Source organism: Hordeum vulgare, chromosome 6H (assembly GCF_904849725.1).
Source record: "Hordeum vulgare subsp. vulgare chromosome 6H, MorexV3_pseudomolecules_assembly, whole genome shotgun sequence".
Lineage (NCBI taxonomy): Eukaryota > Viridiplantae > Streptophyta > Magnoliopsida > Poales > Poaceae > Hordeum > Hordeum vulgare.
In genome coordinates, this window is record NC_058523.1 from 16859229 (window position 1) to 16930330 (window position 71102).

The window sequence follows — 71102 nt, forward strand, 5'->3', positions numbered from 1 at the left end:
AAAAGTGCTGCCGGCTAGGTAGCAACTAGCAGCCTATATGCATGTGTATGCATATTTAGAAATGTATAGAACTTCAGAATAGGAGACATCAGGATGCGAGAGCGTAGTCAGATATGAGAATTAAGTAATGCACGGTGTGTTGCTCCGCCGACCAGTATTTTGTGGTCTAGCCACTACCAACATGTATGTTCTAGCCAGCTCAGAGAATCGTCTACCCATGTTTATACTTGGGCGGTAGTTTCTGGTACTTCAACGTCGGGTGTGCACTTCGATTGGGCCGGTTCAACTTTGAGCGCTGAGCCGCATTTCGTGCTGGCATCATGTTTATAATCCTCTGTAACTTTAAAGAGTGGGACACATATTTCATAGTGCTAACAGGGGAAACAAAATAAGAAAGCTAGCTAGGACATGTTAGCCATCATCCGATGTACTGTCTTCCGTGACTTTGAAGAACCCAAATTGCAAGGTTTAGGCGACTGCTGTTCCGGGTGAGGTTGGAGCACTCCAACCTTTCCGAGTAGGATGGACAAATCTGTTGCTCACCATGCATATACTCGCCAACAATGCAAACATTAAAGTTAAGCTAATTCAGGCTAGCAAGTAGACACTACATTCTAGGCAGGGTATTCTCGAAACATAATGATTCCAGGAGGGTAGTGAGTTCTCACAACAATTGGTTACCGTCTATTTAAGCATTCTTCGGTATGGAATTCTCATACTTTAAATTGCTTTTTTGCGGAATCAAATGGGGATTTACTGAGTTGTGTCTCACGGTGGGCACAAAACCCGAAACCCGAAGCCCGAACCCGAAAAACCCAAACCCGAACCCGTATAAGCCGAACCCGAAAAACCCGATCACTATATTGGGTATCAATTTTGGAAACCTGAAGTTAATTTAGGTAATTCGAGTAATAGGTCACGGTACCCGAATTACCCGAATAGCCTGAATTATTTGACAGGCCAGTAAAAATGCTCCACGTATGAAGAAGTCCCAACCCAAAAACCGACATCACTATTCCCAGCAAAATCTAGGTCGGGTCACCAGCCGCCAGGTCACTCGGTCGTGGTGTCATTTCCTTCTCCCTTTCTCCTAATGCCCGTGCGCTACTAGGTTGTACGACGGCTACCACGACGCATGGGTGCCGCTCAGCCCCAATCCTCCACCTCCATGTTCTGGTGCAGCGTTGTGCCATGCCGGACGACCTCCCTCGAGCCTAGAGGGCGTGCACAAGTACAGCACCGCGCAAATCCATCCACCTAGCGGCCTCCTGTGATGTGAAGTTCTTCTCCTATTCGGGTAATTCGAGAAAACCCGAACCCGAACCTGAATTTTCGGGTACCCAAATTACCCGACCCGATTTTTCCACGTAAGCCGAACGCCCAGCCTTTTCGTTCCATGAAGCCAACGATTGCAGAAGCTACAGTTATTCGAATTAGCACTTCTATTTTAGTATTTCGAAATTTCTGATAGATGCAGACTTGACGCACCTGCGTGCATATATACGGGGCATATACCTGGTTGACAGGCTGGACCAACGGATCACAGAGACAAACCCTTGCATTTCATCGTGCCTCCTTTTAGCACCTGCCTAGATCTACCATGGCGCAACCATGGTCTACAGTCTCTTCCGTTCGTATACGCCTCGACAACCTACCTTTGCCTTTTCTTGTCTGCCTCATTCGAGAGCTCCACATGTGGGCGGTAATTGCACCTAATTTCTCTACATGTTTAGTATAGCGTCGTCAACAGCAAAGCCGAGCGCGTCCATCTGCTTCATGGGTGGAACACTGACATGGAGAACGTGATCCAGCCCCAACCTCCTATTGTTCCAATTCAAGTAGTTCAAGGAAGACTTCAGGGATGCAAGCATTATTGAACCTCCCAATTGCACATGTTGGTGAGAAACTGTGTGTCATGATACCATCGCACAGAGTTGGAAACCAAACCATGTGCCCCAAATCTGACCAAGGGAGAACTCCTCACACATGCGTGGTTGTGGGATGCCGTGTACATGTTCCAAAAATTAACCATGTGCGATGAGTTGCTGCATCGCACACATATCTTTGGTATAAATAATGTGCGATGTTGTTCACACAATTAGTAAGGCTGGTTGTAATGGATAGTATCATATATTAGTAGGGTATTTTATTTATTGTTATGCAAGACACATAGTAGCACATCATTTAATATGATACGGTATCATATGATATGATACTCAACCCTCTCCTTTATTTAATTCTATACCATCTCATTAAAATTGCCTAGTTGGCATGCATGATACTTCTTATGATACTCCAATTATGGGCAGCCTAAGGAGCGAAGATGTATGTAGTATCACACACAGGTTTGTTAAACTATCCTCGTCCACACTCGTCGTCGCCTTGTCTTCTCCCGCGTCTTCTCTCCGTGTCCCCATCGGTATGGTGGCCTTCTTGCATCCCATCGCACGCGTGTCATTTGTGTTGGCTTTTGAACGTGCGTATGCAGCCGTACAGGCGTGCCTATGCGATTCTTGCTTCGGTCGGCTATTTGACAGAACTTGCGCAACTAGCGACACGAATAAAACTGATCGATGGATTTGATGGCTAAAGGCCCGTGTCGAGTCTTTGCTTTGTATTGCTTTTCATTTTTTCTGGTGTTACAAGCACCACCCCTAGGGTGCCTTTTATACACGTCCACAAGGGACTATCAAAATAGACTAGGACTAGGTATCCTAATACTACTAGGATTCGGTTTGGCTTTTTCCTAATCCTATGTGTACAGGGCAACGTGATTAACTCACATTCACCCCCTAATCACGATGTCCTTACTTCCGACCTGGGTCCCAAACACGACTGCTGCTTCTCATAACTGTTATCATCGGCATGGCCTTTTGTTGGGGAACGTCGCATGGGAAACAAAAAATTTCCTACGCGCACGAAGACCTATCATGGTGATGTCCATCTACGAGAGGGAATGAGTGATCTACGTACCCTTGTAGACCGTACAGCAGAAGCGTTAGAGAATGCGGTTGATGTAGTGGAACGTCCTCACGTCCCTCGATCCGCCCCGCGAACAATCCCTCGATCAGTCCCACGATCTAGTACCGAACGGACGGCACCTCCGCGTTCAGCACACGTACAGCTCGACGATGATCTCGGCCTTCTTGATCCAGCAAGAGAGACGGAGAGGTAGAAGAGTTCTCCGGCAGCGTGACGGCGCTCCGGAGGTTGGTGATGATCTTGTCTCAGCAGGGCTCCGCCCGAGCTCCGCAGAAACGCGATCTAGAGGTAAAACCGTGGAGATATGTGGTCGGGCTGCCGTGGCAAAAGTTGTCTCAAATCAGCCCTAATTGCTCCATATATATAGGAGGAGGGAGGGGAGGCTTGCCTTGGGGCTCAAGGAGCCCAAGGGCTGCGCCACCAAGGGGGGAGGAGTCCTCCTCCAATCCTAGTCCAACTAGGATTGGAAAGTGGAGTCCTTCTCTCCTTTCCCACCTCCCTTTTTTTTCATTTCCTTTGATTTCTTATCCTTGGCGCATAGGGCCCTTTTGGGCTGTCCCACCAGCCCACTAAGGGCTGGTGCGCCACCCTCATGGCCTATGGGCTTCCCCGGGGTGGGTGCCCCCCCCCCCCCCCCCCCCGGTGAACTCCCGGAACCCATTCGTCATTCCCGGTACATTCCCGGTAACTCCGAAAACCTTCCGGTAATCAAATGAGGTCATCCTATATATCAATCTTCGTTTCCGGACCATTCCGGAAACCCTCGTGATGTCCGTGATCTCATCCGGGACTCCGAACAACATTCGGTAACCAACCATATAACTCAAATACGCATAAAACAACGTCGAACCTTAAGTGTGCAGACCCTGCGGGTTCGAGAACTATGTAGACATGACCCGAGAGACTCCTCGGTCAATATCCAATAGCGGGACCTGGATGCCCATATTGGATCCTACATATTCTACGAAGATCTTATCGTTTGAACCTCAGTGCCAAGGATTCATATAATCCCGTATGTCATTTCCTTTGTCCTTCGGTATGTTACTTGCCCGAGATTTGATCGTTAGTATCCGCATACCTATTTCAATCTCGTTTACCGGCAAGTCTCTTTACTCGTTCCGTAATACAAGATCCCGCAACTTACACTAAGTTACATTGCTTGCAAGGCTTGTGTGTGATGTTGTATTACCGAGTGGGCCCCGAGATACCTCTCCGTCACACGGAGTGACAAATCCCAGTCTTGATCCATACTAACTCAACTAACACCTTCGGAGATACCTGTAGAGCATCTTTATAGTCACCCAGTTACGTTGCGACGTTTGATACACACAAAGTATTCCTCCGGTGTCAGTGAGTTATATGATCTCATGGTCATAGGAATAAATACTTGACACGCAGAAAACAGTAGCAACAAAATGACACGATCAACATGCTACATCTATTTAGTTTGGGTCTTGTCCATCACGTGATTCTCCCAATGACGTGATCCAGTTATCAAGCAACAACACCTTGTTCATAATCAGAAGACACTGACTATCATTGATCAACTGGCTAGCCAACTAGAGGCATGCTAGGGACGGTGTTTTGTCTATGTATCCACACATGTAAATGAGTCTTCATTCAATACAATTATAGCATGGATAATAAACTATTATCTTGATACAGGAATTATAATAATAACTATATTTATTATTGCCTCTAGGGCATAATTCCAACAGTCTCCCACTTGCACTAGAGTCAATAATCTAGCCCTCACATCACCATGTGAATTACATTGTAATAAATCTAACACCCATACAGTTCTGGTGTTGATCATGCTTTGGCCGTGGAAGAGGTTTAGTCAGCGGGTCTGCTACATTCAGATCCGTGTGCACTTTGCATATATTCACGTCCTCTCCCTCGACGTAGTCGCGGATGAGGTTGAAGCATCGTTTGATGTGTCTGGTCTTCTTATGAAACCGTGGTTCCTTTGCTAAGGCAATGGCACCAGTGTTGTCACAGAACAAGGTTATTGGATTCAGTGCGCTTGGCACCACTCCAAGATCCGTCATGAACTGCTTCATCCAGACACCCTCCTTAGCTGCCTCCGAGGCAGCCATGTACTCCGCTTCACATGTAGAATCTGCTACGACGCTTTGCTTGGAACTGCACCAGCTTACTGCACCCCCATTAAGAATAAATACGTATCCGGTTTGCGACTTAGAGTCGTCTGGATCTGTGTCAAAGCTTGCATCGACGCAACCTTTTACGGCGAGCTCTTCCTCACCTCCATACACGAGAAACATCTCCTTAGTCCTTTTCAGGTACTTCAGGATATTCTTGACCGCTGTCCAGTGATCCACTCCTGGATTACTCTGGAACCTACCTGCCATACTTATGGCCAGGCTAACATCCGGTCTAGTGCACAACATCGCATACATGATAGAACCTATGGCTGAAGCATCGGGGACGGAGCGCATATGCTCTCTATCTTCATCAGTTGCTGGGCACTGAGTCTTACTCAATCTCGTACCTTGTAAAACTGGCAAGAACCCTTTCTTGGACTGTTCCATTTTGAACCTCTTCAAAACTTTATCAAGGTATGTGCTTTGTGAAAGTCCTATCAGGCGTTTTGATCTATCCCTATAGATCTTAATGCCTAGAATGTAAGCAGCTTCTCCCAAGTCCTTCATAGAGAAACTTTTATTCAAGTAATCTTTTACGCTCTCCAAAAACTCCACGTTGTTTCCAATCAGTAATATGTCATCCACATATAATATTAGAAACGCCACAGAGCTCCCACTCACTTTCTTGTAAATACAAGATTCTCCAATCACTTGTATAAACCCGAATGCTTTGATCACCTCATCAAAGCGTTTGTTCCAACTCCGAGATGCTTGCACCAGTCCATAAATGGATCGCTGGAGCTTGCACACCTTGTTAGCATTCTTAGGATCGACAAAACCTTCGGGTTGTATCATATACAACTCTTCCTTAAGGAAACCGTTAAGGAACGCCGTTTTGACATCCATCTGCCAGATTTCGTAATTGAAAATGCAGCTATTGCTAACATGATTCTGACGGACTTAAGCATCGCTACGGGTGAGAAAGTCTCATCGTAGTCAATTCCTTGAACCTGTGAAAAACCATTTGCCACAAGTCGAGCTTTATAAACGGTCACATTGCCGTCAGCGTCCGTCTTCCTCTTAAAGATCCATTTGTTCTGAATAGCCTTGCGACCCTGAGGAAGTACCTCCAAAGTCCACACTTTGTTCTCATACATGGATCCTATCTCGGACTTCATGGCTTCTAGCCATTTGTTGGAATCTGGGCCCACCATTGCTTCTTCATAATTTGCAGGTTCATCGTTGTCTAACAACATGATTGATAAGACGGGATTACCGTACCACTCTAGAGCAGCACGTGGTCTCGTCGACCTGCGTGGTTCGACAGAAACTTGAACTGGAGTTTCATGATCATCATCATTAACTTCCTCCTCAACCGGCGTCGCAACGACAGAGGTTTCCCCTTGCCCTGCGCCACCATCCAGAGGGATGAGAGGTTCGACAACCTCGTCAAGTTCTATCTTCCTCCCACTCAATTCTCTCGAGAGAAACTCCTTCTCGAGAAAAGCTCCGTTTTTAGCAACAAACACTTTGCCCTCGGATTTGAGATAGAAGGTGTACCCAACTGTCTCTTTTGGGTAACCTATGAAGACGCACTTCTCCGCTTTGGGTTCCAGCTTTTCAGGCTGAAGCTTTTTGACATAAGCATCACATCCCCAAACTTTAAGAAACGACAACTTTGGTCTTTTGCCATACCACAGTTCGTATGGTGTCGTCTCAACGGATTTTGATGGTGCCCTATTAAAAGTGAATGCAGCTGTGTCTAATGCATAACCCCAAAACGATAACGGCAAATCAGTAAGAGACATCATAGATCGCACCATCTCTAATAAAGTACGATTACGACGTTCAGACACACCATTACGCTGTGGTGTTCCAGGCGGTGTCAACTGTGAAACAATTCCACATTGTCTTAAGTGATCACCAAACTCGAAACTCAGATATTCACCCCCACGATCAGACCGTAGGAACTTGATCTTCTTGTTACGATGATTTTCCACTTCACTCTGAAATTGCTTGAACTTTTCAAATGTTTCAGACTTGTGCTTCATCAAGTAGACATAACCATATCTACTCAAATCGTCAGTGAAGGTGAGAAAATAACGATATCCGCCGCGTGCCTCTACGCTCATTGGACCACACACATCGGTATGTATGATTTCCAACAAGTCACTTGCACGCTTCATTGTTCCGGAGAACGGAGTCTTAGTCATCTTGCCCATGAGGCATGGTTCGCATGTGTCAAGTGAATCAAAGTCAAGTGACTCCAAAAGTCCATCAGCATGGAGTTTCTTCATGCGCTTTACACCAATATGACCTAAGCGGCAGTGCCACAAAAATATGGCGCTATCATTGTTTACTCTAACTCTTTTGGTCTCAATGTTATGTATATGCGTATCGCTATCAAGATTCAATATGAACAATCCTCTCACATTCGGTGCATGACCATAAAAGATGTTACTCATAGAAATAGAACAACCATTATTCTCTGACTTTAAAAGAGTAACCGTCTCGCAATAAACAAGATCCAGATATAATGTTCATGCTCAACGCAGGCACTAAATAACAATGATTTAAGTTCATCACTAATCCCGACGGTAGCTGAAGTGACACTGTGCCGACGGTGATTGCATCAACCTTGGAACCATTTCCTACGCGCATCGTCACTTCATCTTTCGCCAGCCTTCGTCTATTCTGCAGTTCCTGTTTCGAGTTGCAAATGTGAGCAACAGAACCGGTATCAAATACCCAGGCACTACTACGAGAGCCGGTTAAGTACACATCAATAACATGTATATCGAATATACCTGATTTTTCTTTGCCCGCCTTCTTATCTGCCAGATACTTGGGGCAATTGCGCTTCCACTGACCCATACCCTTGCAATAGAAGCACTCTGTTTCAGGCTTAGGTCCAGCCTTGGGTTTCTTCGGCGGATTGGCAATAGGCTTGCCGCTCTTCTTCGAATTTCCCTTCTTGCCTTTGTCGTTTCTCTTGAAACTAGTGGTCTTGCTCACCATCAACACTTGATGCTCTTTACGGAGTTCAGACTCTGCGACTTTCAGCATCGCAAACAACTCGCCGGGAGACTTGTTCATCCCTTGCATGTTGTAGTTCAACACAAAGCCTTTATAGCTTGGCGGCAGTGATTGAAGGATTCTGTCAGTGATAGCCTCTTGCGGGAGTTCAATCCCCAGCTCAGCTAGATGGTTTGAGTACCCAGACATTTTGAGCACATGTTCACTGACAGACGAGTTTTCCTCCATCTTGCAAGCATAGAATTTATCGGAGGTCTCATACCTCTCGATCCGGGCGTTCTTCTGAAAGAAAAACTTCAACTCCTAGAACATCTCAAATGCTCCATGACGCTCAAAGCGACGTTGAAGTCCCGGTTCTAAGCCATACAAGACTGCACATTGAACTATTGAGTAGTCCTCCTTACGTGCTAACCAAGCGTTCTTAACATCCTGATCAGCCGTAGCGGGTGGTTCATCTCCTAGCGCAGCATTAAGGACATAATCCTTCTTCCCAGCTTGTAAGATTAGCTTAAGATTACGAGCCCAGTCTACAAAGTTGCTTCCATCATCTTTCAACTTAGCTTTCTCTAGGAACGTATTAAAATTCAGGATGACTGTCGCGTGAGCCATGATCTACAACACAAATATATTCAAAGTGGACTTAGACTATGTTCAAGACAATTAGAGTTTAACTTAATCAAATTTTTTGCTAAACTCCCACTCAAAAAGTACATCTCTCTAGTCATTTGAGTGGTTCATGATCCACTTACACTAGCTCAAGTCCGATCATCACGTGAGTTGAGTATAGTTTCAGTGGTAAGCATCCCTATGCTAATCATATCATCTATATGATTCATGATCGACCTTTCGGTCTCATGTGTTCCGAGGCCATGTCTGCACATGCTAGGCTCGTCAAGCTTAACCCGAGTGTTCCGCGTGCGCAACTGTTTTGCACCCGTTGTATGTGAACGTTGAGTCTATCACACCCGATCATCACGTGGTGTCTCGAAACGACAAACTGTAGCAACGGTGCACAGTCGGGGAGAACACAATTTCGTCTTGAAATTTTAGTGAGAGATCACCTCATAATGCTACCGTCGTTCTAAGCAAAATAAGGTGCATAAAAGGATTAACATCACATGCAATTCATAAGTGACATGATATGGTCATCATCACGTGCTTCTTGATCTCCATCACCAAAGCATCAACACGATCTTCTTGTCACCGGCGCCACGCCATGATCTCCATCAACGTGTTGCCATCGGGGTTGTCGTGCTACTCATGCTATTACTACTAAAGCTACATCCTAGCAAAATAGTAAACGCATCTGCAAGCACAAACGTTAGTATAAAGACAACCCTATGTCTCCTGCCGGTTGCCGTACCATCGACGTGCAAGTCGATATTTCTATTACAACATGATCATCTCATACATCCAATATATCACATCACATCATTGGCCATATCACATCACAAGCATACCCTGCAAAAACAAGTTAGACGTCCTCTAATTTTGTTGTTGCATGTTTTACGTGGTGACCATGGGTATCTAGTAGGATCGCATCTTACTTACGCAAACACCACAACGGAGATATATGAGTTGCTATTTAACCTCATCCAAGGACCTCCTCGGTCAAATCCGATTCAACTAAAGTTGGAGAAACTGACACTTGCCAGTCATCTTTGAGCAACGGAGTTACTCGTAACGATGAAACCAGTCTCTCGTAAGCGTACGAGTAATGTCGGTCCAAGCCGCTTCAATCCAACAATACCGCGGAATCAAGAAAAGACTAAGGAGGGCAGCAAAACGCACATCACCGCCCACAAAACCTTTTGTGTTCTACTCGAGAAGACATCTACGCATGAACCTAGCTCATGATGCCACTGTTGGGGAACGTCGCATGGGAAACAAAAAATTTCCTACGCGCACGAAGACCTATCATGGTGATGTCCATCTACGAGAGGGGATGAGTGATCTACGTACCCTTGTAGACCGTACAGCAGAAGCGTTAGAGAACGCGGTTGATGTAGTGGAACGTCCTCACGTCCCTCGATCCGCCCCGCGAACAATCCCTCTGATCAGTCCCACGATCTAGTACCGAACGGACGGCACCTCCGCGTTCAGCACACGTACAGCTCGACGATGATCTCGGCCTTCTTGATCCAGCAAGAGAGACGGAGAGGTAGAAGAGTTCTCCGGCAGCGTGACGGCGCTCCGGAGGTTGGTGATGATCTTGTCTCAGCAGGGCTCCGCCCGAGCTCCGCAGAAACGCGATCTAGAGGTAAAACCGTGGAGATATGTGGTCGGGCTGCCGTGGCAAAAGTTGTCTCAAATCAGCCCTAATTGCTCCATATATATAGGAGGAGGGAGGGGAGGCTTGCCTTGGGGCTCAAGGAGCCCCAAGGGCTGCGCCACCAAGGGGGGAGGAGTCCTCCTCCAATCCTAGTCCAACTAGGATTGGAAAGTGGAGTCCTTCTCTCCTTTCCCACCTCCTTTTTTTTTCTTTTCCTTTGATTTCTTATCCTTGGCGCATAGGGCCCTTTTGGGCTGTCCCACCAGCCCACTAAGGGCTGGTGCGCCACCCTCATGGCCTATGGGCTTCCCCGCGGTGGGTGCCCCCCCCCCCCCGGTGAACACCCGGAACCCATTCGTCATTCCCGGTACATTCCCGGTAACTCCGAAAACCTTCCGGTAATCAAATGAGGTCATCCTATATATCAATCTTCGTTTCCGGACCATTCCGGAAACCCTCGTGATGTCCGTGATCTCATCCGGGACTCCGAACAACATTCGGTAACCAACCATATAACTCAAATACGCATAAAACAACGTCGAACCTTAAGTGTGCAGACCCTGCGGGTTCGAGAACTATGTAGACATGACCCGAGAGACTCCTCGGTCAATATCCAATAGCGGGACCTGGATGCCCATATTGGACCCTACATATTCTACGAAGATCTTATCGTTTGAACCTCAGTGCCAAGGATTCATATAATCCCGTATGTCATTTCCTTTGTCCTTCGGTATGTTACTTGCCCGAGATTCGATCGTTAGTATCCGCATACCTACTTCAATCTCGTTTACCGGCAAGTCTCTTTACTTGTTCCGTAATACAAGATCCTGCAACTTACACTAAGTTACATTGCTTGCAAGGCTTGTGTGTGATGTTGTATTACCGAGTGGGCCCCGAGATACCTCTCCGTCACACAGAGTGACAAATCCCAGTCTTGATCCATACTAACTCAACTAACACCTTCGGAGATACCTGTAGAGCATCTTTATAGTCACCCAGTTACGTTGTGACGTTTGATACACACAAAGCATTCCTCCGGTGTCAGTGAGTTATATGATCTCATGGTCATAGGAATAAATACTTGACACGCAGAAAACAGTAGCAACAAAATGACACGATCAACATGCTATGTCTATTTAGTTTGGGTCTTGTCCATCACGTGATTCTCCCAATGACGTGATCCAGTTATCAAGCAACAACACCTTGTTCATAATCAGAAGACACTGACTATCATTGATCAACTGGCTAGCCAACTAGAGGCATGCTAGGGACGGTGTTTTGTCTATGTATCCACACATGTAAATGAGTCTTCATTCAATACAATTATAGCATGGATAATAAACTATTATCTTGATACAGGAATTATAATAATAACTATATTTATTATTGCCTCTAGGGCATAATTCCAACAGTCTCCCACTTGCACTAGAGTCAATAATCTAGCCCTCACATCACCATGTGAATTACATTGTAATAAATCTAACACCCATACAGTTTTGGTGTTGATCATGCTTTGGCCGTGGAAGAGGTTTAGTCAGCAGGTCTGCTACATTCAGATCCGTGTGCACTTTGCATATATTCACGTCCTCTCCCTCGACGTAGTCGCGGATGAGGTTGAAGCGTCGTTTGATGTGTCTGGTCTTCTTGTGAAACCGTGGTTCCTTTGCTAAGGCAATGGCACCAGTGTTGTCACAGAACAAGGTTATTGGATTCAGTGCGCTTGGCACCACTCCAAGATCCGTCATGAACTGCTTCATCCAGATACCCTCCTTAGCTGCCTCTGAGGCAGCCATGTACTCCGCTTCACATGTAGAATCTGCTACGACGCTTTGCTTGGAACTGCACCAGCTTACTGCACCCCCATTAAGAATAAATACGTATCCGGTTTGTAACTTAGAGTCGTCCGGATCTGTGTCAAAGCTTGCATCGACGCAACCTTTTATGGCGAGCTCTTCGTCACCTCCATACACGAGAAACATCTCCTTAGTCCTTTTCAGGTACTTCAGGATATTCTTGACCGCTGTCCAGTGATCCACTCCTGGATTACTCTGGAACCTACCTGCCATACTTATGGCCAGGCTAACATCCGGTCTAGTGCACAGCATCGCATACATGATAGAACCTATGGCTGAAGCATCGGGGACGGAGCGCATATGCTCTCTATCTTCATCAGTTGCTGGGCACTGAGTCTTACTCAATCTCGTACCTTGTAAAACTGGCAAGAACCCTTTCTTGGACTGTTCCATTTTGAACCTCTTCAAAACTTTATCAAGGTATGTGCTTTGTGGAAGTCCTATCAGGCGTTTTGATCTATCCTTATAGATCTTAATGCCTAGAATGTAAGCAGCTTCTCCCAGGTCCTTCATAGAGAAACTTTTATTCAAGTAATCTTTTACGCTCTCCAAAAACTCCACATTGTTTCCAATCAGTAATATGTCATCCACATATAATATTAGAAACGCCACAGAGCTCCCACTCACTTTCTTGTAAATACAAGATTCTCCAATCACTTATATAAACCCGAATGCTTTGATCACCTCATCAAAGCGTTTGTTCCAACTCCGAGATGCTTGCACCAGTCCATAAATGGATCGCTGGAGCTTGCACACCTTGTTAGCATTCTTAGGATCGACAAAACCTTCGGGTTGTATCATATACAACTCTTCCTTAAGGAAACCGTTAAGGAACGCCGTTTTGACATCCATCTGCCAGATTTCGTAATCGAAAAATGCAGCTATTGCTAACATGATTCTGACGGACTTAAGCATCGCTACGGGTGAGAAAGTCTCATCGTAGTCAATTCCTTGAACCTGTGAAAAACCCTTTGCCACAAGTCGAGCTTTATAAACGGTCACATTGACGTCAGCGTCCGTCTTCCTCTTAAAGATCCATTTGTTCTGAATAGCCTTGCGACCCTCAAAAAGTACCTCCAAAGTCCACACTTTGTTCTCATACATGGATCCTATCTCGGACTTCATGGCTTCTAGCCATTTGTTGGAATCTGGGCCCACCATACATGGACCGTCTTTACTGTCGTCGACTCGTACGTAGCTTGATGACAACACTCCTTTTTGGTCGTGTGTTCAATCTTCACCTCTTCTTTGGTGCTTTGTAGACTGTCCTTCGGATCATCGAGGGCACATCTTTTGAACCTGAGTGTGACCATATTTTGGTCTAACTTTGAATTCCAAGCTCTTGGCGCTTGCATCAGCCCGTAACGTGCCCTCTTGAGGTTGTCAACTTCCGATTGTTCGTCTTTCTTCTCGTAGCTGAAGGGTTGTTCTACGTACACTTCTTCTGTGAGATCGCCGTTGAGGAAAGCGGATTTAACATTCATATGATGAACCTTCCAATCCTCATGTGATGCCAAAGCTAAGAGCACTCTCACTGTCTCGAGTCGAGGAACCGGTGCAAACACCTCATCATAGTCAACTCCTTGACGTTGTACGTAGCCCTTTGCAACGAGTCTTGCCTTGTACTTCACAATGGCACCCTCCGTGTCATTCTTTAACTTGTAAACCCACTTCAAACCTATCATCTTTTGGTTTGAAGGTCGGGTTACCAAAGTCCACATGTCATTGCTCTCAATCGCCTTCATCTCCTCATCCATGGCGTGCATCCAACTACGGCTTTTGCTCGCCTCTACGAAGTTCGCCGGCTCCTCAACTCCAAACAGACATAGTCCGGAGTACTCGAGCGTAACTGGTTTTGTGTACTTGTAGACTTTCTTGAGCGTCTTGTAGCGACGAGGCCCTGAGGAGTCCGTTGTAGCTCGCGAAGGAGGTGAAACAAATTGTGTCGATGTTGATGCACTTGAGGAAGATGGCTGAGTCCCGAGCTTGTCATCGACATCCGCATCGTCGGCGTAGTCGTCGTGATCATGACCATCATCTTGATTGTCGTCGTCACTATGCGCCTCGTTGTTGATGTTGTCGTCGAGATCTCCACCCGTATCGTGCGCTTCGTTGTCGCTATCTCCTTGTGACCTATGCACGTCGTCATCGGTGTCGGCACCATGATGATCACTACCATTGTGATCACCTTGGTTGGGCGTCTTACCAACCACCTGGACATCCTTCCCTGCATCATCATCAGTTGGAAATTCAACCGTGAATATGTTACTGTTTGGAGCATCGTCGGCTGCGGCGCTTCAATTCCACGCTTGGTTGTCTTCAAACACGACGTCACGTGAAATCCATACACGCTTGGTTTGTGGATCGTAGAAGCGGTATGCCTTGGTGCCAAAACTCCTCTCGTATCCGATGAACACTATCTTGGTGCTACGATCGGCAAGCTTTGAGAAATGTGGCTCCGTCGTCTTCACATGTGCCACGCACCCGAACGTCCGTAGATGAGACACATTCGTCTTACGTTCGTAAATTGCTTCATACGGAGTCTTGCCGATCACCGCCTTCGTTGGAGCCTGGTTGAGAAGATAGACCACCGTCGAGACAGCTTCTCCCCAAAAAATCCCCGGGGGGTTCTTGCTCTTGAGTAAACTCCTTGCCATGTCAACAACGGTTCGATTGCGCCTTTCAACGACCCCGTTCTGCTGTGGCGTGTAAGGTGCCGTGAGGAACCTTTTTATGCCAATCTTCTCGCAGTAGTCGTTGAACTCGTTCGACGTAAACTCTCCGCCGCGATCTGTCCGTAGAGCGCGAACCTTCAGCTTCTGTTCCATCTCCGTTGCAGCCTTCAACTTCTTGAACGCTTCAAACGCCTCATCTTTAGATCGTAGGAGAATGACCCACATATATCTCGAGTAGTCGTCTACCACAAGGAAGAAATACTTCTTTCCCGCGTGAGTTGCCGGGGTGATAGGGCCACATAGATCACCATGGAGCAGCTCGAGTGCATCACTTGCACGATAGGTAGACTGAGCAGGGAACGGCCTACGATGCTGTTTTCCAACCAAGCACCCGTCACATACTCGACCAACATGGTCGATGACTGGCATCCCGGATACCATCTCCATCTTTGACATCTTCTTCAAGGCGTAGAAGTTAACGTGTCCAAATCTAGCATGCCATAACCACGAATCATCATCACTCTTGGCAAGCCAATACTCCGGTTGAGATTGATCAAGGTTGAGGATATAGAGTCTATTTCGTGTGCGATTAAGACGAGCTAGCACGTTTCGGAGGTTGTCGAAGATCGTCATCGCTCCGTTCTCGATATTCACCTTGCATCCATTCTCGTCAAGCTTCTCAATAAAGATGATGTTGTTGCTAAGCCGTGGGATGTAGTACACTCCGGTGAGTATGCGATGTTCACCTGTGAGACCCTCGAAGAGTGTAGATCCTTGCCTGCAAATCTCCACAACTGAACCATCACCGAACTTGACTGAGCCTTCAACATCGTATTCCAGCTCGAGGAATTTCTCCTTGCACCCCGTCATGTGGTTACTGTGGCACCCGTGTCGAGATACCACGACACGTTCTGATCACTGGATAACTTCGGTATCACTTTCTTCTCATGAAGTAGCATCTTCCGGCTTGGTTTCACAACCACCGTTTCAGCGAGATCACAAACTTCGGCCATCAGAAGACCTGGACCTTCGTCTTCCTGCTTTGCCAAATTTGCTTTGATCTCCCACTTGTTAGGCTTCGGACAATCCTTTGCAAAGTGACCCATCTCGTTGCAGTTATAGCACTTAACCTCGGATAAATCTAAGTTTCGTGGCTTCCGCCCTTTAGATTGGTCCGCCTTACCACGACCTTGTGGCTTGCCTTTTCCTTTGCCTTTTCCGGTTTGTCCGTCGCGCTTCACGTTGCTTGAGCCTTCGCCACCATCACGCCTTCCTTTGCTACTTGGGGCCTCGTAATCTGCGCGCGAGTACATGAGTTGGTCACTACCTCCTCCTTTGCCTTTCCGACAGCCACGAGCATTCTCTTCCCATGTCTGCAGGCGTCCGATCGCCTTCGTTATGCTCATGTCGTCGATGTCGTAAAGCTGCTCGAGCGTGTCGATGATGTACGTGAATTTGTCAGTCACCGAACTGAAAAATTTCTCCACAATCTCGGTCTCATCGAGCTTTGCACCAAGCGCGCGGATCTCTCCCACCAAAGTAGTAAGACGCATGGCGTAGTCGTTCACCGATTCAGTTTCCTCCATCTGCAACTTGTGAAATTGGCGCTTCAGCACTTGTGTCCGAGCCTTGGTGACGCGATCTTCTCCGATCCTCATCTCCTTGAGTGCGTTCCATGCCTCTTGCCGTCTCGAACTCCGCCACTGTCATCAGCACGGTATCCGGCACGGACTGGGCTATGGCGGCCATGGCACCTTCGTCGGACTCGTCATCGACGTCGTCGTCCGTGATTGCCTGCCACACTCGGAGGGTTCGGAGAATAATCTTCATCTTCACCGCCCACACGCCATAGTTGGCGTCGGTGAGCATTGGGTACTGGATGGGGATGTTGCGATGCGCCTGGACGTTGGCGCCGCCCGTTCCCCCATCACTGGTCGCTGACTTGCCGCCCTTCTTCACCTTGTCGCGTTCTTGTTCGCCTTGGGACTGCCTTTGCCGGACTTGACCGACTCAGTGTCGCTGTCCGTCATCGTAGATCGTAGATCGTCGAGGCTCTAGATACCAATTGTTGGCTTTTGAACGTGCGTATGCAGCCATACAGGCGTGCCTACGCGATTCTTGCTTCGGCCGGCTACTTGACGGAACTTGCGTAACTAGCGACACGAATAAAACTGATCGATGGATTTGATGGCTAAAGGCCCGTGTCGAGTCTTTGCTTTGTATTGCTTTTCGTTTTTTCTGGTGTTACAAGCACCACCCCTAGGGTGCCTTTTATACACATCCACAAAGGACTATAAAAATAGACTAAGACTAGGTATCTTAATACTACTAGAATTTCGTTTGGCTTTTTTCTAATTCTATGTGTACAGGGCAACGTGATTAACTCACAATTTGAACCTAGCGCTGATTAATTGTCGGTGGCTCCTTCCCAGTGTAAATTTATGGTCAGTTTTTGTTAGCTCATCGTGATTGGTTTGTCTTCCTCAACGACAAAAGATATCCCTCGTCTTCTTTAGACCGGGAGTGTTTTTGTACATTACATAGGTACACAGTACTTGACATCTCTTCCCTTCCATATTAAACATCATTAGACCTAATTCAAGATCCCCGCTTCGGTACATCCTCCCCACCCCCCCCCCCCCCCCCACCCCCACCCAGTCACACACACAACACTAAACATATAAAGGATAGTGTGGACATTTGCAAAATCTTACCCACTTCCGTACATATTGGGAGGTCGGACTCGCACACCATACTGCAACGAAGACAATGTTGAATGATAGCAAAGACTATGGGAAGCAGCTCTGAGAAAAACATTTCTGCACCAAAACTTCATCAAGCTACTACTAAATTCCAAATGGTCATTAACAAATCCAAATGGTTGCTTATTGCAATCCTTGTTCCCATGGAGGCTAATCCTATATTGGTAGAAAAAGTAGGAACAGCCACCGTCCAAGCCCAGCTGAGCGGTGTTCTGAGTGAAGCTCGCTGGGAACCCAAGGAATAGGGCACGATCACCCGAGCTCTGACCATCTGTCTCCACCCAACGCATCTTGCTGTTGCCGACGTCCGTTTCTTCCTCCTGTGCATGCAACCTCACCGTCAACGGAGGTACCACTGACACGGAGGAGTTTATGGTGAACATATGTTTATCAAACCATCTGGGCTTCAGTAACACCGACGCTCTCCACGGCTCACCGCGGGACTCAAAAGATGTACTCCCTCCATTCCTAAATATAGGTCTTTTCAAAAGTTCCACAAGGACACTACATACGGATGTATATAGACATACTTTAGAGTGTACATTCACTTATTTTGTTTCGTATGTAGTTCATTAGTGAAATTTCTTAAAAGACTTATATTTAGGAACGGAGGGAGTAGTAGTTATTTAACATACATGCACCTTTATCCTCCAGTGTATGAGCCGGGCAACGTCAATGTTGCTTCCGCCGCATCTGGCCGCGGCAGCTCCGAGGTCTTGTGTCAGGAGGACGCACGAGAAGTACCAACTCGCCCAGACCAGGCTGTTGACGTCGTGACATACGGTGCAACCAGATGCTACCTGCTGATCCACTCTATTTTCCATGATCGTCCATGCCATGTCCTTGGGATGCAGGATGGCCACCGTGAAAATTGGCCGTCGAAGTCAAAGCTGTACAAAAAGTAAGTGATGTTGTCCTACACAAGGCCACAGGGCTTCCCCATCCGCCTGTCCATTCCAAAATTGTCCAGGAAGCGGGGCAAGGAGGTGACGACTCCGGTGACGATATTTTGAAGTATTGGCTCGGAACAGCACGCGAATTGCCATGATACCTCGCCAAGCGTACATAGTCACCGGTGTGATGCAGAGTCGACTTTGAGGATCAGGTTCGGCGACAGAAAGGACCAGGGGCAGGCGTGTTGTGACGACTACGGACTTCATGGATTGTGCAGAATGGAGGAGAGGTCAGTTATAATGATGCCACTCGATCGCAAGCTTGATTTGCATACTCATTATGACACGTACTCCCTCCATCCCAAAATTTGTGTCTTATATTTGTCTAGATATGAATGTATCTAGCCACGTTTTAGTATTTTAATACATCCATTTCTAGACAAACCTAAGACAAGAATTTTGGGACAGAGGGAGTACAAAAGAGTGTCGACCCTTTCCTGTCCTTAATATCTGAGTTTTCTGTTTCACGGACTTCACTATATTTTCTTTTCATGATTCTTTTTTCAAGTGAAATAATGTACTACTCAACTCGAAATGTTCATACAATCAACCGCAGCTAGTTCCGCAGCGTCTAAAGGATCCGAACTTGTTTTTATTCCACGATTTATTGAACACTTTTTTGGAGAAAACAAAATAATGGTGAACTATTCAATTATCATTTATGTTATCTTTAACTCATTTTAATACCAAATCAACTTTAACGATATTTAGGAGTAACGATATTTGTGGTTTAGTCACCTTCCAAATTCGTCTACCCATGTTTCTAATGGAGCGATAACTTTCGGGAGTTCAATTGTGCCTCAATTTGGCCAGTCCAACTTTGAGCCCAGTGCTTCACATTCAGTTTAGCCCGATGGAATTAAAAAGAGTGACATATTTGTAGCAGCTAAATAAAAAATAGAATGATAAGGTAGATACAATGTGTCAGCCATCATCCACATTTCTGTCTTTTGCAATGTCGATGATCCCAAATAGCAAGTTTTAGGCCATGTTTCAGGGTGGGATGGATAAAAAGCATGCAACTTGCTTACTAAAACTGAAAGGGCTTGACAAATCTATTGCTCGTCGTGCAATGCATATACTACATATTTGGCAAATCGCAAAAAAAAAGAACTTTAAGATTAAGCCAATTTAGGCTAGCAAGTGATACTGAATTCCGGGTAGGGTTTTCTCCAAAATTGGTGACATATGGGTATGATCTCCTTAAGCATACTTGGATATGGAATTATCATGTTTGAAGTTGTTTTTCTAGGGAATAAAATGGGGCTTTACTCGGATGCATCTCGTGAAACCAACAATCATGGAAACCAAATATGTTTGAATTAGATCTAGTAGTGTTTACTATGGAATAGAAAAAAGATCAAGTTGTGTTCCGATACAAGAAGTAGGAAAACTACCATTATCAGAACCAGGTGAGATACATCTTTTGTCGTTGAAGCAGACAAAATCCACTAGTCGAGCTTACAAATCCGACCATAACATTACAGTGAATACCAAAAAAAGTATAAGAACCAAATCAACTATTATAGAAAATTATTAGAAACACATTTACACTAAGGCAACAGAGTGTGTGTGGAAATCTCCAAAAGTTAACTGCATTCAACTCATGTGTAAGCAGAAAGATGTGGTATCCTGCAAACACCATGTACTCTTCTTGCATGCTATACCGCCTTCATGGTAATGAAGAATTTACTACAATATCACCATTCACCACAAATTACTTAGGTGAAGGAGTAGCTTGCAGTCCCAACTCCAATGGTGTCATGTTGTGCATACCTCCCCTGTTAACTTTATACAACACTTTCATTAATTTTGTTGCTTCTATCGTTAGTTGTGGATCTGATGTTTGTGACAATTGCCTTCTGCAAACTCGATATCCAATTTTTCTTCGATATCCAAACTGTGTAATGGAATGAGTCTTCAATGTCGAAAGTCTGATATATTTCTTATTTGAGTATCATCCCACATTATATTAGCAGGTTTGACATCTCCATAAATGATAGGTACTAAATTTGTTGAGTGAATATAGGCTAGAGATTTCACAATTTAAGTTGCTATCTATAGCGTATCATATACTATGACAATGATATTTGTCCTTCGACATGAAGATGATCATAAGAGTTATATTGTATATGAACTGTAGACTAATAATAGGACCGCTGCTTCAAATCCGCAACCAAACATTTTTAATAAATCCATGTGGTTGATTTGTAATAGAAGAGCAACCTCGCTAATAAACTAAGAAATCTTCTTTCGATCAACCATTTATGTGTCTTAATGGCTACAACATGGAGGTCTGACAAGAACACTCTATATACGGTACCATGCCACCACAATAACCAAGTTCATTAGCTTTATAAAAATGTCGTCTCTTGCTCTGGCAAGGTTTATGATCATTCTCTCTGTAAGTGTACTATTTATTTTATTTTCCTTTAGAAAACAGCTAGCATCGATAACTTACATTCTTAGATTAGCACCTTTCTGTTACTATGCCAAAAGTCAAATCAGATGGTCTCATTTCGTTTTTATTGTATTTGTTCAGAACCTGAAGATGACAAACTGGTTTGGAACAATGCTGAAATTGGATTTTTTCTGAAACTAATCTATTAATATAGTGCCTGGTATCAATCCCTAATTTCTACTGTTTATATATTTCAAGAAAAAATATTACAAACGCTAAAAAAATTGATTATCATCCCTCCTCGGCCTGTTATTCAAATGTTATGTCTTAATCTTCCAATTGTCATGCCTAAACCCTCATAAATGAGGATTTACTCCATATGAGCAAATTTCCATCTCAGAACATATTCTCCATCTCTCTCTATCTCTCTCTATCTATCTATCCGGCCGGTGTAACGGAGTGAAAGCCAGCAATGTGGTGGCGAGTTCTGTGTCGTCCTTCCCGGTGCCAGCTCGACGACATCGACGGTGGGCGGTGTCGTGGCGTGCTCCATGTCGTCGTCTTCCGCGGCTACGGCTTGACGACATCGACAGCGGGCGGCGTCGTGGCGTGCTCCATGTCGTCGTCTTCCGCGGCCCCATCATAACGAAGTAGACGCGAGTGGTGATGACGACCTCCGCTCCACAGTCCTTCATGGCGCCGGCTTGACCAGGAAGGCGATGGGCGTTGTATCGGCAAGCTCCGCGGCACCGTATTGACGAAGTGGACATCAGCGGCGTTCCTCAAGCTCCATCGCGCCACCATCGGGCTGTGCATGCATGCAATATAAAGTCCATGCGAGAGATTAGATCATGATTTTACCGTTCAGGAACATCAGCTTGCTGTCCATGTCGCTGGTGCCGCCGAAGTTTCGTGCGTGCAGATGAGTGTACGCTGGTCCTGCTCCTCTGCGTGTACGCCGGCGTAAAGGCCCGCGTCCTTCGACTGGCTGGCGTTCCGTGCGACCGGGCGTCGGGTGCTCCTATCGGACGTCGGCCTTCGGTTGTTCCTTGATGGATGTGCTTTGTGTGTGGTGGATCGATGTATGGCTGCTTGGTTGATGGATGTTGTAAACGATGAATGGCTTCGTGATGGATGGATGTCTGATGCGTGGATGGATGTTGTAAGCGATGGATGGATTATGTGATGGATGGATGTCTGGTGCGTAGATGAATGTTGTAAACGATGGATGGATGTTCCATTCAGCCGATCATCTTCATACGCACTTCTGCCAAAGCAAACAAACTTATACGTATCCGGTTAGCTCTCAAGGGACTATAGGTGGGATCAAAGCCATCGCCTAAGAGACTTTTGGATGCCTTGGTCGTTCCACATTTCATCTAGTGATTATACGGGTATTCGAAGATGTATAAATATGCGTCCGTCAAATAACCGGTACATGGGTACTCAAAGAGTTACACCCACCGTACACATATCATAAACGTAGACCTGGCCTTCGGAAAAGTATATGTACCCACATAATCCTAAAATGCATGCAAAGAACCTTGCGAAATCGCACAAAAGCTAGCTACAAAAGAACTAAAGTGTTCGCAGTACTTGAGCTACTTTAGCATGCATGCACGTAAGCTAAATCAAGGGTTCATATGCACTTGTATGTAGTGCACAGCTTGCGCTTAGATAAAATAACAACTCATCTAACTTCAGTTTTCAGCAAGCGATAAGCACAAAATCACATCAAACAGTATACAATATTCGACACAACTCTATAACAATTTCAGACCTCACTAGCATTCTCACAATCCACAGGCTATTATTTGGATACACTTCTAATGCATCTCCTACTGTAGTTACACTGTAGAATATCATTGTACGTCCAAATTTATGTGCCTTTGGAGGAAGATTACTCTGGCTTTATGCTTCAAATAAAACTATTTTTTCTTCTTTGTCAATTTAATCCTGACGATAAAATTCATATATGGACAAATGGGGGATACAACATGCAGACTATTGGGGTCCATGTGCAATGTAGACAAATAAATAAGGCCAAGATCAAAGCCAATTGAGACTTAATGGAACTTACATTCTGCACTCTCTCATTACAAAATAAACAGGAACATTATGTATTACATAAATTTTAACCCTGCATTCAAAATGGATGGACGCGGCAACGCGCGCCATCAATAATCTATTATATATAACAGGGCATGCAATACCAAGAAGCTGGTGGTACATTTTGTAGACCTACTGATCTAAGACTGTAATGCCTAATGTAAACATTGTGTCTAGCTGTTAGGCTAGCTAGCAAGCAATTATTCTTCAGCCTTGAGCACATTATCTCCTTCTTGAGTCCATTGATATCCCTGTCCTTCTTCAACTCATGCAGCTGTGTCCTCAGATTCCTGATTAGTTATCCTTGTGCTTTCTGAATGGCCTTCATATCCTCAATGACATACTGCTCCTGGTCCAGCTGCTCCTGCATGCCTTCAATGTCCCCTGACATTACTTTCTTGTGAGTTTGTTGACGGTTCTTTTCCACTTATTGCCTGGGCATTTTGTTAAATTCAGCAAGAAGGTTCTTGTACTTCAAGGTAGCGGCCTTAACCTCCTTTTCAAGTTTAAGCACTATGTGTGCATAATCAGCCCCCTCCTTGATCCTAGCAGGACAACAATCTTCATACCTTGCCCAAAGCTTCTGAAGAGCCTTTTTAGTAGCTTCGGGATACTCCATATCCACCCACTGAACATAGCCGAAATTGGTAATCTTCAGAAAATAAAAGTATGTATCAGTTTCAGAGTACCTAAATAGTTAAGCTATAGAAGAAACACTTCAGTTAAGCTTCAGGGTAATTAAGCAGTTAAGCAACAGAAGAAACATTTCACTTCAGCTTCAGAGTTCTTAAGCAGTTAAGCTACATAAGAAACACTTCACTTCATCTTTAGAGAAAGAAAAAAAGTTACTTGGCTATTTTGCGATGGGACTTCAATTAAGCAGTTAAGCTACAGAAGAAACTCTGCCTAAGCTCTTTTTTCGAAACAAATTTTAGAGCAATTCATATGGGATTTCAGATAAGAAACACTGACCATTAAATTGGATCATTATCCATTAACAAATTCGATCACACACAGCAGTTCACATCCTGACCAAACCCATAAATTTGATCTTTAAAAATTAACAAATTCCGATAAGAAAAGCATTAGAGTGATTGCAACCAACATACTAAGTTTATATCACACACGTTTTTGTAGTTTCAACTGGAAAATGGTACTCTAAGCCAAGTGCCTAACGGCCAGCACTCAGCTTATAGGGTTCACTGTAACGTAGGCGTCAAGTTCTTCCATGATGGCCAAAAGAAAAGCTGTTTACCGAGAACACGGTGTAAGCCGAGTACCTTATGAGGGCTATGCCAAACGTAACATCTAACACGGGGGTCTTTTTACGTGATTCACAGCATACTCTGTTAGACACTGCGAATTTTCTGTAAGTCATGCGTTTGTTATTGCATACTCGGGTTATAGGTGTATAAGCCGATTACCCGTGAAAATACGCTCCCCTTACAACAAAACACTAAGCAACTTATGATTATCTTGATGTGAATTTTAGGGTGCCATGGATTGTAGAGAGGAGGGAGCCCAACGAGGCGACGGCGACCTTGACGGGCAAGGCAACCAATGTGTAACTCTTCTTCATGCTTGATGAAGGCAGTAGTGAGTGCAGTGACTCGCTGGCCACACGGGGCGAGATCTTGGAGAAAGAGAAGATATAATTTGCAGAGTGGAATGGTGTTCGATCAAGCGAGAGCGACAAGGGTGAGTGGTTAATGTTTGTGTTTGGTTCATGAAGCTTGCAATACCAACTCTTCTAGTTTCAACAAACGCATGTAATCTCTTCATTTTAGTTAACTTGAAGTTGAACGCTACGGTACATTGAAAGTTGTTGAAATGAAGTTGGAGAAAAACGACCACGAAGAAATTCATGAAAAACAAACATCTTACGCACATACTGAATCATAACGCGCGAGAAGCAGCACGGGCCAAATGTTGTGGAGCCCGACGCTTTTTCACTAGGTGAGATGAAATAAAAGGGATAACAAGAGTTATGGGATTGAATCCATCAATTACAAATCCTACTACACAGCACTACTCCTCATGAGGAACTAGGAGGTACAGAGTGAAGGCTAATGTGCGAGCAGAAAGAAGGAGGGCATGGGGAGCATGCTCGGGTCCGGCGAGGCGTAGAAGCTCGGCCCGGAGAACGCGGAATTCTGCGGTGCCGTGGCCGTGGCCGTGGTCTTAGTCTGAGTCATGATGTGCTCCGGACGAGGCTTCTTGTGTAAGTCCCAGCGCTCTACCGAGGACGCGCGGCCAGGGCTAGGCAGGCGCTTCTTGTTGCCGTCATGGCGGCCGCGACCTGTGCAGGAGGTCGCGACTTTCTTGCTGTCCCAGCGTTCGACGGAGTCGGCCCGTCCGGGGAACGACGATGACGACGACATGGTGCTGCCGGGCTTCCTGTATTTCTTGTCCGAGTCCCACCTGTCGACGGAGTCGGCGCGACCGGTGCCCTCCGACGACGACGAGGAGGAGGAGGAGCAGATGGAGCTGCATGGCTTCTTGTTCCAGTCCCACCTCTGGACGAAGTCGGCGCGGCCTGGCATGGCGGACACCAGCATGGTGAGGACGATACCCTGCGGCGTCGGCAACAGCGGCAGCATCTCGCTACGGGGTGGCGTCGGGAGCAGCGCCGGGAGAGGAGGAGCTTCTGCTGCCATTGCTGTTGGTGGACGAGCCGCCACCTACGCGCGAGAGGGGGAGATGGAGGCGACGATGGGAAGAGAACGCCACAAAGAAATTGGTGTTTGTGCTGATTGATATGCATGATAGACGTGGAGCACATATATATAGATAGATGGTAGCTCCATTGCTAGCTCGAGCTGTGTGTACTCCTTCGATCTCGACTCGGATCGCTAGCTACTCTCGGAAACGCATGCATGCATGCATAGGGAACACGGAAATGAGGCCACGCGCGCGCTGCCCGGACCGAAACGCGCACTGTCTTTCTTTTTTTTTCTCCTACTATCACGAACTCTATCAATGATGTTCACCTCCCTTTCTAATTTCATGGTGAATTGGGTCTTGCTCTCAGAACTTCTTTTTATGTTGGATGGAATATTTTGAATTTAAGATTTTTATGCATGTTTCACTCGCAGATATTCGTGATGACATTGAGGTATTTAGATGAGATTAGAATTGATTGATGTGTATCATATGGTGTTATCGTAGTACGATCTCTAGAAATATCCGTGACACTTTGTAGTGCTTCATAAGAATGATTGAAAACACAACTTTGAGGTGATTTACTACCTACGCGTCAGCCTCGGCACTCGGGTATTTTGGTTATTTCGGTTCGGGTAGTTTGATTTATGGGTAATTCGGATATTTGAAAATGAGAACCAAAATTATTTCTGTCAAAATAATACCCAAACCTAAATTACCCAAAATTTCGGTTCGGGTAATTCTGGTACCCAAAATACCCAAAATATTCGGAGCATACATCAACTTTTGATATGAATAACTCGGATAGTATGGGTATTTTTGGTAATACAGGTATTTTAGTTAGTATGGGTAACAAGTTAGTGTAATAATAGCATGAAAATTTTGAACCGTATGAATAATTTGGGTAGTATGGGTATTTCGGGTTTTCCACACTAGAACCCGAACCCTAACCCGAAAACCGAATAGTCAAGAAATGAGAACCGAACCCTTACCCGATACCCGAATTACCCGACAATTCAGGTAATTCGGTTCGGTTCGGGTTCGGGTACCCAAACGCCCAGGATGACCTACGCAATTTTATACTACTTTCTCCGGTAGAAATAGAGACTTTGTAGTGATCCTTTGCCGCACTTTGAGGAATTTTTATGTGATTCAATTATGTTAATGATCTTGATGTATCATGAGCTATATCGGTATAGTTGCATCACATGATGTTCACCTACCTCTCTTATTTTGTGGTGAATTGGATCTTGCTAGCTACTTGAGCTTTTTATGTTGAATTGAATATTTTGGATTTGAGATCACTTGATGCATGTCTCACGTGTGTATACCATGGTGATATTGGGATATCTGGATGACATTAGAGCTGATTGATGTGAGTCATATGGTGTTCTCGTGGTACGAACTCTAGAAATATTCATGACACTTCTGAGTGGTTCATAAGATTGTTTGGAAACGCAATTCTCTGTCGCACCTTCAGGAATTTTCATGTGATTCAGTTATGTTAATGATGTTGACAGGTTGCACTAGCGGAAGTATGAATCCTAATCCTTATTTCTAAGTACTGAGATACCATTTTTCTCACTTTTTATTACCTGCCACCTTGTTGATTTCAATTGTCCAGATTATAGAAAACAATTTCTACCATCCATATTACACATTTATCATCATCTCCTTGCAGAAGTAGTGCACCTATAGAACTGACAATTGTATTGGGTGTGTTCGGGAAAGAAGATACTACTTCATTTGGTTGTAGGGATGTTTGAGGGAGAACCACATTTATCCTATACCTCTCACGGATTGATAAACCTTAAGTTATTCATTTGAGGAAATTTTGTTGATGTCCTACAAAACTCTGCGTTTGAAAGTCCTACAAAGTCTATAAGAATAAAGTTGTGTAGTAGACATCATGAGGCCAGAGTGTCGAGTGCCAAGGTGAAAGTGGTCCAGTAGGAGGTGGCGGCCATTGTGTCACCTAGCTCACCTCCACGTTGCCATCTGCGAGGAGCGCGCGCATCTCCCCATATCCTCGTGTGGACACGGGTCCAGCCGCAAGCGGAACCCACCCAAAACCAACCAAAGCAAGGCCTACCATGTTGTTGTCCACATCCCCATCCATTGTGTCGATGATGTACGGTCCAACAGTAGTCGAGCACGAGCCTCCTCTCGATATGTAGTGTCGCCTCCGCGGGCAGATCCATCATGCGCTAGCATCAATGCATCACCATGTGTGGTCGGTACACAAGTAGGAGGGAGCTTTGAGGGGGGAGGTTGTCTAGTAGTGGTAGGTGGACTATGAGTAGCAAGTGACGGGAGGAAAATAGTCCGTGAGCATATGGGTGCACAAAGGAGTGTCATCTTTACCTAGGACGAATTGGACGAGGATAGGGATCGTCGGCTGGGGAGTATGTGGTCAGTGCGTGTGTGGAGGGGAGCCACAGGCAGGAGGGGTGTGGAACCTCCCCGGGTTGTTGGTGGAGTGGGTTGGGTGAGCCATTCTCGTCCGCGTCATGCAATGGTTGTGGTGTTGCCACCAGCGTAAGTAGGCTTCATGGTGTCAAGAGGAAACCGGTATCTGTCATTCTCCTCCCTTATCTGTTACTTTCATCATGGTTTCCTTAGGTGAAATGCGGGGTTTCTTTAGTCGAAATTGAAGAGGGGAGCCTTCTTATGTTCAAAAAAAACATTTCAGATCATCGAATACCTTTGCGATTCCAAGGCATTATCCCTTCAATAATCGAATAGCCTGTTACTCTTTGTTGCTTCCTAGCACGTTTGGTCAACTGCCTTTAGTTTAGTATATGCATGACCCGACATGTATGAATGTTGGGAGTTTCATAGAGGATGGTGTTGTTTGCGTGTCAAGTTTGTAGGGTCTCGTGTTCTACTCATTAAGTATATGAAAGGAGCTCACAAAAGCGGAGAAAAATGTCCATACCAAACTGTTTACTCATTTACTAGTGTTAAATGTTCTCATTTATTTCAGCTTTTTTTCCCAACTATTGTTCATTGTTCAGCTAAGCAATGTTTTGTAGGTGAACACTTTGTAAGTTTGATGTGTGTGATTTTCACAGTGGGGTTGAAAATAGAGTTGAAATTGCCATGCCTCCATATCCATGAACCTTCATTTCCTTTGACGGCCATTTTTGTTGCAACTGAGTATTCACATGACAAATGTACAAAAAAAAAGTCTACAATCAGGACAAAAACAATCTAATTTTGGACATGCAAGATGGCAAATTTATGTTATGTAGTTCTATTTTCAATCCTAACGTTGGCGAATTTATTTTACATACCATGGCAATTTTTCATTACAAACCATGGCAAAATTACAATGCATAACATGGCAAGTCATATTTGTTACCCCTAATTTAGTGGCAATTTGCTGTCCCCCCCCCCCCCCACACACACACACACACAACAAAGACACAATGTGGCAAATCTACACATTAGCTGACGGTAAATCCATATTCTTAGCTTGACAACTTATGTCCGATAGCAACTTGTACAATTTTTTGCCATGGCAATCTTAATAATGATTTTTAAATAACTGCTCATTTTCTTTTTGAATCGGACCATGTCATCTTTTATTATTCGTTGATACCATGGTAATTTTTACTTTTTGCCATAAAAAATTTATAGTTGCCACAGACTTTTTCTTGTACAATAATATACGTACCAGTGAGAAAACAATATGATGGCAAGTTCACATATGTTCCCATGGAAAATTTGTCATGATTGTTCTTTATTTGAAAAAAACATTTTTTTTCGATATTACCTTGTTTCCACTACTATATTTTGACAACAGGGTCACACGTGTTCCAGTGTCCACGATTATTCTATATAGGAAAACCATTTTTTGCTAAATGGCCATGTGTCCATTTCAAATTATTCCTACAATTTCCATGACCGAAAGATCAACTTTTTTTCTAAATTAACCATGTCAGCATGCTTTTTTAAGACACGATTTTATAAGACCTCTCATGCGATCATTTTCTTGTGAATTTTCCAAGCATTTCTTTGTAATTACATAGCATCAGCTCATGATGATTTGTCACGGGAACATTATGTTTTCAACCGTGGCAATGTATAGGGTTGTCATGGATAATAGAAAATTTTACTCCGTGCCTGTTCATAACATGGCAAATTCAAAATTGGTCAAATGGAAAAATTATAACTTTTTCCCCCAACATGGCGAATTCGTATTTGGTCACATGATCAGATTATTTTTAATGGTATGGGAATTTAATTATTTTGATCATGGTAATTTTTTTATGTGTGTGTTTTATGTTCTGACATCGAAAATATAGAGCATGGCCATTTTATTACTATGAGCACGACAAATTTTCTTAAATGGATGGCAATCTTATTATATATATACATGTTCCATATACTATCATCCGGTAGTATATATATTAATTTATCATTTTTATATATTATATATAAGATTTTTCAAAGTGAGTTACATGAAAAAATTACGAGTTAGCCCATGTTTTTTATTATATTTGTGAAATACATATATTTTTGTACGTAAAAATAAACATACAGAAAATATGATCCATACTATCAAAAAAATAATATATATACTACCTAAATATTATTATATACTACATACTACGCGTACATACTTTTCGATTTGATAGATACTATATACAACATATAAATGAAGTATATATACAAATTTTATCTACCATCGGTGGTAGTTACCACCACTTGCGTTTTGTATGTTGTATGGAGTATGTATCAAATTAAAGAGTATGTATGCATAGTATGTAGTATATAATCATGTTTAGGTACTATATATACTGTTTTTTGGTAGTATGTATCATATTTTGTGTATGCTTTTTTTTACATACAAATATATATGTGTTTCACAAATATAATAAAAACTATGGGTCAACTTATAATTTTTTTATATAACTCACTTTGAAAAATCTTGTATATAGTATATGAACATAATTAAAATGATAAATTAGTATATATACTCTCGCATGGTAGTATATTGAACAAGTGGGGTAACTACCCCTAGGTGGTAGGATGTATTTTTCCTATATATCTTATCTTATACCTACTAATAAAGCAAATAGTGCTTCTTCCGTACGTCATCCAAATTGCCCTTAAAATTGACTAAAATTACCAACCAATGCCACATATAAGTCATAAAAAACGTTTCAAACAGGAAAATCTCCGGACTGGACCGGGCCATGTATGCACCTCCTATATTACGCTCTCGGCGTTGAAAAAAGATGCAACACACATGTTTGGGCCGGCCCATGCATGCGCGCCTGCTTTTTTAGTTTAGTTTTTTTATTTTTCTTTTCAGTTCCATTTTGTTTTTCTAATTTAAATAATTTAGAACTTCAAACAACTTTTCTCAATTTTAAGAAACTGAGAATTTCGAAATAAAATATTCAAAAAAACATATTTTTTTGAGAATTCAAAAACTACTCAGGAGTTTTGAAAAATGTTTGCATACAAAAAATGTCAAAACTTTGAGAAAATGTCCATAAAATAAAAAAGTCAACGATTTTAAACAAAAGTCCGTGTAAAAATCTTAAAAACAGTTCGTGCCTCTGTTTTTAGTCTCATTTTTTATTTTCATTTTTCTGTTCCATTTTTTAGTTTAAATAATTTAGAACTTTGAAAAACTTTTGCAATTTATAAAACTGGCAATTTTGAAATAAAAGTTTGAAGAAAATATAAAATGTTTGTGAATTCAAAAAATGCTCAGGATTTTTGTAAAAAAATTCGCATATTCAGAAAAATGTTCATAATTTTGAAAACAATGTTGGTGAAAACAATAAAAGTCCATGATTTTGAAAAAAAGTTTGTGTGTTATTTTTTGAGTGTAATTGAAAAAAAGGTTTGCTAATTCAAAAAATGTTCATGCATTTCAAGAAATGTCTTAAAATTTTAAAGACATAATATGATCAGCACCATTGGAGATTATAATTGTTTTTCTTCCGTTGCAACGGACGGGTCCTTTTGCTAGTGTGTGTGTGTGTGTGTGTGTGTGTGTGTGTGTGTATATATATATGAGTCTTTTATAACTCATTATTATTTTTAATATACTTCATTAATAAGTAATAGATACCTCAAAGTGAGTTTCATAAAAAAAATCATGTGAGTTTACATATTTTTAAAGGTTTAAATATATACTGTTTTGTTTATATGTGAAAACGGTATATTATAAAAAGTACATCGTAACTGATATTTTTTCAACAAAACTCAAATTGGGGTATCTTAGAATATTTAATAAAGTATATCAAAAATGATAAAAAGGTATAACCAATGCGTATATGAAGTATATTAAGAATGGGAGTACATACATCTAGGAGTACAGAAAGTTAGTCCTACTGTTGCATCATGTGCTTGGAATAAATGAATATATATTTTTGCAGGAAGGAATTAATGTGTATTGTGGGTTGCATGCAGGGTAAAGTGATCAAGACCAAGAGCGTCGAGTACATGCCCTACTTCCTGTCGCTGGTGAGCTTCCTCAACACCGTCTGCTGGACGTCCTATGCTCTCATCAGATTCGACCTCTACGTCACGGTCAGTAATATCTCCATCTTCAGGTTCGAACCAAATCTTATATAACTTGAGAGTGTCTCTCTAACCGTGTCAGCTCTTGTCTTCGTTTGTGCACTGCAGATATTTCGACCATGGCAATTTATTTCTTTTCATAACCTTTCAATATTGCATTATTATCATCAAAAACTAGAAACTTGTTGTCATGGCAACTAATTTTTTGTTGCCATGACAACTTAAATTATGCATCCATGGCAACTTAAAATACCTTGTTTTGTTCTTTTTTATCATACCATAGCAAGTTCAATATGTCCTTTTTATTATTATTATGCAAATATGTAGCCAATAATATTTAATTTCTTTTTCTTTTGTGGACTGTGGCATTGTTTCGTTGGTTTCTTAACTGTAGATATAATATGGCAATTTTCATACATTTGGGGTGATCGTTTTCCTGTTTATTAGTGGGCTTTGTAGGCTTTTGGGAGCTTGAGAAGAAACAACTGTTTAATGCTTACGGGGTCCGATGGGTTTTTTGGGTCATGCTAGCGTAAGTTGTGGGGCCCCATTCTGCGGGGCGGGGTTTGGGGGATACACACGACGTGACCGTTCCGGGGGTTCGTCAGTCGTATATTACGGTTATGATGCGTTCGATCCTGTGTGCAAATTTGAACGTGCCAATGCTGATGGAAGCACCGTTCTCTCCATCCGTTCCTTGAGTGAATGACACAGAATCTTTGCTCCCACAACGTGATTTTGGACGGCACGACCTGTGCCTGCAAGCCCCATCTTATCCCTCACTACCCCATCAAAATCGCACTTGTATGGCAAATTCTTTATCGACGGCATGGCAAATTATATGTGTACCATAGTTGTTCCCTTACAATGTAGCATCCACTATGGGAAAATCATTGCATGCCAAAGGTTTCGAAATGTTTTTTCACGGGCACTCAGGAACCAGAGCATTTGCCGAGTGCCGCCCAGAAAACATTCGGTGAACAGGAGAACTCCGGAAAGCCCGCCCTTTGCTGAGCGTCGTTCAGAATACACTTAACCAAGCCAAGACACTCGGCAATAAGGAGATAGGACACTCGCAAAAGAGGTGGTACTCAGGAATGCATGTGCCACGTGTCCCATCCATTTGCAGTTGGGTGAGTCATCGTTTGCCAAGTGTCCCCTACCAGTCAATCTGGCATACATGTGTGTATTTCTTCTGTTAAATGTATAAATCAATTTATCTTTATGGGGATTAAATGCATAAGCTCTTTGCCGAGTGCCTAAAATATTACTCCAAGAGAGTTTAGATCATTAAAATAGTGATCTAAACGCTCTTATATTAGTTGAAAAGAGGGAGTATGATCCTATTCTTTCCACCACATATTTTTTTCACCCTTTCTTTCCCGCCTACATTTAAAAAGAAAACAAAAAATGGCAAAAAAAACTAAAAAGATAGTGATTGGTGGTAGCCAACCAATTGGCAATGCCAAATTTGGGACCAAATTGTAGATTACTGTCAGAGACTACCAACTTTTACCGCCGGCCATTTTTCATGAGCCACGCGATAGGCTTCCAGTCAGACATAAAGGAGCAGAACTCAACTAATTTGCACCCTTTGGCTGATATTACAAGTAAACAACTTTGAAGGCCAAGCACATACATATATGTCAAGTGACATTATGAACAGAGAACGCCTCAAGAAATTGAAACAGTAGGGAATTTGACAGTACAAGATGGGGAAAAAGGTGGGCCGATATTTTCTCGACACTACACCATCATCACTTCGTTGCTTCAGTCAGATGTTGATATTGAGTAACAAATTCAGGAAGCCTATGCAAGGCTTCTGAAGATGCATTCTGAAAAGAGAGAGCCATTACTCCGTAAATTGAAAGAGAAAACCATGATCCCAAATTGCAGTACACACATAATCTAGCTACAGTATGAGGTCCATAGCAATTGAGTACTCTGGGGCTATCAATAACTAGAAACTGAAATTACGATTGACTGTGCAAAGTCATTAATCTAGCAGCTGCGAGCGTTCTGAAACTTACATTCCTTGACCATACCTGTCAACAGATTACTATCTCCACAGATGAGGAGGATCCATTCGCGAGCAGCTCCTTAATCCGACGCCTGCTAGCTTCATCCACCTGGGATTTTCTATCAGCGTCGGTGGCATTGCAGGCCCAGAATGGGCGGTAACCTTGCAGCTCGATTTTCTTTAACCCCACAGCTCGTTCCATGACAAGCCTTATATAGGTTGTCACATTGTCTTCCTCCTCGAACCCGGACATCTGGAGCAACTTCAAGTTCAGGTTCTTAAAATCCTTGGATGGCTCCCGCACCATGTTGGTCTTCTCGGCACTACCCTCGGGCATTCTGAGACATGAATGTTGAGATCGAGATAACTTCATGCAAGGACATAGAAAATAAATACCGCTTTTTAGTTAGTCTTGCCACCAAATCCATGCAGGGCAATGTAACAACAATTTCAATCATATTACTCCCTCCGTCCCAAAAATTTTGTCTTAGGTTTGTCTAAAAGTTGATGTATCTAAATACCAAAACGTGACTAGATACACTTATATGTAGACAAATCTAAGACAAGAATTCTGGGACGGAGAGAGTATAAGTTTAGGACCCTGTAGGGAGTGTTTGGAGGAATTAGCAATGAACTAAACATTAGGTAAAATACAACACGCGAATATTCTTATAGGATTCATATGAAATTACAGCACTACTTCTAATAACTGCGATAGATTAGAGTTTGGTGAGTGATTAAAAATCAGATCAACTTCCTGGTATGTTGTTGATGTCGAATATTTTGGAAATACGACATACTAGAATAAGTCACAGCCTCTGAAATTCTCAACAAATTAAAAGAAGCGAAGGTAACAAGCCATAATCCAAAATTCAGCAGGGATAGTGCAGTTTCACGGGTAAACAGGGTCCAGATCAGATCACACAGGAAAGATACACATTCAGCAAGTTTCTGAATATAGCAGTGAGCTGCTTCAGATGTTCCGGCTGAATCCAAATCTGCAGCAAGAAGAAAAACACGATAGACAGATAAAATTAGTAGGGAAGAACATATGATGTGTAGATGCAGAAGAAATTCATGTGGTGCGTAGAAGTTAACTTACAATTTGGCAGAAAAACTGGAGACGTGGTATGGTATGTTGTTGATGCCGAACATTTTGGAAACATGACATACTAGAATGAGTCACAGCCTCTGAATAAATTAAAGAAGGAGAAAGCAACATGCCATACTCCAAAATTCTGCAGGGATGGTGCAGCTTCAAGGATAAACAGGATCCAGATCAGATCACACTCAGGAAAGATATCAGAAAGATACACATTCATCAGGTTTCTGAATATAGCAGTGAGCTGCTTCGGATGTTCCGGTTGAATCCGAATCTGCAGCAAGAAGAACATGATAGACAGAAAATTAGTAGAGAAGAACATATGATGTGTAGATGCGGAAGAAATTCAGTGGTGCATAGAAGTTAACTTACCATTTGGCAGAAAAACTAGAGATGCAGTATGGCAGGTTCCTGGCTTTCCTTGATAGGCACTCACTCACCGAGAATAGCAAATATCACACGAGCTGAACAAAGCAAATCCTCCATACAAGTACGTTATATTTCAATGTTTGGTCATACAGTAGTTAGCACACACACAGACTACATTAGCTTCACTCTTAACAAACAGTACATTTTATCTAAGTTCTGATGTTGGTCGGAGCGAGTATCCGTCTCCTCTGAACTGCCGTCCCCCATTCCGGTCAACCGAGCGGTGCAATTCGGATGTTGGTCGCAGCGAGTATCCATCTCCCCTCGGCCGCCGCCCTCCTCCATCTTCTCTGTTGGCGTTCATCACAGGACGAGTACTGTCTAGCCGCCTCGCAGCCCCACTTCCACCACTCCTGAACTTACTTTTCATATCACTGTTGTAATCTCTGCTGCCATTGCTGTTCCTAGCTTCCTTCTTTTTTCTGGGGTTCCATGTCGGCTCCTCCAAGTCTGAGGGAAAGCCGTTACCAAATTGGCCCCTTTCATCACCATTATGACCCTTGGTGTATCTTCCTGGCCTCTCGCCACTGTTGGCATTAGGCCTATATTTCAGACCTGCTCCACCTCCTCTGTTCTCACTTGGACTAAACCTATTCTGGGCTCTCCATTTGGGTTCCACTTTGTCATCCCTTCCACTGTCTGAATTTGAATCAAATTCACCACCAACGCGAACCTTCCTTACCACATTGCCATGGCTATCGTACGAGAGCTTCCACTTCACCACGGTGTCGACTGCGTCCTCTCTATTCCCTGCTCTTGATTTTGGCTCAGAACCACGACGGCTCACCTCCGACTCGGACAAAGAACCACCACCTATTCGGTCCTTCTCAATGGCATTCCTGCCCTGGGCATTCCAAGGCTTCCATCTTGCGGCGGGAGGCTTCCTTCGACTCCCACCGTTTCTGTCTGACCATCTTTGATCAAGATGACCTTTACTTGCGCCTTCTGAATCTGAAAAGGGACCATGACCACTCCGATGCCTGCCCCTCTCACTCCCAACACGCATAGCGCTTACTGTTTCGCCATCCCTCCTTCCATCTCGCCTCACCACAGCTCGTCGTTGGTGACCAAAACCAGCATCCTCTTCGTCGTCGTCTGAATCAGAATTAGCATCATCATCATGAATCCAACTCCTGTGGCTCGAATTGTTTCCATCTCCAGCTTCCAAAGCAATCACCGGCTCCCACATCCCATCCCTCTCCATCAGCTGGACGGCAGGCTCGCTGTAACCATACTCATCCTCCACAGCCTCATTCCGCCGAACACCCTGCGCGCCCTCGGCTCCGGCCCCGGCGCCGAGGCGGGCGTAGGGCTGGACGCTGTGGACGGCGTTCCTGGGGAAGAAGCGCGCGGAGGCCAAGCCCGTGTCCGGGGACGCGAAGACCCGGGGCCCGTCGCGGTCGTTCCAGAGGTCGACGCCGCCGGGGCGGTGGAAGCGGTCGGCGAGCCCCTTAAGCTGGTCGTCGGCGGCGACGGAGAGGAGGGTGGGCGCCAGCGCGGCGGCGGAGACGGGGGCCGAGTCGGGGTCCCAGGGCCGCTCGAGGTGGACGACGGCGTCGCGGAGCTCGGCGCGCTTGCGCATCTCGTAGAGCTGGCGCTCGCGCGCGAGGCGGGCCTTGAGGAGCTGCTTCGCCTTCCGGGCCTGCATGCGCTTCCACTGCCACTTGGAGACGCCGCCCGGGAAGGTGCGGGGGCCGCCGCCCATGCGGATGACGAGGTCCCCGCGGCGGAGGGGGCGGCCGGGCGAGGGGGGTGAGAGGAAGGCGAGGCTGAGGCGGTGGGAGGAGAGCGGCAACGGCGGCGCCGCCGGCGGGAGGAGCGGCATGGCGGGCGGCGGTGGCGCGAGCTGGGAGATAAGGTTGGGTGACGATTCCTGAGGCCAACGGGAGCCCGAGGCGATTTTTTTTAATACGGTTGCAATACTTTGTCACATTTGATTCTATTAGTACAAATGTCCGTCTGTTGCACCGGGCAAAAAGAAAAATATATAATCTGTTTGTTGTCCGTCATTGTTTGTTGTTAACTGCATGAAAGCAGTACTGTTGCCGTCCCTGGTGTTATTGTTGTTGGCTGTAGAGACGGATGCGAAAGTGTAGATTTCGTTTCTAAATGGGTTGTCGCCGGAGCTGTCTAAGTTGGAGTGTCTTCCTTGCATAGATGCTCTTTATGTTGCACAAAATATTCGTGCACATTTGATTCTATAAAAAGCTCCATGATTTTTTGACTTTTTTTAGTTACTAAATTATTATTTTTAATAAAGAGGTTGTGGCACCCGAGTGCTCTATGTATTTTTCATGACTGCACACCATCGAGTCTTTTTTTGGGTGACTAGAAACCTTAGTCGCTGTGAGGAGAGTCCTTCCATCGTCTTCCTGCGACGGCTTCCCTCGATTCGCGTCTTCGATCGACGGTGGTGAGTGAGGTTGCGGATCACGTGTGGATCGTGCAGCTTTAGGTTTTCCAGACATCTGTCATCTTGGCTTTGGCGGCAACGATGATGACGTTGAATAAAGAAGCTTCAAATCCTTTCCCAACGAGGCAATCGGTCCTATGGTTAGGGTTGACTGTGGAAATCAGTCTATCCAAGAAAGAATGGTGTGGCGGCGACGATATCCTGGTGGTAGACTTGTGTCCTCGAGCTCTGTTGTTGAAACGACGTTTGCTCCAGCGTCAAAGCGGAGCTTGGAAGGTAGTCCAGGAATTGATGCAAATTGTGGTTTGCATCGACGGCAGCTGAAAGATGGTGGATCATGTGTTGTGTTTGTGGTTCGTGGCTGGTGGGTTTGGTTTCCTCCATCGATGCCTTAGTTGTGCATGGTGTCAGATCCGAAGTTTAATGCCGTGTCGGGCGGTGTTTTTCTTGTGTGATTCGTTTAACAACAATGGATTTGCTTATGGTGAGCCACCTTGAAGGTTTGTAAAGGTGCATATCCGCGATGAGCTCGGTGAAGAAGTGGATCGTCATTTTTTTGCTTTCATGATTGTTGTGATGATGTCGAAGGCGAGTAACGGGGGATGGTCTCAACCCCAAGGGACTCTTCGGCCCTGATTATAATTTTTTTTCTTGATTGGTGTTCATTTGTGTAAAAGTTAGTGTTTTGTTGTCTTGTCGGATCGGTGTTTACATGGACTGTAATATGATCCTTATTTCTTATGATATAAATGAGACATGTATTATCATGCAAAAATGTTGCACAACACTCGATACCCAAAAGAAACAAGGCAAGGGATCATGGGCAACCTTTTGCCAGATGTCGTGCAACATGCATGTTTTCAAAGAACTAGAAGCTGTTAAGATCCTGATCCACATGAACCCTTACAATCAACAACCAAGGGGTCTCTTGTTGATGGCGGGGCGGTGCTTGTTCCTGTTCAAATACCAAGTTGTCTAAATCTTCCTTATTTACACCAACTCGGATCATTTTGCGTGTTGTACCCCATGAATAGGCCTAGTCGATGTTTTCCATATGCAGATCAAACTTCAAACCCTAGTCTTGATGTTGAGACTCCCAAAGACAGACTTCCTGACCCTACTCCCCCCACCAGTTTTGCCAAGGCCAGACGATGATGCCAAGACCACCTGCCGATCAGCTTGAACAAAACCGCTCGAGGGGATGTCGGAGAAGGAGGAAGTAGATCTCAACGCCGTCAGCGAGAGGACGAAAAACCCTAGTGAGAGGGGACACTGTCGAAGGGTACATTGTTATTAGTGATACCGCTCTCTGTTTTATTTCTCATTTTTAGATGATTGATTTTTTATTATTTGATTTCCTTAGGCAACATTTTTTTTATTTGATGAGAAGTACTCTGTTTTTTTAGAAGGATCGTCAAAAATGTATACACGACCATTCAACGAAACTGAGGCCCGTCAACCAGCCCATCTCAACTTCTGCAAGCCCAAGCCACCCTCGGATTCATCGGTTCTTTATATCAATCATCAAAAGAGAGAAAAAAAAACATAGAGGTCCTAGGATTCGCCACCATCTGCGGCGGCGGCGGCGGCGGCGGCGACAATCGAGTCCACCACCTTCCGTCCGCCCGCCCGCCCGAGCAGCCAAACCAGAAGCCCCCCCCCGGAGCAAGCGGGCAGGGAGCACCTCCGAGGTGCTCGTCGTCGGCGCTGGCCGGCCGCCGCAGGCTGGAGGAGGAGATGTACTGCCAGTCGTGCAAGAACGTGTACGACGAGGAGGACGCCGGGACCTGCAAGGAGTGCTACGAGGAGGCCAGCGAGACGGAGGAGGAGCTCAAGCGCGAGATCGACGACCTCCGCTCCCGCCTCCTCTTCCTGCGCCTCCCCTCCCCCACGCTCGACGCCTCCTCCGCCGTCGGCCACTCCGACCTCCTCCTCCACGCCATCCCCGCCTCGTCGCCTTCGCCCTCCGCCGACGCCGACGGGGTCCGCCTCGACACCCCCGCCGTCCCCGCCCACCGCGTCATCCTCGTGAGTCATTTCCCCCCATCTTTCCTCCATTTTACATGCTTTCTTGATTCGATTCAGTTCAGTTCAGCCTTGGACTAGTTTACCTGCCCGCTGCAAGATTTGATTGAGAATTTGGGTGTCGTTAGTCTGCACTGCTGCTGTCAAGACGCCCAAAATTCCACTAGTCAGTGTTCTAATAGTATGTGAAGTTTCTTTTTTCCATGTGTTTTTTCAGCAGTGAGCACCATCTTCTCTGAACATATCTGGATAGAATGCTGACACGTTTTATGTGAAGTATCATTAGAATTGAAACATATTTTTCTAATTAGCGAAGATGACACATGAAGAGCGGATGGCCAGCTTCTCCAATGTGACATCAGTCACCAGGGGTTGCTCTGTAGTTCACTGTATTTGACTAATGAAAATGGTTTAAGGATATACGTTGCTGGCGGCTTGAAGTAAAACTGAGCCTGCAACATTTTTCTTGTGCTCATCAACATTTACGGGGCATTTTTTTAGTTTCGGAATAGTAGGGTGAAAATAGGAACGTTTATCCTGACAATAGCAAGTAGTGTGACCATACAGGTATTGAAGAATCATTGATTTCAGTGCCCCCATAAGCCCTGTTTAGCTCCTGCTGTGAAGAACAGATCAGTCGTCGATTCTGTAAACACAACTCACCCGCCCAGAGGTCAGCGCAGCCGGACGCAGTCCTCACCTCTTGATTAGTGTGGGTGAAAAGCAACAAATAGAGATAGGGGTGTGTGTGTGTGTGTGTGTGTGTGTGTGTGTGTGTGTGTGTGATATAGTACTCTGGCTTTTCGGGCGTGTTGTTGCTCATATAAAGCCTCTCAAACATCAGCAATGATACGGCATATTAGGAATGAGTAAGCTAAGAAACCGCTTCAATGTCCAAAGAACACACCGTATTCTAGTTTGAACTTGACATGACGTTTCTATCTTTTGCATTCGGTGCATGTGAGGAAGTTCCAGGCTAATGGTAAGCCTGCATCTGGAATAAGTCACTACACGGCAGCAGCGGGGCTCCAAGAAAGATGCTGGGCAGGCCAGATTAACACACAGTGTTTGTCCTGAAGGCCCAGTTTTGCTCTCACCCTCCACTGGTTTTTGCTAGGCTGGGTAAGCCACAGCCCAGGTCGGCCCCAAGCCCCTAACGTGGTTCTGCCACAGACCACACCGTCTTTAGGACTTATTTTCCTGGTGGCCATGGTGGCAAAATTAACACACGAATGGCTATCTGCCTGGTGTGTGTGGTGGGCACGTGAACGGTGTCGTGATTATATGAATTTGTGTGCGTAGAGGCAGCATATTTTCTTGCACTGCAGGATAGTGCATTCTGACTTTACTGCACATGTACAGTTCTGCATGCATAGACAAAATGACAGGAACGACTTTGCAAACTTGAAAATGGGATAATAGTTAGAGCGGCTTCCTGACTTGTGCTTATTTTCATTCACTTAATTGCAATTTCCTTATGCTGGATGATCACTGATTTGCATGATATGGTTTGCTTTATGGAAGCAGAGAAATATTTGAAATGCGAGGATACAATAAGAGTAACACATATCTAACTTATCTCTGTGTGTTGTGAACCGAGGGAGGCAGCTAGCAGATGTGGTAGGATAGCTGTTGAGTTGGTTTTGGAGAAGAGTTCATGTAGAATGGTCTATGTGGTGGGGTCTGATTGTATCAGGATAGGTCCAGAGGCAAAACATCCAGTATGTAAGGTTGCATTATTCAGTAGAAAGGGATGCAGTATTTGTTAAAAGAAAAGGATGCATTGTCTCAGTTTAATCTAGCAAGAAGAATCAATCTAATCTCTCCTAGTTATTCTCTCATCTGAACCTATGTGTACCAAATCCCTTGTGGCCACACTGTCTGACTATCTTCAGCACGGTAATAATCCCATTTGTGGATCTGAAGTTCACAACACTACGTCTCTCCCTGCTCACCCTTCTATTGCTCGGTGCTGCTTCCGGCGGCCCCATGCACTTGGTGAGCACCATCTCTTAAATTGTCGCCTCATCTAGCCTTGTATAGGACGAGAGGCAAATCAGGTGTCTGGGCAGCTTCTGCCCAACTGTCTGTATAGCATCCTTGTCCTCGTAGGATATTTTAACAAAACTATTTGTATAACAAATAATAATTATATGAAGACAAAATACATATTTGTACCACCAGGTGAAATTGTGAGTTTGAGACGTGCACTATTCAGTCATAGTAGGATATTTTGTCTTGCGCTGTAAGGTTCTCCATGGTATCTCCTTTGTCAATTTGTCAACCGTTTTGGCTACGTCATTTCATTTTTTTGCGAGTTTCAACTTTCAACCGAAATTACTTCGGTCTAAAACCCGAAACACCTGAATGAGCAGCCATAGTTGCACAATTATTCAAAGTTTCAACTTTGCTCTTAGTATAAATGATTTTAGACTAAATCCACGTGGCATGTTTAAATTTATTTGTTGTTGGCTTTTTGTTCAGCAGAATCCTTTGTCAGTCTACGATGTTTTCCAGTACAGTACTTAACTTTAGTGCTAGTCAGATGCATAGCTATCTGATTTTACCAAGCAGCAAATTGCTTTAACTCCGATTTATTTGTAGTGTATTCTGAAGATTGTCACGGTTTTCGTATTTCCCTGCCACCTTAAGTCCACATTAACTAGTTATTACTCGACACATTTCACATTTGTGAATTATTACTGATTTGCTTATGCTGGTTTGCCACTGTATGAATGTATCTCTTTGTTAAACCGAGTTTCTCTTTTGAACAGGCCAGCAGGTCTCCTGTTTTCAGAGCAATGCTTGACAGTGAGATGGAAGAGAGCCGGAGCGGCGTCATCAAGATGTACGACGTGTCCTATGATGTCCTCCGTGCTTTTGTCCACTACATGTACACGGGCGAGGCTCTCCTGGACGAGCAAATGGCCTGCGATCTCCTGGTGTTGGCCGAGAAGTACGAGGTGAAACACCTAAAGACCTACTGCGAGAAGTTCATCACATCCAAGGTGAACAACGACAACGCCATCATCCATTACGCGTTTGCGCACCGGCACGGCGCGAAGCAGCTGCTCGAGGCCTCCATGTCGGCGCTCATGGAAAGCATGCCCACGCTGGCGGAGCGGGAAGAGTACAAGGAGCTGGTCGAGAGGGACCCGAGGATCCTCGTGGAGATCTACGAGACCTATGTCAGCCGACAGGACAATACTGCCACCGAGAGGGATTCAGATTGCTGCTGTAGAAAGTAATGGCTGAGGGTAAAATATAGCTATGACAACCATTACATTCTGACCAATCGTTTGCATATGACACTTCTGGTAAGTCCCAGCTATACCAAATATAACAGCATGACATCCTAGCCAGTATGCGCAAAATGCGGGTTTGGTGAGATATATCTTGATTCAGCTATGGATTGTTACCTTGAGTTTATAATGGATCTAAGTTGACTGAAATAATTATTTCCAATATTTTGTGTTTGTTCTTTTGCCCTATACATACCAGCATTTTTATATAATTATTACTTGGTGTGATGCTCTGGCAAACCATCTCAGTGAGGTGCTTTCAAATTGCACATGCCTACAAACGAATGTGCACACCATGGTGATCAACAAAGATGGAGAACATGGATGTGTCTGTGAGCGAAGGTGAATTGGAAGCTTTGAAAGATGTTGCTATGACCAAGTTGTCAACCAGTAAGAAGATTATGAAGTCCATTGTGAAAATGTTTCGAGCCCGGCTCATGTTCATAAGATGAGTGTTCATAAGACGAGGTCCTTTTAGCTACCCAATCTGAGTTGAGTAAAGTTGGTGAGAGCCTCTATCCTTCAGTTTGTACTCTTGTACAAGGATGGGATCTCTTTTGACCAGCCCTCGGGCACTTTGCTGACTGCTATATCTCATGTTTTGCGGGAATTCACCGAAATTTTCCCATCAGAGCCCCTCCTCTACGAGAAATCTTCAACGACCACCTCGCACCCAATCGACACCCTGCGGCCCCGCCAACCTCCGGCTGCCATATTTTGACAAACATATGCAAACTTCTATCTACACTTTTTTTTGTCTTCTCATCGTCTTCAACCACGACGGCACTCCTCCTGGTGGTCCCTAGCCTGGTGGTGCTCCTCTTGTCGTCTTCATGCAAAAGCAAAGGTGCAACACATGCGAATAAACACCTACAAAAGAAAAGCTTATGTACACTAACAAAATGTACATGAGAAGTGGTCGTCAGCCGTCAAATCCTTTCATTCCGAACCACACCATTGTGCCACTAAGATAAGGATGAGTGAAGGAACCCGTTCAACGTAAAAATGCCCAAGTCACTGGGACATATTTTTTTGTAATTTTTTAACATTCATAAATAGGAACTTTTTTGAACCGGGTGCATCGATAGCACCAACTGTGCTGCAGTAATACAACCCTGCCCCTGCAGTGTTGGTTGTAGTCGTCGTTCTGTACTTTCATATCATTCCAAAATAGATGATATATCTTTCACTAGCATTAAAATTTCTCTTCTTAAAATAAGCTTTCACCTCGCTTGATAGATAAAGCAAACCACCAAGTCCATGCAACAAGTTCAGCTACCGGAAAAAATAAACAAAGGTCTGCTAAGGTACCAATACAAACATGCCCTAACAAAAATAGAAAAATGCCACGAAGAGGCTGGCAAATCAATGGCTAGAAGGCGGTGCAAGGTGGGGTCCTACCGCAATCAGAGCACCCATCATGCCGCCTAAACAGTGCGGTCCCGCTCCATAGAGATGGATGCCAATACTGCAAAAAGGCCAGGCATTCAAAACTAGAGAAAAAGTCAGTGACCTGTCGCAAGAAAACCCGCTTGTCTTGTTACACGTCATCCAAAGGGTCCAGGTCATCATCACAAAGACTAATTAAAAGAAATGTCTTCTCCTACTGGTATAGTTGGTGTGAATTTCTAGAAACTCTGGCAGGTTTAGGGCCTCCTACGCAGGCCCGAGAGCCTCTCACAGACAAAGATCCAAAGGAAACGTGTAGCGGACAAACAAAGAAGATGTGGGTTGCAGATTCGAGGGCGCCACAAAGAGGGAAAAGCCCATCACGAGGCCCATGCCGCTTGAGCACCTCCATTCCCAATGGGAGGCGATCGCGTAGAAGCTGCCATACGAAAATATTAATCTTCAATGGAAGAGACGCTTTCCACACAGGCGTGGTTCACGTATAAGTCGATGCACGACATAGTGGACGATATGCGTGTTGGCAGAGAAGATCCCCAACTTGGCCAAGTGCGAAGATATGACATCAAGATAGTCCGGAAGTATCGGTAGGAGGGCCGCCGAAGCGCGGTCCAGCTATGGTTTCCCCTGGCCCAAATGCTTTCTGGAACAAGACGTTCCAATTCCCATTGCGAGCTGCCGTGGCAACAAAAAACATTGGGTCTGAGAAAATAGCAAACAAATCCGGAAACTCAACACAAAGTGATCTTCCCAGCCATGGATCTAGCCAGAAGAGGGTCCCATCTCCATTGCCTATGGAGATGGAGAACCCAAGTCGAATCTCATGTTTGATTTTGATCAACAGAATAGACTTTAATAAAAGAAATTATGGGGAAATAGACTTTAATAATTGGGACCCCTTCCTACGGTCACAAGTGCCTTGCAAGTACTTTGCTTTAATAAGCTGGAACCACAAGCCCCCATCGTCCTTGAGAATGCGTGAGGACCACACCCATGCGATGGGACCCAAAATTATCTTATGAGAATGGATTTTCAGCACCCGGATGTCTAGGCACCCTCTATGAACAGTAACACAAAAAAAATTGAAAAAAATCTGAAACTTTGCAAGATCAAAGATGACCAGACTTTTTAGGTGCTCGCAAGTTTTCAAGCCAAAAAAATATTTGAGGAGCTCTACACAGGAAAAACATTTTAGTACTTCAAATTTTAAGCACTTTTAGCACTGAAATCTGAAACTTGTTTGTACACCTTTCTCTACATGATATTTTGGCATGAAAACTTATAAGAACCTACAAAGTTTGACCATTTTATATGTTACAAAGTTTTAGATTTTTTTAAACATGTTATTTATTTATTTATTTTTCACTGTTTATAGAGGTGCCTAGGCACCTGGGTGCAGTTACACCTTTCTCTTACCTTATTTATATACTCTTTTCGAAGCATGTCACAGTAATCCATGAAAATAACTTTATCCTCTTACCATTTTCTTCAAATAAATTTTATGCTCTTTTGAACCGTCTCGAATTATGTTCAAGCATGAAAGATTGGCTTATTTTTTTCCTTTAGTTTTTAAAATAGTACTCCTCCGTCCAGAAATACTTGTCCTAAAAATGCATATAAAGGATGTATCTATAACTAAAGTAAGTCTAGATTCATTCATTTCTAGGACAAGTATTTCCAGACGGAGTGAGTACTATATTCTTTGGTGAACAGTAGTATTCCTTGGCAGCTTGCCGCAGCTTGTGCCTCCCTTGGCAATTGGTTGTACCATTAAGCATCAGATTCTGCTGCCGGTAACAATATAGTTTGACAAAAAAAATCACAACACATCTTGCAACAGAAGATTTCAACATTGCTCAGCTAATCCCTGCAAGCATATCAACATGCCACACCAGGAAAATGATATGAATGGTCCATCCAAGATTTTGAATTTAAAACTTTTTGTACAGTAGGGTCACACATAAATGGTTCAAGAAACAAAGCTTGTCTCATTTAGAACTAAATGGAAATGACACCGTATCACGACTGCGATAATACCCGCTCTAGTCCTTTAGCATGGCATTTGCTGCAAGGCTCCAGAACCGTTAACTTAACTTTAGATGGAACTTTATTCGCAATGTATGTTTTGATAGCCAAGAGTGCCCTAGGAATTTCCATGAGAAAACCATCCGTCATGGGAGTACACCAACTGTCATCACCTTGATCATCACACCTACTCCCGAAAATGATGTCCAATGTAAGACACTCAAGTGACACCATGTTCTTGAGAATATAACATGTTAGTTCAACCACACACTTCGCAGAGTTGAAACCACTGATCTTTACGTGCTTGAGGTGGCCATGGCGGTGTTCAGGCATGTGCCTCAGTTGTGAATCTGCAAAAATCGATTCATGCACCATACGTCGCTGACTCACCTGACGATAAAAAAAAGGATAGTATGGTTCAGTTAACGGACCCTGACTGATCGGATGGTTTTGAACGATGAAATAAATGAACGACACCACTGACATACATCTAATATCAAAGTCTCCAAGGAAGGAGAAGCATCAAGGAAAGAAAGCAGAGAAAAGTAGTCATATGCGCGGGAAACAATTGCTCCTGATCTCACAGTGATAGTCAGGTGCTTAAGGTGGAGGAATTTGGTAGGCAGCATTGGTGCGTCAACCACCTGCACAAGAAAGACGTCATGTATCAGATACACCAGGTATGACTAATGTAACCATACATACTGCTGGCCTACAATACCCTACATTGTAGAGAATATATACCTCACTCGATGATTGTATGGCAAGAGTTTCAATATTTGGCATAAGGGATGGCAGCTTGGCACGGGCATCACGGATAAGGTTTGCCTGTTCCAAATCTAGTTCCTTTATCGGCAATGTTTCCACAAGTGAGAAGTCTAGCCAGTTTCCGTAAAGGCAAAAACTAGAGAGATTTGGAGCTTTGCTCTCTATCACTTTCAGCCTGTCGCATGCAAAAACACTCAGCGCGCTGAGCCGTTGCAGGGCACAAGGTAGCTTCAGGCATTCAATCTCAGAGCAACTAATAAGGTCCAACAGCTCCAAAGAAAGGGAGTTGAGAAGAAGGCACTCCAACTCATTCCATGTAATGCTCACACGCCACAGATACAGGCTTCTCAGGCTTCTCAAGGGGCCAAGTTCAACTGTGGGATGGAGGGCGCAGAATCGGAGTCTAAGGTACCGCAGTGAGTTTCGAACCCCATCGGATAACAGCGAGCATGGGAAGTTGTATTTTCCCTTTGTTTCAGACAGCACGAGGGCGAGCTCTTCAATCCCTGGTTTGAGAGCAATCTGAAGCCAACGGTCGAAATAACTTGTGCCGTCGAACCCGCGCGTGCCATTGTAGTCAAGGTTGAATGTTTTCAAGCAGCCAGAGTGGTTCCTGAGGATGCGGTCAATCTTGTGGTCAAAATTCTCTCCACACGCGCTTTTTTTCAGGCCAATTGTATCCTTGGTGAAGATGAGACTGGGATGGCATCTCCAGGAATGGAAAAAGGCGCGAGATACGCAAGCAACACGAGCAGCTTCACGCATTGGCAGCATGGAATGTATACGCAACAATATGTCCTGCACACACAAGCATTGGATAGAAGAAGAAGGTTGAGATTGTGAGGCACATTAGCTCAATTGGAGAAACAAAAACAACATAACCACACAGGGTAACATCGTACCACAGGTAGCCCTCCACACGGTTGCACAGGTATGGGTTTTGATCATCAAGACCATAAAGGCAAAGAAAAAGGTACAAGAAAAAAACAGAGTTCAATTCATAAATCATAATTTATTCTGGATTTAGGTAGCACAAATTGCACAGAAGGAAAATAAATAAATCCTGTAACATCTCTAGAGCACAAGTGCGGGATCTTGTTATGCTTTTACGGGTTTAGATACCACTTTAGCAGAATCAATGATTTGGGGAGGGTTGTGATCGAAGCAGGCTTGTCAGCTTGTGCATAAAATTCTGGAGAATTGTGTGGACACGTCACCGGCCTTAATTCACAGATAGAAGAGTTACAGTTGGTACGAAACGTCGAAGTTTTCGCTCATTCAGTAAAAGAAAACCGTCCTTTTTGTGTCAACGTTAGGATGAAAAAACATTAGGATGTGACCAGAAAGATCTTTCCTCTGTTTACTATAAATCGTATATATATTATGCTTAGCGTAGTCGTTCCCAATCGAGAATTAGTCTGATGGAGTGATATGATGGGAGTAGTCCCCATCCCATGATACTGGTACATACATACTACTAGAATTATTGTTGCAATCGACAGAATTCAACGCATCAGTACAGTAGTGGGTTGGTACCTCAGGAAGGTCTGGGATGGAGCTCCGCGTTGCTTTGCCGGACTGAGAATCGCCATCGCCGCCTTGTTCACAGGTCGACCCCTTCCTTTTACCCGTTGTTGAGGCCATGCATGAGCCGACCTCAACCTACGATTGCTATGGAGAAAAAGAAAGAAATTGATGGGTCGTCATGGCAGCCGCCCACACATGGATGCAAGAAAGCAGCAAAAGCTATGCCGTCGCCCACCTGAATCTCGCCGTTGCCTCCTCGCGCCAAAAAATTACTCCTGCTAGAACTTCAAAATGAAGGAGCTCGATTGGAGAGAGTGGCCGACGAAGGAAGAAACCTCCCTCCCTCGGATCTGGTCTGGCCGAGAGACCACTTCTATCCTTGTTTCTGGCACCGTTTCTGGCCTGACCTGATCTGATCTGATCTGATCCCAACTCCTCTCCAGCAGATCTGCTCTGCTCTCCTTGTCCATCCTTGTTTCTGGCTCCGTTTTGTACTTGAGTTCCAGCCGGCGACGGAGCTGAGGGGCGGGCGGAGCTTATCAAGTGCGACTCTATGTTTTTTCCTTTGCCTTTTTCTTTCTGTGTACACTTTTTTTCTTTTTCTTGAGGGCGACATTTTTTTACTACCAGTCTTTTCTTTTGAGTCAAACACCCCAGCCTATTTATGAGCTTTGCTAGACTTACGACTTTCTACCAAATCTTAGGAAGGTGATGATGTGGGCTTGGTTGATTGGATACGACAGGGCTCCATCTTGAAAATCAGGGGGGATTAGTGGAGGTTTGGGAAGGAAACCTCCCTTTCGTAAGTAATTCACATACAAATTCGTATGTGTAGCATTTTTGCCTATTTATTATCAAATGGAAAATTTTATGTAGCCTGGGGACTTCAAAGGCCACACATGATGGCGTGGCGCAAGATGTAAGGGCAACTACAAGGCACGCACCCTGCCCAACGCACCAAAGCAAACGGATAAATGTTTGTTTTTGATCCGCTTTTGACTCATTTTCGATTCAACTTTGGGTCGTATTTACTGTCAAACTGTGTTGACGGACGCGACGCGTGCCCTTGTCCGTCCCTGGCCCACTCGTCGGTGACACAACCACATTCTTCCTTCATTTTCCTCGCTCCGCCCTCGGCCCCTTGTCATCGCCATCGCCACGCCCGTCGTCCACCTTGCTTTGCCCATCGGTGGAACATCCCCTATTCTTCCTTCCTTGTCGTCGGTCCGCCCTCTGTCCGCGGTCGTCCACCTTGCTGCCTGTGAAGGGGTTGGATGTTCGGTAACGTTGCATGGGAAACAAAAAATTTCTACGCACACGAAGACCTATCATGGTGATGATCATCTACGAGAGGGAGATCGGATCCACATACCCTTGTAGATCGCTAAGCGGGAAGCGTTAATAAACGCGGTTGGTGTAGTGGTACGTCTTCGCGATTCAAATCGCCGTCCCACGATCCGTCCCGATCAAGTACCGAACGGACGGCACCTCCGCGTTCCGCACACGTACAGTTCGATGACGATCTCCGTCTTCTTGATCCAGCAAGATAGACGGCGATTTGGATGAGTTCCCCGGCAGCATGACGGCGCTACGGTGGTGGTGGTGATCTATTCCTGCAGGGCTTCGCCTAAGCACCGCAGAAATCCGATCTAGAGGAAGAACTACGAACTAGAGGAAAGGGTTGCACATGGCAAAAGTTGTGTCTCAAAACCCTCAAATCTCTAGTATATATAGGAGGAACCAAGGGGTGGTGGCTTGCCTCCTACTCCAAGTAGGAGGGCTCGGCCGAAGCAGGAGGAAGGAGTCCTCCTCCAATTTGGTTTGGAGGAGGAGTCCTTTCCTTCCTTCCCACCTCTTTTTTTATGTCTTGGCCGAAATAGCTTATTGGGCTGGCCTCACCAGCCCACTAAGGGCTGGTGCGCCACCCCTGGGCCCATTAGGTTCTCTCCCGGGTGGGTGGCCCCTCCCGGTAAAACCCCGGTACCCATTCGTCACTCCTTGTACTTTACCGGTAATGCCCAAAATCTTACCGGAAGCTAAATGCAACAATTCTATATATTAATCTTCGTTTCTGGATCATTCCAGAACTCCTCGTGATGTCCAGGATCTCATCCGGGACTCTGAACAAAACTTCGGCCACCAGCACTCATAACTCAACTATACAAAAACGTCACTGAACCTTAAGCGTTCAGAACCTGCGGGTTCAAGAACTATGCAGACATGACGTGAGACACGCTCCGGTCAATATCCAATAGCAGGACCTGGATGCCCATATTGGATCATACATATTCTATGATGATCTCATTGGTTGAACCTCTATGTCAAGGATTCACATAATTCGGTATATCATTCCCTTTGTCCTTCGATATGTTACTTGCCCGAGATTCGATCGTCGGTATCCCAATACCTATTTCAATCTCATTACCGGCATGTCTCTTTACTCGTTTTGTAATACAAGATCCCGTGGGTAACTCTTTAGTCACATTGCTTGCAATGCTTGTTTGTGATGTTGTATTACCGAGTGGGCCCCGAGATACCTCTTCGTCATACAGAGTGACAAAACCCAGTCTCGATCCATGCTAACTCAACGGACACCTTCGGAGATACGTGTAGTGCACCTTTATAGTCACCCAGTTACGTTGCGACGTTTGATACACACAAAGCATTCCTCCGGTGTCAGTGAGTTACATGATCTCATGGTCATAGGAATGTATACTGGACACGCAGAAAACAATAGCAACAAAATAACACGATCATATGCTACGTTCATAGTTTGGGTCTTGTCCATCACATCATTCTCCTAATAATGTGATCCCGTTATCAAGTGACAACACTTGTCCATGGCTATGAAACACTAACCATCTTTGATCAACGAGCTAGTCAACTAGAGACTCAATAGGGGCATTATAATGAAAAACATTAGAAATGTGTTAAAAATAAAAACCAATAAAAAGTGCAAAGAAGAACAAGAAAACAATGGAAAAAACCAAAATTACTTGTCTTTGATTTGATCAATGTACGGATGTATCTAACACGTTGTAATATGGATTGAAGGGAGTATAATGAAGAAACAATAAACCATAGAAAACAATTGGAGACACAAGGAAAAAATCAACATATAACAAAACCGAAGAAAACCATTTGAGAAAACAAAGAGAAAAGAAGAGAAAAAAACACAGCGAACTACAGCGGCACGCAAGCGCTGGCGAGCGACTACCCCTAATGGGCCAGCCCCGTGGCCTATCCATTTCCTTCCTCCGGAGCTGGCAATTCCTATTTAGCACTACAGGCACCGGTTTCTGGACCTCCTATGCAGCGCTGCAGGTGCTCGTTAATATTTTGGCGCCTGCAGCGCTGCTGGCATGGGCCGGTTCATTTGAATGATGTCCAGTTTATTTTTGATATTTTCTATTAACAAATTAAAAATATGAAATTAAAAAAGCTTTACAGATATAAAAAAAGAGTGCATACATTTGAAAAAAAGTACATATATTTTAAAAAGTTCATCAATTTTGAAAAAACTTCATCAATTTGAAAAAAAGATGATCCAATTTAGAAAAGTTCAATAAATACATAAAAAGGTCAATAAAATTGTAAAAATTTATTAAAATTTCAAAATAAGTTCATGTATTTTTTTAAAAAAATTCATTGAACTGGAAAAAACGTTCATAAATCTTTAAAAAGTTCATCTGTTTTCAAAAAGATTTTCATCAAAATTAAAAAAATATTCATCAATATTCAAAAAGTTAATCAATCTTTAAAAAATATTCTCTGAAATTTCGAAAACTTTCATCCATATTCAAATAAGTTCATACAATTTTTAGAAAACAAAAATTAAACAGCGCCTAGATGGATCGGTCCATTCACGAACACCACAGGCGCAAGTTAACATAAATGCATGTTAACTGACGCTTGTTGCGCCAAATAAGACATGCCTCGGTTTCTTCTGTTTCCAGATAATCGGCGGCTGTAGCAGCCTGCAGGTGCGTCTAGTTGGGCCGGCCCAGATTTCCAATTTTCTTCAGAACTTCAAAAAAGGGTGCAGCGACGGCACTTCGAACTCGTGACATCCCGAGTCGCACCCAACTTCATATCTTTACTCTGGCCATGAATTTTTTTTTAAAGTTCGCTGTGAATCGAGATTTTCTTTTTGTTTTCTTTTTTCCTTTATCCCTTTTTCATGCGCGGCAGTTTTCAAATTATTACAGTTTTTTCTTAAATAACTGGTTTTCTTTTCAAATTCATAAAGTTTCTTTTCAAAATGGATCAACTTTTTCCTAAATTATATGAACTAATCTGAGAATGGGTGAAAGTTTTTCAATTTGATCAACATTCTGGACAATTATGAACCTTTTTTTGAACTTTTGCAAAACCGATGTACCTTTTCAAATTCATTGATTTATTAAAAATATGATGGAATTTTATTTTCAAATTCCATATTTTTTTTTCAAAGTTGATGAACTTTTTTCCAAGTCGATGAACTTTTTTTGAGATTGATGAACCTTTTTTTTAATACAATGATTTTTTTAATTGGGTGAACCTCTTTTCTAATTCTATGACCTTTGTTCTAAATTGATGAACTTTTTTCGAAGTTGATGTATTTCAAATTCGATGAACTTTTTATATATCTATGAAACTTTTTTTGCAATTCGATGGCCTTTTTTCAAATTGGTAGAACTTTTATTCAAAATCGATGAACTTTTTTCGAATTCAACGAACTTTTTTTCAAATTCCATGAACTTTTTGTACAATTGATGAATTTTTTTTTCAGATTCCTAAACCTTATAAAAATTCACGAACTTTTGGCCACAATTGATGAACTTCTGTTTTAATAAGAGATCAATTTTTTCCATATAATTCAAAAATGTAAGCGCTAGTGCGTAGTGCGTAATAAATAAATAGCACGGTTGTAATGTTTCTTACAAAGTTTCCGTTGCTATAACAATGGGGAAGGCGGTATGGTTTGGTACACACCATACCTGCATTAGGAAGGCGCGAGTTTGAATCCTTGTACATGCACCTTTTTTGCTGCTTTTTTTTTCCTTTCGTGGGCCGGCCCACTAGTCATTGTAGCGGGCGCTGGTTTGCTTCTGCCGCGCTTAAAGCGCTCAATAGGATGCTCTTAAGCCTGCAACAAAGCCATCGCCGACTCCGACTCGGACAGCTACCGCCCTCCTCCGTTCTTGCAGCCGCCGCCATCATGCCGCTGCTATTTCCATTCACTCTATCATCTTGAACTCGCTATCGTCAATAATGCAACTGCCAACGGCATGTGCATCCCTGTGAACAAACTAACAAACTTCATGTCCCTAATTCCGCATGTATTTATTTGTTGTTGGTGCCTTTAACATGCGTTCTGTATCGTGTAATCCATCGCCCATGGGTATATATAGATTTCTTAGGTGATCGACACCACAAGTAGAACTTGCATCAACACCACATAAGTTGTCCGCTTGATCATCTGGTTCTGAGTAGTATCTACCAAAACGACATGATTATGTTACCCTAAATTGCACTGCAAATGTAAGTAAAATGACAAGAGAACAAAGTAGAGAGAAAATGACAACAAGATGCTGCCATTCGGTGGTGTCCTGACTCCTGAGTGGTGTATATGCACATCAGAAGCAAACCTTATCTTTTGATTCCCTTTGTCTTATTGCCTGTGGTGGTATGCAACGCAATGCAATGCATGATTAAGATTCCTTTTAATTTTTGCAACTTTTAATACTTTTGAAGACTTTGGTGACATTCTGACAAAAAAGGGAAACAGAACTTGGTGCCATCTGATCAAATGATTGCTGCCAGGTTGTTATCTCAAGGCAGTCTGGTAACATGGGATGAGAGGTGTCTTGTCTTTCCAAGGTACTGATGGCCTTAATTCTATAGCTCACCGGCCGGGAGTCTTTCTTGGACCTGCCATTGCTACTCCACTGCAAAAGCAGCAGAACAAGGTAAGCAGCAGAACTCCTTTCTCCTTAATCCAGTGTTTTGAGGTAGGCATCAAAGCAGCTTGCAGTGTGTCATCTTTTTCAGATTATCCAGCATATTTTCTCGTGAATTTCTGTTGGGTTCAGGGGCAGTGGTGGCACTTTATTTGTGACTGTGGGTTGGGTCTGGCTGATAATGAAATTAGTCAAGAACAGCTGAAGCTACTGTTTGCATCCAAAACTATATTAGCTCGGGATCTTGGATCACACAATAGTTGAGATGATATTTGATTGAGTGGTGCGCAGATCATACCTCGGGATGCATGTTCAGTGATCTCACTTGGATTAAATTCCAACCTAGTTTAATTGTATATCGTATTTTTAATTTTCGTCAAGCCATTTTACTAGAACAGTTCAATGGGCCCGCCTGGCCGACGCACTTGCATCCACTCCTAACCATATAGTACATCCTGATGTTCGAAGCGAGGATTCTGCCCTCACTTTTCTTATCTTGTCAGAGCAACCAACAAGAAAATATACTTGATCTTTGTATCGCTGTCCTAACATATTTCCCTTGCTGCAGATTCAGGTTAGCCCACTATACTATCTGCTTTCAAGGAAGAAAATCCGTTGGGAATGGATGCAATGTCATCTGAAGAATATGCTTCGCAGTCGAAGTTGCTGCAAGAATTCACCAATGTCCCTAGCATTGGAAGTGCCTGGCTTTTCAAGACAAACAATGGTAAGGACTGTTATTTCTACATATACATGCCTCATTCACAATCATCATCTACTTCTTCCCGATCAGGAGCTACATCAAAGCTGGTCTAATTAATTCGTTCCTCGCTTCGTCATTGCAGAAGACAGATCCACAGCAATGTTTTCCATTAGCCAACCGGACCTGCTGGCGAACAACAAGAGGAAATGTATTTTGCATTCTCACATTGTGACACGTGCAACCATGCCTGTCGAGTGTCACTGGTCTCCTTTCCCTACTGAAATGACAGGAGTGTCGGTTGTCGTTCCATCCCCTTCGGGGTCGAAGCTTCTTGTGGTGCGGAATGGGGAGAAAGGTTCACGTACAAGACTTCAGATTCTTAATCAATCACATGTGCAGAAAGAGATACATGTTGATCAGTCTATCCATGGTCCACTTTATTCAGATGAGTGGTAAATGTGCAGCATAAAGACTGCCTGCATTTCCAGCCTCTTCACCCCTATATGTAACATATGACATTATGCTTGTTGCTACTGCAGGTTTCAGGGGATTTCCTGGAACCAAGAAGAAACTTTCATAGCGTACATCGCTGAACAGACACCTCAACCAAAACCAGCTTTCGACGATATCGGGTATAGGAGAGGAGGCTCTTCTGAAGAAGACTGTAATAGCTGGAGGGGACAGGGGGATTGGGAAGAGGATTGGGGTGAAACTTACTCCAGAAAGGGGAGACCCTCACTGTTTGTTCTTGATATTGCCAGGTCTCCTTCTTAGCACCTTCTAATGAACATGACTGTTGCCAATCCTTCATCCATCAGAAACATGGCTTATACTAAACCAAAGCAGGTATCGATCAATTGATGTACTTTCGTGCATGCAGCGGAGAAGTACGTGCTGCTAGAGGCATTACAAAATCAATGAGTGTTGGTCAGGTTGTTTGGGCTCCGCCATCTTCAAGAGGCCGTCAAAATCTTTTGGTCTTTGTCGGATGGTTAGAACGCAACGGGTTTCAGAGCACCGCTAGAAAACTCGGCATCAAGTACTGTTCTAACAGGCCATGTTCTCTCTATGCGATTCATTCCCCTTTTGAAGAAGAACCAAATGCCGAAGACACGTCCGTTAGGTGAGCTCATGCTGTAACTTTGGAATTTTATAATATCTGCATACTACTGTTTTGTTCAAATGGAAGGAGAAACAGACTCTTAACTGTATGTAATATGATACATCCTTTTTTATTCTTCCAGTGGTAGTAAATCATCATCTGCTTCAGTGGCAACTAACTTAACCCCAATCATAAGCAGCGCTTTCTTTCCACGGTTCAGGTATGCTTGTATTAACAATCTTGCTCCTTCTTGAACACTCGGATCTCAAACCGATACGTTTCACTGAATGGCTCATGTTTTTTTGTCAAAAGCAAGGATGGAAAACTCCTGGTGTTTCTATCCTCAAAACGTGCAGTAGATAGTGGAGCGCATAATGCCACGGATTCACTGCATCGGATCAACTGGCCTTCTGACTGGAAAGCAGATCAACAACTCAGCGCGACCGATGTGGTATGGCCATATATATAATCTGCTTATCCCACTATGATCTGCGCTCTGAACCGTTTGAATTACGCCAGGTTCCTGTTGTAATGTGCCCTCAAGATGGATGTTTTCCTGGGCTATACTGCTCATCCATGCTGTCTGATCCTTGGCTTTCTGATCATCGCACGATGGTATTGACATCTGCTTGGAGAAGCACTGAAGTGATACTGTCAATAGATGTGTTAAGGTAGTAAATAAATAAAACTTGCCGGCAATATGCACCTTCTCCAGACCTTAAAGGATCACTTTTCATACCTTTTTTTTGTGTCTGTGTTTCATTTGTCAGTGGGGAAGTAACCAGGATAACTCCAGAAGACTCAGATCACTCATGGAGCGCCCTCGCAATAAGTGGCAACAATGTCCTCTCTGGTAATTCCACTTGCAATCAGGGGAAGTGTGTTTATCCATATAATCTTCACATTTTGAGTGCTGACAATATGTGTTTCTCTTCCGACCGTACTAGTGTCGAGTAGTCCCATCGACCCTCCTCAAATCAGGTATGGCCGTCGAGCATCAACAGAGGATCATGGTACACATGCATGGGTCTGGGACGAAGTTACGAGCCCGTTGACAGCAGCCAGTAACAAGGTTCCTTGCCGACTGCTGCAAATTTCTTAGTATACCCGATTTCTTTGCTCAATAATTTACTCAAACATCGTTTTTTTCGCATGCCGCAGGTTAAGGCTTTGCTATCTGGTCACAAATTGAGCATACTCAGAATCCCGGTCCCTAACCCCTCCGTTGAACTCTCTGACGGTATGGCTTCATGATGAAAACAAATGTTGTGAGCTATTATATACCATCCTCCACAAGATTATACTCCCTCCGTCTCAAAATTCTTGTCTTAAATTTGTTTAGATATGAATGTATCTAGTCAAGTTTTAGTATTTAGATACATCCATTTCTAGACAAAGCTAAGACAAGAATTTTGGGACGGGGGGAGTACATAATTTATTAATTTGCCTATCCTCAGGTGGTCAGCTTCCATTTGAGGCCATCTTTGTGTCCTGCGAGGATGGTTCACAGAAACCAACTGTTTTGATCCTTCATGGTGGCCCGCACTCGGCATCTGTATCAAGCTATTCAAAATCATCGGCGTTTCTCGCGTCACTCGGGTTTAACCTGCTTGTCGTAAATTATAGGTAGGCAGGGTTTTTTATCTTGAAATTTCTCTGCATGAGTTATGACAAATGATGAGCAATGGGTGTTAGTTCTTAGTTGTCATCATCGTCATCATCATCTTACTCACGCTTTGGTGTAAATAAAAAAGAGGTACGCTGGGTTATGGGGAGGAGGCTTTGCAGTCACTCCCTGGGAAGGTTGGATCACAGGTGGGTGGTAGTGGTACTCTCCAATTGTGTTGTTGATGGTTGTCCTCTGCTTGTGAAAACAATGAAATTTCTGAACAGGATGTCAAAGATTGTCTTGCGGCGCTAGACCACACGATCAAGGAAGGACTGGTGGATGCATCCAAAGTAGCGGTTGTCGGGATCTCGCACGGTGGCTTCTTGACAACCCATTTAATTGGCCAGGTGAGCATCCTATATAGCAACCATGAGAGGCACAGTTGAATGCTTCATACTTGCACTTTTTTTTTTGTCTTCTTCATCTTCTCGTGGTTAATTTGTCACTTTTTCTACAGGCTCCCGAGAGGTTTGCCGCGGCGGCGGCTCGAAACCCTGTGTGTAACCTGTCACTGATGATTGGCACCACAGACATCCCAGATTGGTGCTACGCCGTGGCCTGCGGGGCTGAAGCGAGACGCCTTGCCTCTGAATCACCTCCACTTGACCATCTTCGAATCCTGCACCAGAAATCACCAATTGCCCACATTTCAAAAGTATGACCTTCCTTCCTTCTCTGCCCTGTAGTCGTTGTCGGGACAGCTAAAAACATGTTAGGGTAAACTCGACCGATTCTGGTTCTGCAGGTGAAAGCGCCTTTGCTTATGCTTCTCGGGGGAGCGGATCTTCGGGTGCCCGCTTCCAATGGCCTACAGGTGCGCGCATCCATAGCTTTTGACATGGTATATTACTAGCATGTACTCCCTCCGTCCCAAAATAACTGTCTTAACTTTGTACTAGCTCTAGTATAAAATTGTACTAAGCTTAAAAGACACTTATTTTGGAGCGGAGGGAGTAACAAACTTGCCAGCAAATATGAAACGATCTTGTGCTTATATATACCTTCTTTCCGTGGTATTACTTGCCATTTCAGTACGCAAGGGCTCTGAGAGAAAGAGGAGTCGAGATCAAAACCATCATGTTCCCAGAGGACACGCACGAAATCGATATGTAAGCCAGACTAAACTGATTCCCGCTCCCAGTTTGTGGTTTTTATCATGGTCGTTTCATCTTGGTTGGGGTTAATTTGGTCTGCAGACCGCGGTCGGACTTCGAGAGCTTCCTCAACATGGGAGTCTGGTTCAGGAAACATCTGAAGCAGATCTGACCCAGAGAGTTTCGGGAGCTTCCTCGACATAGCCACAGAACTTCGAAGCTTCTTGGCGATTTTGTCTTTTTTGTGAGGCGACTGAAGCATTTTGAGGATCGACAACTAGTATATATTTCTCCCAAATTATGAGCGTAAAGAGATTGATAAAAATGAACAGCATCAGTCTGTGGTTATTGGTTGACGCAGCCTGGGCAATGTGAGTTTAACTTCTGTTTGTGGAGTAGTAGGCCTCTAGCCTGCAGGATCAAAATGAACGAAACTACAAATTAACTCTAGAACTTTTCAAAAAACTGGCGGTGTTTTCAAGCCCAGCTGATTGAGGAACATCACTGAGTATACTAACTTATATTGAAGGACGCCAATGAGTACCACCAGGGATGGCAAATTTAGTTGATAAGCATGGCAATTCCGTCCTCACTTTATTTTCTAATTATAAAAGCGTGGCATCAACTGATGTCCTAGTTTCTGGATGTGCATCGATATGTCGGAGTTGGCATCCTAACAGCTGGTGGTGTCGATTTGCGCAACATCATCGACGCCGGAGGAGTGCATAATAATGATGTCAGCGATGGTGGCCTACGCTGGTCATTGCGGCAGGGGCGGGGGCAGGAGATCAAGACACGCAAAACAACACATTTAATTTGTGCTTTGGAAAACAGTGGCTAAGATGTGTTTGCAATGATTCGGAGTGAGGGATGTGTTCAAATTACGTCATGATTGAAACATCAAGAGTCAGTTGTCGAGCCGTAGGGCCTATCTGTCGTGTGGGTTACCTCGGTGATTAAGATAAATCAGACAAAAGCGTGGGGCATTTAATGACTATACCTCATGTATCTCCAAGGATTGGCTTCTAGTGCGGAGATGAAGGTTTCGGTAACTGATCTGTCCCTTTATAAAAGTTGGACGGTCAGACGTCACCGATGTAACACGCGCTCGTACAAGATGTCGCATTGCGCTCTGTTTCTTCTAGTGTGCCTCGTAATTGATCTCTTCTTTCTTCGTGTTGTTTCTTTCCATACAAAAGATGATTTTTATCTATGTATGACTTCTTTTCATGTGAAAACAAAACAAAGAGAATTTCGCAATCTCTTGCATCAATTAGTCATTGTTTGTTTGTTTTTGAAAAGGAGGCATACCCCCTGCCTCTACATCAATTAATGCATACATCCATTTCATTAGTCATTGGTGACAATATCAGATGAAATATCTCAAATTTTATAAGATAAAACGCTTTAAACAACTATGTGATGAGGGTAACTCATCAACAACATGTTATGTATTTGGACTTATTTACGTCTAACGGTACTTTTGGCTAGTTTAGGTCCCAAAGTTATCTTGGCTCGTAAAGGCCCGTGTAGGTCTGCCCTGTCCCGGGAAGACGACATGGGTAGGAGCCAGTCCTACTTAATGACTTGTATCTCAGCTCACATCGCGCTGCCCAAGCAATAGTCGATGTAGTCATAATTGTTCTCATGAGTCAAAAATGGGTCAGGGGTTGATTTGAAAACCGGATGGTTTGTTTGGGTGTGGGGCGACCAATTTTGAAGTTGGGACTGAATCTTAAAGCAAGTTGCAAGTTTTGGGTTGCAAAGTAGACTTCTCTGAAAGAAAACAATAATATCTTTTGATTTTCAAAATTATATACTCGTGTATATTATGTTGCTTGCCTAGGTGTCATCTTTAGACCAAATAATAATGATAAAACCCTGAGCGGTTCACATAACGAAGGGACACGTGAAATTCACTCGGATATGTCTAAAAAACTAATGCGACATTCATCCCAGTACACACGCAATTTGTATGATGTATTAAAAAGTAAAGTAGTACATCACACTTTTCTCTTATTTCTTTCTTTCTAAAGCACACATCACATTTTTATTGCTCCTTCCACACCAATACAGACACAGTTTTCAAGCTGAACATCATGAGCTCAGGTTCGACTCGTGGGTTCTGATGATCGTGGGCACAAGTGTTGAAATGTGAGGTGGGTCTAGAGCCCATACGACGATTTTAGAAAAATCTCTAAGGGCCTATGTAGGTGACATGATAAGGAGTGATGAAAAGTTTAGTCCCACCTTGTTAGTGGAGAAGGAGTTGGACCTCCTTATAAGGGTTTCTTTTTCACATGCTATTGGAGCTTGAGAAGAGAAGAGGCTCGACTCGGACGTTGGTCTAGCCCACATCTCTCCACCCGGACGCGCCGAACGCCACCGTCTACTTCTTGAAGCAGTTCTTAACGTGATCAGAGATAAGCTGGTTGCCGAATGGGAATGAGGCTGAGGTTAAGCTGCCTCTAGTCCACCTCCATATCATTTTTTTCAATCATGTATTATTCGTGGCACAAGGATGCACCTCAGTAATATGAATTGAAGATGTGTTGGATTATTTATACTAAACTTTAATGCTTTTGTTATAATTTTGATCTTTCGGCATATGATTTTTATATACTATACTTTGCTATTTATTTTACCAAAATTAATCATATAACAATGTTGCTAAACATTAACTACATTATATAGTTATTATGTCTTCCATTGCTAACATTTGCACAAAATGTAAACAATGGTTCAGAAAGAATGTGACCCCAACTTCGTTTATCCTTTTTTTCTTTTAGGGATAATGCAAATGGGAAAAAATATTGTTAAATTGAATATTTGTACATCAAAGAAAAATGTAAAGAACAAAAAAAATGCTCTTTCACCAATTAGTTTGTCCTACTTGGATGAAATGTGGATATATGTATGCGTCCACTTCTTTTGAACTTTTCTGAAATATCTCGGCAGAGGTTCATGCTGGTAACAAATATCATGGATATGCGTTTTCAGGATGTTTGATAATCCGAGCAAGTCAAAAGTTTGAAAGGTGCAGAAGGTTCTTATGAGGGTTGTTGTGCTCAACTAGTCGGTGATGTTGCAACACAAACTTGAAAACCACATGCATTCTGCTCCATATTTTGGTTGGCGTTATGTTATACTCAGTGTTTTATATATTTGTTAAGAAACAGTGCCTTTTCCCCCTTTATCTTGAACAGAGCTAGTCCTAGATGATTACCCCATCTGTACTAAATGGCGGCCGCAAAGCCCGTTTAATTATTCTTGTTAGTTTGATAGTTTATTTTTTTGGTAAAAAAAACTTTCTTAAATTATTTGACCGATTATTGCGTTTAACTTGGCTTAAACGGTGCACCATTTACATCCCTATATTAACATAATACTCCCTTTGTTCCTAAATATAAGTCTTTTAAGCGATTTCACTAAGGGTCTACATACGAAGCAAAATGATTGAATCTATACTCTAAAATATGTCTATATACATCCGTATGTAGTGCATTAGTGAAATCTCTAGAAAGACTTATATTTAGGAACGGAGGGAGTAGTATATTTCTGCAGCTCAATTTAACTCCTTACATTAGTGTTTCATAGCTTAGTAATACTAGTAATCATGCACGTGCAACGCACGTCTTAACTGTCATCATCACTCACTATGTTCTTCTTAAGTTAAATCTACTACCCCTCCCAAACCTAAATGGGCGTTGAATGCCTACAGTTAATGATCAGAGGACCAGCCATGTTCTTATGTTTCTATCTACAGGGATCTTAGTGTGTTGACAGAATCAAAATACATGTGGCCTCAAAATAAAAATATTCATTGATTTTACAGGTAATACTTCAGAACTAACCAACAGCAGGATAAATCATGGCCATATTTTGTATGGACAGGTTTGCTAGCAACCAAAACGTACCCAATATGCATAACCTTTGGCATGCGATCCAAAGGGCCGAGCTCCCACAGCTCCAAGCTGCCGCTGCCATCCCGTAGGCTTGCGTCGGTGCCGTACGCGGTGCGCCGCCTCTCGCCAGAGTCCGTCGCAATCGGAGGTTCACCGTCAAGGCCGCCATGCCCCTGCCCTTCCTCCTCTCCCTTCCTTCTGTTCTTCTATATATCTCCTCCTCACCTTCGAAGTTGTGTCTCCTTGGAACTGCAGCAGGCCATGGAGAAGCTCAGCAACCGCCGCAGTCCATCCGACTTGCCGGAGCCGCCTGTCGTACAAACATCATTTAATGGCAACCAAATCTGCATATAACCCTGCATGATTTAGTACCTTAAGTTGTGCTCTATTATAATAGTTGATTAGAGTGATTAAACCCCCAAGAGTATACATAAGCTATACCTGTTCCCGAAGTTGCAATCATTAGGTTGAGAAGGAACAAAACCAAATGAGATGCTTTCGCACTGATCAAAGAGCAATCCATTTGTGTCCTGGAAAAAGAGAACCCATCTCCGTCGTGTACTCTTCCTGTCAAAAGAATGTGAAGTATTATAAAATATATACCCATAAATATTATTTATGGAGTATATCCTAAGGTTTTGTGTGCAGAGCTGAAGTTTGATTGATTACTTTACTAAACTATTTTAAATAAATCAATGATAACAGTTAACTGCCTTCAAAAAGGCAAAGTTGTCTGATTCAGGAAGTCAACGAAAAGAATACACCTAGTTCCTTAACCAACAGGCATACCATTGCTCAAGTAATCCACTTGAATAAAGAAGAGAATGAACATCTCCATGCCCATGTGGCTTTGTCTGCCGAAACACAAAACCAGAAGTAAGAGAAGTGCAAACTCAAGAAGATGAAAACAACAATACTTAATACTCCTGGTATAAGCCATCATATGAAATCATCAACCTGGATCTTGTACTTGTCATTTGGATCTAATGCAAGCCTTGCATCGTTGTCAACTAGACATGCTACTTTTTCCTAAAACAAATAAGCATTAGTCAGCACCAAAAGCAACAGCAGTGTATGTTTTTGGCGCCTTAAGAAACACATGGAAAAAAAGGCAAAATAGAAAGCCACCTGCTTTAGAATTTTCACTTGTGATGGTTCCATTCCAAAATAGGAGTTTGTTTCCAAAAGCTTGAAGGTCAGTGCATTTGTATCATCAGAAGTCATAATAGCAAATGGGATCTTCGTATGGCATTCACCTGCACACTCAAAGAATGAAAATTTGATCAATTAAAGCAATGCCTAGATTTTCTTGAGGCCCTGGATAAGAGAATTTTGACATAATGAAGATAAACAGTTAAAATCATGCTGGATGAGCCATTCACAGGAAACAAAAAATTACGTTTCTATATTCAACATGTTCTCTAAAGTTCTATCAGGTTGGGAAAAGGAGAGGTAGAATTGCACTCTATCAATGTGCAGACTGAATTCAGAAACTGGAGACCAAACAGAACTGATTTAACTTATCTGATTCAGGTCTTTAATCTGGCCTAAAATCATGTTGGTCTAGTCTATATAAGTAAATAATATCAAAGAGTCATGGTTCATTCTCTCCTAACTTTTCCCGCTAAGGGGAAAATTACGGCGAGAGTTTGCCACTTCCTCTGTCGTCAAGATAGTGGGTCCCCGCATCCATATACCACCGCTCCAAACGGGAGGGGAATGCTTCGACTCCAGCGCGCTGAGAATGTCAATGCACCTAAATAATACAACCCACTCTCGTCCACCTCCAAATTTTTTTTGACAACACATCATTGATGTCATATATTTTTTTCTTTTAGAGAAACAACAGTCTATTAGTAAATAGTTTTCAGTGTCACGTACAATCAGTGGCCTAACAACACACCTGCGCTCAGGCTTCGACTTCCACCGCTTTGCTTCATCTCAAGATGTTTGAAGCAACAGTCATTAACACATTCCCTTTGTGGTTGCAAGCACTGACGTGGTTGGTCATATTTTTAGTTGATTCATTTAATCAAAAAGTAAATACCAAAGGATCGAAACATGGGGAGTTTACACCTACGCGTCCATGCGTCCCAATGCTCGGTCTAAATCCCCCACCCCTATTTCAATGGGTGGGGGGCCGGTGCTGCAAACGTTTCTCCCCTCAATTAGCATAACAGGAAACTTTGAAGCTGTTTGAAATCGGTCGCTCCAACGTGGGCGCGAGATAGCAACCCTCCCAATCATGGTTGATGAAAGCTTATCAGGCATGGAATGTCAAACAAATGGTATTGAGATCATGCATGTTGAGAACATCTTGTCCTATATGTTTTTTTGCGGGTAAAAACTTGTACTACCTCCATTCCTAAATATAAGTCTTTGCAGAGATTACACTACAAACTACATATGGATGGAGTATGTCTATATACATTCATATGTTGTTTATCGTTTAATCTTTAAAAAGACTTGTATTTAGGAACGGAGGGAGTATTACTCAAATAGCGTCATTTTTACAATCCGCATTACAAAGATTTGCTACCTCTGACAGTCTGGAACCTAACCAAATTGTTGTTCTACTTTCAGTTCTAGCATACATAGCCAATAAATCACTAACCAAATTCTGGCTATGGTTGATATGAGTAATACATGTCATACGAAGAGGCAAAAGACATTTGATCTCAGCAATCAATGATGTAAACACTTATCTGTCTATATCCTTCTACTTGAGCACGTTCACTGCTGATAGCGAGTCCAATTCCACACAAATAGGCAATTCTGATCTCCGAATGGCAATGAATATTCCCTCCATACAAGTACACAACTCTACTTCTTGTCCTATACGTTAATGAAGAAAAGATAAGTTTAATTTCATATGAAGTATTTTAATAACCTGAAGATAAATATGAATTCATTCACAATCAGATTTACACAAATTAATTTGTGTACTCCTTGTTCGGGATCTGTAATGAACATATTATTACACAAATTAATTTACCAACATAGTGCACAAAACAGACAATCAAAATCTAAATGTCGTCCCACATGCTAATAATTATAAATACATGTATGTTGTTCAATCCATCTATGATGTACAATCCTATTGTACAAACAATAGCATAAGTTTTGGGTTAACCACATAGTAGTACATGTTGGAATTATGCCCTAGAGGCAATGATAAATATAGTTGTTATTATAATTCTTGTATCAAGATAATCGTTTATTATCCATGCTATAATTGTATTGAATGAAGACTCATTTACATGTGTGGATACATAGACAAAACACCGTCCCTAGCAAGCCTCTAGTTGGCTAGCTAGTTGATCAAAGATAATCAGTGTCTTCTGATTACGAACAAGGTATTGTTGCTTGATAACTGGATCACGTCATTGGGAGAATCACGTGATGGACTAGACCCAAACTAATAGACATAGCATGTTGATCATGTCATTTTATTGCTACTGTTTTCAGCGTGTCAAGTATTTATTCCTATGACCATGAGATCATATAACTCACTGACGCCGGAGGAATACTTTGTGTGTATCAAACGTCGCAGCGTAACTGGGTGACTATAAAGATGCTCTACAGGTATCTCCGAAGGTGTTAGTTGGGTTAGTATGGATCAAGACTGGGATTTGTCACTCCGTGTGACGGAGAGGTATCTCGGGGCCCACTCGGTAATACAACATCACACACAAGCCTTGCAAGCAAAGTGACTTAGTGTAAGTTGCGGGATCTTGTATTATGGATCGAGTAAAGAGACTTGCCGGTAAACGAGATTGAAATAGGTATGCGGATACCGACGATCGAATCTCGGGCAAGTAACATACCGAAGGACAAAGCGAATGACATACGGGATTATATGAATCCTTGGCACTGAGGTTCAAACGATAAGATCTTCGTAGAATATATAGGATCCAATATGGGCATCCAGGTCCCGCTATTGGATATTGACTGAGGAGTCTCGCGGGTCATGTCTACATAGTTCTCGAACCCGCAGGGTCTGCACACTTAAGGTTCGGCGTTGTTTTATGCGTATTTGAGTTATATGGTTGGTTACTTAATGTTGTTCGGAGTCCCGGATGGGATCACGGACGTCACGAGGGTTTCCGGAATGTTCCGGAAACGAAGATTGATATATAGGATGACCTCATTTGATTACCGGAAGGTTTTCGGAGTTACCGGGAATGACGAATGGGTTCCGGGAGTTCACCGGGGGGGCAACCCACCCCGGGGAAGCCCATAGGCCATGAGGGTGGCGCACCAGCCCTTAGTGGGCTGGTGGGACAGCCCAAAAGGGACCTATGCGCCAAGGATAAGAAATCAAAGAGAAAAGAAAAAAAAAGAGGTGGGAAAGGAGAGAAGGACTCCACTTTCCAATCCTAATTGGACTAGGATTGGAGGAGGACTTCTCCCCCCTTGGTGGCGCAGCCCTTGGGGCTCCTTGAGCCCCAAGGCAAGCCTCCCCTCCCTCCTCCTATATATATGGAGCAATTAGGGCTGATTTGAGACAACTTTCCCATAGCAGCCCGACCACATACCTCCACGGGTTTTCCTCTAGATCGTGTTTCTGCGGAGCTCGGGCGGAGTCCTGCTGAGATTAGATCACCACCAACCTCCGGAGCGCCGTCACGCTGCCGGAGAAATCATCTACCTCTCCGTCTCTCTTGCTGGATCAAGAAGGCCGAGATCATCGTCGAGCTGTACGTGTGCTGAACGCGGAGGTGCCGTCCGTTCGGTACTAGATCGTGGGACTGATCCCGGGATTGTTCGCGGGGCGGATCGAGGGACGTGAGGACGTTCCACTACATCAACCGCGTTCACTAACGCTTTTGCTGTACGATCTACAAGGGTACGTAGATCACTCATCCCCTCTCGTAGATGGACATCACCATGATAGGTCTTCGTGCGCGTAGGAAAATTTTTGTTTCCCATGCGACGTTCCCCAGCAGTGGCATCATGAGCTAGGTTCATGCGTAGATGTCTTCTCGAGTAGATCACAAAAGTTTTTGTGGGCGGTGATGTGCGTTTTTCTGCCCTCCTTAGTCTTTTCTTGATTCCGCGGTATTGTTGTATTGAAGCGGCTTGGACCGACATTACTCGTACGCTTACGAGAGACTGGTTTCATCGCTACGAGTAACCCCCTTGCTCAAAGATGACTGGCAAGTGTCGGTTTCTCCAACTTTAGTTGAATCGGATTTGACCGAGGAGGTCCTTGGATGAGGTTAAATAGCAACTCATATATCTCCGTTGTGGTGTTTGCGTAAGTAAGATGCGATCCTACTAGATACCCATGGTCACCACGTAAAACATGCAACAACAAAATTAGAGGACGTCAAACTTGTTTTTGCAGGGTATGCTTGTGATGTGATATGGCCAATGATGTGATGTGATATATTGGATGTATGAGATGATCATGTTGTAATAGAAAATATCGACTTGCACATCGATGGTACGGCAACCGGCAGGAGCCATAGGGTTGTCTTTATACTAATGTTTGTGCTTGCAGATGCGTTTACTGTTTTGCTAAGATGTAGCTTTAGTAGTAATAGCATGAGTAGCACGACAACCCCGATGGCAACACGTTGATGGAGATCATGGTGTGGCGCCGGTGACAAGAAGATCGTGCCGGTGCTTTGGTGATGGAGATCAAGAAGCACGTGATGATGGCCATATCATGTCACTTATGAATTGCATGAGATGTTAATCCTTTTATGCACCTTATTTTGCTTAGAACGACGGTAGCATTATGAGGTGATCTCTCACTAAAATTTCAAGACGAAATTGTGTTCTCCCCGACTGTGCACCGTTGCTACAGTTCGTCGTTTCGAGACACCACGTGATGATCGGGTGTGATAGACTCAACGTTCACATACAACGGGTGCAAAACAGTTGCGCACGCGGAACACTCGGGTTAAGCTTGACGAGCCTAGCATGTGCAGACATGGCCTCGGAACACATGAGACCGAAAGGTCGATCATGAATCATATAGATGATATGATTAGCATAGGGATGCTTACCACTGAAACTATACTCAACTCACGTGATGATCGGACTTGAGCTAGTGTAAGTAGATCATGAACCACTCAAATGACTAGAGAGATGTACTTTTTGAGTGGGAGTTTTGCAAATAATTTGATTGAGTTAAACCCTAATTATCTTGAACATAGTCTAAGTCCACTTTGAATATATTTGTGTTGTAGAATATGGCTCACGCGACAGTCACCCTGAATTTTAATACGTTCCTAGAGAAAGCTAAGTTGAAAGATGATTGAAGCAACTTTGTAGACTGGGCTCGTAATCTTAAGCTAATCTTACAAGATGGGAAGAAGGATTATGTCCTTAATGCTGCGCTAGGAGATGAACCACCCGCTACGGCTGATCAGGATGTTAAGAACGTTTGGTTAGCACGTAAGGAGGACTACTCAATAGTTCAATGTGCAGTCTTGTATGGCTTAGAACCGGGACTTCAACGTAGCTTTGAGCGTCATGGAGCATTTGAGATGTTCCAGGAGTTGAAGTTCATCTTTCAGAAGAACGCCCGGATCGAGAGGTATGAGACCTCCGATAAATTCTATGCTTGCAAGATGGAGGAGAACTCGTCTATCAGTGAACATGTGCTCAAAATGTCTGGGTACTCAAACCGTCTAGCTGAGCTGGGGATTGAACTCCCGCAAGAAGCTATCACTGACAGAATCCTTCAATCGCTGCCGCCAAGCTATAAAGGCTTTGTGTTGAACTACAACATGCAAGGGATGAACAAGTCACCCGGCGAGTTGTTCGCGATGCTGAAAGTCGCAGAGTCTGAACTCCGTAAAGAGCATCAAGTGTTGATGGTGAATAAGACCACTAGTTTCAAGAGAAACGGCAAAGGCAAGAAGGGTAATTCAAAGAAGAGCGGCAAGCTTGTTGCTAATCCGATGAAGAAGCCCAAAGCTGGACCTAAGCCTGAAACAGAGTGCTTCTATTGCAAGGGTATGGGTCACTGGAAGCGCAACTGCCCCAAGTATCTGGCTGATAAGAAGGCGGCCAAAGAAAAATCAGGTATATTTGATATACATGTTATTGATGTGTACTTAACCGGCTCTCGTAGTAGTGCCTGGGTATTCGATACCGGTTATGTTGCTCATATTTGCAACTCAAAACAGGAACTACGGAATAGACGAAGGCTGGCGAAAGATGAAGTGACGATGCGCGTAGGAAATGGTTCCAAGGTTGATGCAATCGCCGTCGGCACAGTTTCACTTCAGTTACCATCAGGATTAGTGATGAACTTAAATCATTGTTATTTAGTGCCTGCGTTGAGCATGAACATTA

At 43.7% G+C, this 71102-nt stretch overlaps 4 protein-coding genes and 1 long non-coding RNA gene across 6 annotated transcripts; 2 read left to right on the plus strand and 3 right to left on the minus strand.

Moving 5' to 3' along the window:
* Nucleotides 1–35948: 35948 nt before the first annotated feature.
* On the minus strand, nt 35949–37777 carry LOC123404078. The gene has a single exon (XM_045098007.1). The coding sequence runs from the start codon at nt 37729–37731 to the stop codon at nt 36052–36054; it is 1680 nt and encodes a 559-aa protein (XP_044953942.1). The 5' UTR covers nt 37732–37777; the 3' UTR covers nt 35949–36051.
* A 2093-nt stretch (nt 37778–39870) lies between these two features.
* Nucleotides 39871–43820, plus strand: LOC123404079 (BTB/POZ domain-containing protein At4g08455). Its single transcript, XM_045098008.1, has 2 exons — nt 39871–40347; nt 43119–43820. Exons 1-2 carry the CDS (start codon nt 40057–40059, stop codon nt 43590–43592), a joined length of 765 nt encoding a protein of 254 aa, XP_044953943.1. The 5' UTR covers nt 39871–40056; the 3' UTR covers nt 43593–43820.
* A 3133-nt stretch (nt 43821–46953) lies between these two features.
* On the minus strand, nt 46954–49914 carry LOC123404081 (F-box/FBD/LRR-repeat protein At3g26920-like). The gene is made up of 5 exons (XM_045098009.1): nt 49609–49914; nt 49383–49517; nt 47823–48644; nt 47567–47722; nt 46954–47468 (listed from the first exon to the last, which is right to left on the minus strand). Exons 2-5 carry the CDS (start codon nt 49488–49490, stop codon nt 47073–47075), a joined length of 1482 nt encoding a protein of 493 aa, XP_044953944.1. The 5' UTR covers nt 49491–49517; nt 49609–49914; the 3' UTR covers nt 46954–47072.
* Nucleotides 49915–55073: 5159 nt separating this feature from the next.
* On the plus strand, nt 55074–60273 carry LOC123404082 (acylamino-acid-releasing enzyme 2-like). 2 transcript variants are annotated; one of them, XM_045098010.1, is made up of 18 exons: nt 55074–55324; nt 55884–56042; nt 56161–56470; nt 56558–56779; nt 56899–57141; nt 57263–57340; nt 57433–57571; nt 57640–57791; nt 57891–57973; nt 58068–58192; nt 58282–58360; nt 58578–58746; nt 58875–58935; nt 59014–59136; nt 59247–59444; nt 59535–59630; nt 59822–59898; nt 59986–60273. In XM_045098010.1, exons 2-18 carry the CDS (start codon nt 55937–55939, stop codon nt 60053–60055), a joined length of 2331 nt encoding a protein of 776 aa, XP_044953945.1. In that variant the 5' UTR covers nt 55074–55324; nt 55884–55936; the 3' UTR covers nt 60056–60273. The 2 variants fall into 2 exon arrangements, with proteins under 2 accessions (XP_044953945.1, XP_044953946.1); XM_045098011.1 differs by having other exon boundaries at nt 59535–59603.
* A 4041-nt stretch (nt 60274–64314) lies between these two features.
* Nucleotides 64315–64819, minus strand: LOC123404083. Its single transcript, XR_006611622.1, has 3 exons — nt 64746–64819; nt 64578–64642; nt 64315–64355 (listed from the first exon to the last, which is right to left on the minus strand). It is a non-coding gene; the product is annotated as an uncharacterized LOC123404083 (long non-coding RNA).
* Nucleotides 64820–71102: the final 6283 nt, after the last annotated feature.

Coding starts and splice junctions, on each gene's coding strand:
- LOC123404081 (XM_045098009.1), bottom strand. CDS start 49,490: ATGGCCTCAACAACGGGTAAAAGGAAGGGGTCGACCTGTGAACAAGGC. Junction 48,645..49,382: donor CCATCCCAGACCTTCCTGAG/GTACCAACCCAC, acceptor TTGTGTGTGCAG/GACATATTGTTGCGTATACA. Junction 47,469..47,566: donor TGGAGACTTTGATATTAGAT/GTATGTCAGTGG, acceptor TTTTATCGTCAG/GTGAGTCAGCGACGTATGGT.
- LOC123404082 (XM_045098010.1), top strand. CDS start 55,937: ATGGATGCAATGTCATCTGAAGAATATGCTTCGCAGTCGAAGTTGCTG. Junction 58,747..58,874: donor CTGCTTGTCGTAAATTATAG/GTAGGCAGGGTT, acceptor TAAATAAAAAAG/AGGTACGCTGGGTTATGGGG. Junction 59,631..59,821: donor CATCCATAGCTTTTGACATG/GTATATTACTAG, acceptor TTGCCATTTCAG/TACGCAAGGGCTCTGAGAGA.
- LOC123404078 (XM_045098007.1), bottom strand. CDS start 37,731: ATGCCGCTCCTCCCGCCGGCGGCGCCGCCGTTGCCGCTCTCCTCCCAC.
- LOC123404079 (XM_045098008.1), top strand. CDS start 40,057: ATGTACTGCCAGTCGTGCAAGAACGTGTACGACGAGGAGGACGCCGGG. Junction 40,348..43,118: donor CCGCCCACCGCGTCATCCTC/GTGAGTCATTTC, acceptor TCTTTTGAACAG/GCCAGCAGGTCTCCTGTTTT.